A 72089-nucleotide genomic window follows, 5' to 3' on the forward strand; every position below is an offset into this window, starting at 1 on the left:
ATGCGGCGAAATGCGGCCGAGTTCACGTTCACAAAAATTAGGCGGGCAAAGAAACGTCTCCAACTCCCGATGACATGATGCCGACCGTTTTAACGCTACAGGACGCTCAGTTTGTGCCGTATTTGTCTCACGCGAACTTTGTAATATGTAGTCGCAATGTTTATTATAGAACAACAAGCTTGGCGTGGCTTCAGTTGACTTCGGGGCAGGCTTGCTAAAAAAAATGTTGCAGTACGTTCAAAATCGGCATCAAAAATATGTGTTACTAGGTTCATAGCCTAGGTTTTTTGTAAACCAGATCACAAACCTGTGGACAAACCACGCAGAAAACGCGAAGTTAAGTTGGCCGCACAACCGCGCGCTGAAGAAGCAAGGTTCTCACACGCGAAAAGAAGAAACTTGCAGAGCAGACACGCATGCACTACACACCGCAACTTAGAGCTCAGCGGACCGGCGCACACCGTCAACGCTGCCGCCGACACCGCGCAACACGCGACTGGAGCGCCCGCCCTAAAAGGCGCAGTTACGAGACTGAAATAAGTATCTAAAAAAAAAAAATGTTGCACGACACGACCGCGCCGAACAGTACCGCCAAGCGCCGCCTCAAATGGTCCACAGGATAAAGCTGAACATTATTCTGTGGTCTGGTCCACAGAATAAAGCTGAACACTATCCTGTGGACTGGTCCACAGAATAAAGCTGAACACTATCCTGTGGACTGGTCCACAGAATAGGCACTGCGTTGCGAATACCCACAAAAGCATCATCCCCATCATCATTATCGTCGCCGTCGTCGTCGATTACCTGCGTGTGTGTACGCGTAAGTGAGGAAAACGCGTGAGTTTTCGTGCTGGAAGCGCGTTTTTCTCACGAAAAGAGCTCGGGACTTGCGCCCGAGTGTGGAACACGCCCCGAATGCGTCCAAGCCGCATTTCTTTCATTGATGCTACTTAACCTGCAGGAAGGCGTGGCCAGAGGTCAGCACAGTCATAGGCTAGGCTTCCGCGCATATTTGTTCTGCATGCATAAACACCCTTTGCCGCAAGACCAACTTTATCGCGAATGCTCAGCACAAAACAGCAGTAACTGGGCGTGTCTTGCGCACCCTCCTCGTAAAGTCTGCACCACCTTTATAGAGACCGGGCAGTTCGACGGGTGGCGCCACCACTCGGCGCTCCCCTACAATGACATCAGCGCTTTTTGCAGTGACCTTCGCTTGGCTCTGCCCAATCTGTGCTCGAATAAAACTACTATTACTAATATTCATTTTTTTCTTAAATGCAATAACCGCTACGTAAACTTCTTGGGCGGTTGTAAGTTTGGGAATAGGTTACAGTGACATGAGCCCTTTTTGCAGCACTCTAGACGCGCCGGGCTGCCCGCGATTAAAGCCGGAATAAAACTATTAATATTAGTATTCATTTCTACCACACTAATTTATCCTCACTGGTTACAATGACTGCGGTTTACACACACCTCGGTACGTGTGCTTTGAAGAGAAAGACACGTACGGGATCGCTTACCGTGTGGCCGTGCAACCGTCGCGGCAGTTTAAACTTTCTTTCTGTAGACGTAAACTTTGTGTCTTCGGTTTTGGGGAGCGACACTGTGACAATATGGGCTCCTGAGAGCCGAAGCAGAACCCCCACGTTTGTAGTGGTGATTTTATCAAGAGCCAAAGTTATTCACCAACCCAACAGCCCAAGCTTCTAGCCATCCCACCTCCAATTCCTATTTTACCACCTGCGAGGAATAATGGCTGGCACCGATAGTTTGAAAATGTGGCAGTGTTAATGTCAGCTTGTGTTTTTAATGCTTAAGTATTCTTTTCCGAGTACCTAAAAAAATCGTGCAATATTCCTTGTGAAGAAACCAAAAACACGCGAATAGTTGCCTAAAATAGGGGTGCATTAGCCCGAATCCTTCCGCAGAGACGCATTTCCGACGCGCTGGAAGCAGTTAGGATTTGAAGAGCGGTGCATGGACGTGCAAAATTAAACAAAAAAATCCCCCATCCCTCCGTCTAACGGTGACGACGATTGAACGTGAAGCTTTCTTCGTGCGAAATAGACCCTATGCAAAATGTGCCCCGCCATCTCACGTCGACTCCGGTAACTAGGTCCGCCATTTTGGTACGGTCGTTTGAAACCGAAACCAATTAGCAAAACATACAAGGCGGGCATTGACCGCTCTTGGTGATGGACTACAATGCCGGAGCATTGCTTCGTTCCGCAGTGCACGCAATGCGGAAATACCGGTCCAAATGGAGAAAAGGTACGTGAAGTTCCACGCTTTTGAACGAACTTTCTGACGCGAACTATGCCGGCGCGAGCAACCTTTGTGACACGCTGGGCGCGGTGCGCTGGGAGCGAATATTTGCCGTTGGTTCGCTAAGCGCGGGATTCCGTAGTCGCTGTCCGGATGAAAAAATACAGCTGCGTTGGAGTTCTGTACGTGGTCCAGCCTTTGTATTCTAAATGAAGCCTGAGCGTGCGCCACCTATTCATGCTACTGACAGCGGCGCTCGACCGGGAAAACAGTACCACACGTTGCCAAAATTAGGCTGTTTCTTTACTCGTCCCTGTGGCTCTGCGCCCGCTTAATTTCATTGTTAAATGGTACCGCTTAGCCCCTACACGAGCCTTTTCTTACCTAGGGCTGGAAACAAACTTTTCTTGCCGCACTACGCCGTCACTGCGCGGTTGAAAATTTCCCCTGTGGCGGGCGCGCACGGTATGGGAGTGTGTTGTTGGTTTCTTTTACGTTGCATTTAGCCGCGTGTCGTTGCAGAAGTGGCGTACACTGTTTTATGATGATGTAAGCGTGGAAAATTCGAGCTTTTGCACTTAGTTCTGGATTTGCCGGGCTGAAAGGTTTGTTGTTACGTCAAGTTAACTTGGTGTCCATTGTCATTTCAGCCACGATGTATTTACTGTCGAATATTTTGCGACTAAAATACACACTCGCTCCTCTAGTTTGTTACATGCTGCATGCATGCCTCCGACGTAATGATAGTGGCTATTGATGTAGGTAGCTGAGACAATTTTCAAGTTTTATTCAAAAAAAAAAAAAAGAAAACGGCCAGAGTTGCATCAGGCCGCCGCGCATCAGCTTGAGTGCTTTTGCATTTTTTGTATCCACAATGAAAATCCCAGTAAATTAAACTACTTCGCTGATTTATTGCGCGCACAGTATAGCAAACTGCGGATATAAATGGAACAAAGGGAAGCATTCGCGCACCCCTGCATGCCACGGTCTAGTAAACACGACGTTGCCCAGCCTCTGCGTGCTCGCGAGATGACCACGGTGAAATGTGGCATGAATGCTTGCTGGTAGCTCATAGGTGACCCTTCAGGTGCCATGCCAGTCCTTGTTTCTGTCACTGGGGGGGGGGGGGGGGTGACGCCACCAGCACAACTGGGGCAAAAAACCCATTCCCAAGGCTACCAAGTTTTCTCCCGGCACTTTGTTGCTGCTCGCATTGCTCCTGTACTCGACGTGCATCCAACAGACGCATTGGCAAGGGAAGGTAGGGGCCATTTTTTCGCGGGCTTCTCCAGTCAATGTCTTGGACACTCGCTGGCTTGATGCCCTGCTGTCTCGGACGTCCCCACTGTTGTGGCAGCTCAGTGCACGCAAGCTCCGGTGGCACCTCTTAAAACCTTCGGATTGCAAGAGGGCGAGTAGGTGCACAGCAGCCAGGATGTGACTCCATGCTCCACTGCAACCCGTCGGGCACTCGCACGCTGCCTCCACAATCGCCCCACTGTCCGTCTCAAAGGTGAGGCACACAACATAGGGCCGGCCACTTTTATTCTGGGAGCGAACGCAGCTGCTGAGCACATGGATGAGGCCCAACCTGCAAGAACAGAGAGAGTAACAGTAAATAGCACTCAGGGAAGAACAGGACTAGTCCACTACAGTTTATGGTAAAGGGACAGAGCAGAAAGAAGTGGCCGCAAGGAACAGACTCAAAATGACAAGATTTTGCGTCTTGCTTAACACTGTTGCAAGGGCAATAATCTACACCTCAAACAGCAATGATGTCAAAATTGTTTGTCAAGTTAGAGCGTGCAAGTATCTCTGCATGCTTTGTCAAGGCATTTTCAAGAGAAGGAAGTTTAACACTTAAAAACCTCACCGTGGGTATGACACCAGTACCCGCATAATCGTGTTCGTCATGACTTAAGCAAGCAATAATATGATTATCTGGAACTCACTTCCAGAACCTTTCGAGATAAACAGGTAAACATTCGGGCTATACCGATGACCCATCGAATTAAAAAAAATCTAGTTCAGTGAGTTCGAGTTATCTATTCGTGCACACCAAAAACATGCGCTTTAGAAACAAACACAACCACCCCATCACCAAAAAAGGAGAAGAAAGGCACACAAACAGATTTTTGCGGCAGAACATGCGCAATAAATAATGAAAACACACAAAAAAAGAAAATTAAAGGCGTATGTGTGCTTTTGTAGTTGACTTCGCCGCAAAGCGCGATTGCTTTGCGGCAAACGCGCGTGCGGACGACCGTCACGGAAAACGGTCGCAACCTTTCCGTAAACACCTTTGCCAAAAATCATCCCGTAAATTCGATGTACAGCATTTGAAAATACCTAATCCACCCACTAGCGGTACGGTTTGGCGATTGTCGCTTTCCTCTTTCAGGATTACTGCAACAGGGTCGCCGCTACTCATTTGCATGGTAAACAACGGTGAACAAAGTGCTATACAAATGCTCATATCGGTTAACTCGCGTCAAGTAAAAACCAAAGAAGGATTTACTTACTGCGAGTCGCACGTGCCTGTCCGCACCGATGAAGGCGAGCAATGCGCCTCGGTGGCTAGGCGGCATGCCCTGCTCCGCTGCCGCTCGGATGGGTCTTTGGCGCCGCACCCCGAGTGGTGTGAGTCTTCAGACACAGTCGGCAGCGCAGACAAGTCCTTCGTCCACAATCTGCGGTCGGGAGCCGGAAAATGCCGTCCAGTTTGCGCCGTACCGCGTTACCGTCACCTACTCTTCCACCGTAAACAATACGAGACTTCCCGATCGGCGCCCGTACCAATATGGCCGACGGTCTCGTTTACATCAGTGTTGCTAGATCACCAAGCAATTTCGCATAGGGTCTATAGAATGGCGAAATGTCAAGGTCAAAGGCGCTGCGATCAAAAGACCAAACTGCGTGCTGGTCAAATTCAAAGCTCAACTACCCAAAGTTTAATTCCAGAAGGCAACCAATTGGAAACCCACAGAAGAAAGTTTTGCGACAAACCATCATCGTCGTTAGACGGAGGAGTGCATGCTTTTTCAAGCGTAGGTGGCAGCTTGGAAAGCTCGACCGCAGCATTCAGTTGTGAAACTGAGGGCAGGTTTTTGGCACCGTTCTGTCTCTCGTCCTTCACCCACGTAGGAATTGTTTTTTGGAAAACCATTTACCAACTAGCCAGCAACCATTGCAAGTCTTGAAAAGATATTCTTTCAAACGACAACCAATAACGCTCTACTATCATGCGGTATTTATTCTGTAAACGGTTCCAGGTGACTGTACTAAGTGTATTTTTGTGAAATTGCTTTTCTACCGAAGTTAATGAAGTTACGGGGCGTCGTCCATCAAAATTTCTGTTTTTGGTGTATCTCTTAGACGGCACCTTCCCCCCCCCCTCCTCATTGTCTTTCGCTTGTACCCGGCAATGTTTCGTCATCAACTGCCAAAGGCCAGCGCCGCAACAGTCCTGGGTCGGATGCACACACTGGCTTTGCAGGAGCATTTCTCTACAATATATTCCTCGATAAGACAAACAGCATGGAGCCATGAAAAATTTGCACGAAGGAATAGACGTGCAATTCCAGCATGACTTCCAGTTTGTTGCATTGAGCGTCGTCTGGTATATGTAATTATGAGTATGCCCGTAAATCACACACACGGCATGCCTCGCACAAGACGCCTCTACTTTCAAGATTTACTTATCTGAAAAAAGTCCTTGTGGTTATCCACACTTTGCCAGCTGCACCGTAGCACAACGACAGAAAGCCATGCACAACTACGCTGCGTTAACCGCCACCGGCATTCCACTGACGAGTGGTTCGACACGGGCGACGCTATTCGCTGAAGCGACGGTTCTGCCATACAAGGGCCGCCCGGTCCCTATATCTTGTGCGAAAAAACTTCGCTCATCATCAACACTCACCGAATGGGCCGACTCATGACTTTTAACTTTTTTTTCGGACGTTTTTCTTGCCTGTGGACTACGCGGTAAGTAACTGAAACAGAAAAGGTTCCTCCGCAACTTTCCAGTACATTTCTCTCCCTGGCGTTTCCTGGCTTTGTTATCTGTTCTTTGAAAAGCAAATAATGCCATCGTCAACGTCATTAACACAAGCGTAATATCTCGTGACCAACCGCTGTCCCCTTCAAAAGACGCAGAGGAAGAAAAGGAACCTGCACGCACGTTGCGTTGTTAGGATTCGCCTTGGAATTCGATGACTCCCCTCCGGAGATGATTCTCATGATATTTTCATATCTACCTAAGAAGATCGTTGAAGAAATCATCCGGGTTTCCCAGCGATGGATGCAGCTGGCTTTGGACCCGTCCTTGTTCACCGTGCTTTGCGTCGACCCATGGCTTCCTGCCCACCCGCAACGAGTGTGGAAAACCCCCGACCGCGCCACCATGTTGCACAGCCTGCAAATCACCACGGAAGTCCTCGACTGGGACATCATAGCTTAGGCCTCAACTGGATTTCGGGTCTTGAAGTGCCTGGTGATACCCGGCAGTGGGCGTTCGCATCAAGCCATGCCGGCTATTCTTGAATGCTGCGACTCCCTCGTAACCATCGTGCTCTGGGGCCGGTACAGGCTGGCCGCGAACGACGTCCGAAGGCTGGAAATGCTTCGTCATCTCACGAGGCTTGTGAGCTCGGATCACCTGCAGATTCATGACTATATTTCGCCCTAAAAACAAACCGGTTCCCTCTCATTCTGCCATTAAACTAAATTCGCGAAATTTAGTTTGTGGATAGCTTCAAATGCCTAGGTGTCGTGTTTTCCGCAAACATGTCGTGGGATAAACATGTTGATCATGTTATAAATAAGTTGGCTCGAATCACTGGTGTTATTGGTCGTTTAAGGTACATTCTCCCCAAATCTGTGAAATTGCTTCTGTACAATTCTCTTTTTTATTCTAATTTAAACTATTGTCAACTTGTTTGGGGTACCGCAAAGTATTCCTCTTTACATAAAGTTTATTTACTACAAAGAAATTTCTTCGTCACGTTTATAACAAAGGTTATAGGGAGCCAAGCAGAGACCTCTTCCTTAAAAGTGGTGTTGTAAAAATCTTCAACTTGTACAATTATCGTTTGAGCAACCGATTCAAAATAGAAACCAAGAGAAACATAAACTACATGCGTAATTTGGCCCGGTTGCAACTGAAAGAAATTAGTTATCCTTTCAGGAATAAGGAACATTAGGCGGTCCCTACAGCCCGTTTAAACACTGGGAAAGAGCGCATACAGTATACCCTGCCTTCTCTTTTAAATGTATTTGAGGTATTTGAGGGCGCCGATTTTGATATGTATAAATGTTCTGAACGTCAATTACGTGTCATGTGTACTAAAATGTGTTAACCTTTGTCTCTCATTTGCTTTCTTGTTTCACTGTTCTTTTTATACCTGTTAAAAATAAAGGGTATTACGTGCAAAAAAAAGTCTTATTGTTAGCTTTTATTGTTACTTTTTTTCGGTTGCCTTTATAACTGTGTGTTTTCTTTTGTCGCGATGCTGCTGTCTGAGCAAAAAGGGGGCTGCGGCCTCGTCAAGCTGTCAATGACAGCTTTTTTCCGCGGTTCCTTTTTCTGTATCTGTGTTTAGGTATCTGTATCTGTGTTTATGGAACAGAAATAAAGTTTCATTATTATTACTATTATTCTGCGCCAAATATGTTGCAGCTGCCCTCGACTTAAACGTATCTAGTTTAACTCGAAGTAGATTTCTCGCAGCAAAAGCTGGACTTGTATCAAGGGGCTGGACCACGTTCGTCATTTCTCGGCGAGTGTGAACTCGACCGTCGGATTAATTCAAGTGTCAGAGTTTCCCGAGCCTCGAATCGCTAAAAATCAGCTCGGTGTGGAACGAAAGCGACGTCAGCATGGCCAAGGCTCTTCAGGGGTTCCTGCGACTAAGGTCGCTGCGCGTGATCCAGGATTGTGGGGAATGGTTGCGAAACCGGATATTCCGCACGCATATTCCGCACGCCACCGTTACTCGAACTTTCGAAGTTCCCGGTCTGGTCATGGGCATGCAGCTATTCACGCAGCTGATGATGACATTCAGGAAGACACTGCGGCACGTCCACGTCGACATAAGCAAGCTTCTCGACAATTCGCTTGGCGTACTGCGAGCCTGCAAGAAGCTCGAATTCTTGCGTGTGCGGGGCCTGCGAGGCAACACCGTTGTTTTCTCAATCCTAGGTCACCTCCCGGAACTACTTCGTGCTTCTCTCTACATCGTGACCGACCCCGCCGAAGCTGTCTGCAAGTTGAGGTCAATTGCGGAAGCTCAGGACAGATCCCCGCGAGGCAAGACGCGGCTGCGGTTGAACATACTCAGGGCATCTCACGCGTACATGTCATGCTAAGGCGCGCGGCGAATGCATTAGTCTGCTGCCTAACTCTGAACACATTCATTACCACGCGGCACATCTTCGAGTTTGAAGGAGACTTCTCGATTGGCGGCGATCTCTCATATCTGCCCTGGAAGCTGGACACCTCATTTCCGGGTGTGATCTCAACTCTGAAGTACTTCACCGTTGGGCGCCGTGTGATCACCATACCCTACCGCGCACTCCGTCTGCTAGCGAAAAAATGATGTGGACAACATTCTGTGTAGAAGGGCGTTTGTTTACTTCATCGCCCTTTGTGCAGATCCGTGCATTTATCTTGTCGTGTCTCACCCCTGCCGTTCTTTCGGGAAGGTACAGACAAACGACGGCAGATAGGGGCCCAACACACGCACTCTGCAATCAGGGCTATTAGTAGTAATTGTAAAATAAAATTTCACCATCTTCCCGTATACTAGGGGAACCCTGAGTAGTATGCGAAGCAGCCATGGGGTCGATTCAAGCTCCCACTAGTTCAGCTGCGCGAGCCCTCGTTGCATCAGTAGCAGCTTCTTGGCGGCGATGACGTTTCCTTTCGGCTTCGCGAGCCCGAAGTTCGGGATCGGCCTGTCGCCGCTGCCGTTTCGTGGCAGCGGCTCGAGCCCTCTTCTCCGCGGCGCTGTCCGCGGCGCTGACGCTGGCGTTGACGCTGACTCATCGCGGCGTTGCGGGAGGAGAATGAGAATGAGGGGAGCGGAATGAGTAATTCATTCCGCGGAGTTACAGTGGCGGCCCCCCCCCCCCCCCGGAGTATGCAGCGGCTACTGCATGTGTTGACATTCGTTGCGTAATTTCGGAGAGGAGAGGAGGAATGCCTCGCATACTACTCAGCGTTCCCCTACGGAAAGATGACGACGGTGGTTGAACGCGAAGCTATGTCGTGATGGATTCTTTGGTTGGCCAATCCCTAGGGGCATCCTGCCACAATCATCATCAGCGGTGCCTGGCCAGGCATGTGCAGTGAGGGTGTGGACGCCGGACGGCTGAGGGAGGGACATAGCACCAACCATAAGATGCTCCGCATCTAAGACTGTGGTTGATTTTTCTGTCTTAGGAATCGGTAAAACACGAAAGTGAAATGTGCAGCAAAGTCTGCCGCTGAGCATGATTTTCGGGTCGGTGGCTGTCTCGTGGGTGTGTTTGGCGAGCGACGTCCTGCTAGCGGGTCGCTTCGGCAAAGGTGTACTTAGAGCCAGTGGCTCTAGTGTGAGCCATGGGGCAAGATTTTTACACCCTTTTCGGCCAAAAAGGGTGTAAAAAAGTTTAGTGTAATATGGGGAAAGACAGACACCACACGGCGCTCTCTTTGTTGTCGTTCGTCTAGCCGTAGTTCTGCATCTAGCATCGTGCCGCCTCTTCGTCTCTGTGTTGCGAGTGCTTTGAACACCAAGATGAACAGCTACCAATGTTACTACAATAAGCTTCTACCAACACGCCCGATTGTCCGTTCTAACGCCTGTAGTGACTGCATGCGCTGCAGTGGAGCTTAAAGGGACCCTGCAACACTCTTAAGCAGTGCAAGCAAACCTGCGCGACGTTTAGATTACACTGCCAGGAATACCTGAGCCAAATATTACACGTCCACGTGAAGCGGTGAGCGCGCAAAAAATGTGAAAGACGCGGAAAAACCAACCGCTCTCTCTTCAGTTGTCCTCATTATGCAACCCCTGGCATGGCCTAAGGGACGTCACATAGGCCATGGCTGCCCGATCGGCTGTCACTGGTCAACTTCGCGGCTAGATTCTCCCATTTCCGTCGTCGTCATCGCTGTGTACGAACCTCTTCTATGCCTGAACCTGTAGGCACAGTTTTGCCGTTTCTTTTGTGTTTTGAGTGCACGCGGAGTTTGAGTGATGAGCTCAATACTTCCCTTTCAACGGGACCACTCGACTACAAACGTTTATTGCTTAAAAAACGCTCTACATGCCCGAGCACGCACTTGCGAGCAGGCACCCATGCCTGCTTTTTTGAGGCACCAGACCGGAAATAGGCCCCTCCGCGTTGCGGAGAAAAGGAGAAAACTACCCGGCATGTGCTATATCGAAGGCCGCCGAAAAGAACGCCGCGAGCCGCCCCCCTCTCCAGGAGAGAGTGCGCAGCTTTCGTCGCATTGTCCGCGGTCGAGTTGAGAGGGGCCGATTATGCGCGATTTCTCATCGCGCGTAGTTTCGTTAATTGTGAACGGATTTTCATAATTCTTGCGGGAGGAGATTTCTGGAACAATAGACTTTATCCCAAAATACATTACTAGTAGTCGATGGCAAGTGTTGCAGGGTCCCTTTAACAGCCAACAGAACAGAAAAAAGTGCAATCGAAGACCACAGCAATGTCCCAGAAAACAAAGCCTGTTTAAACTAGACAGCACCATGTTTACATGAGTGTGCAAGATTGCTTCACATGTTTTAAGCTATGGTCCATTGTGTGCCCTGTGCAAGTGTTCAGCGGACTACATGGGTTGTACCTCGTCTAAATAGCAATTATCACATACTGTCAAGCGGCCTGCCGAGCATACCGTGCAGGTAGAATATCAAAGGCAACGGTGTAGGTCCTGGCCCAATGAACCCTGCAAAAGCACGTCAAAACCATGTTTGCAGCCCACTATGGACTTTGCGGCAACCAGATTACACGAGTCCTGGCCGGACAAATACCCTCTGCTGACCGGTGAGGCCACAAAAGGAGTTTTCCCGAGACGACTGCTAACGAACACTTACCCGCAGCAACAGGCTTACACAACATTCATTCCACTCTCTACGACTCCTTGTGCGTCCTTTGCCAGCCCCAGCCACGCTCCACCGCACTGGGGATGTCAGAGACCCAGACACTCACCCCATCCCCCACACGAACAGTGGGAGAGAGTAATAACCGTCACACAGCAATTTTAATGTAATTATGACATCAGCTATAAATGACACTCAGTTTGGCTATGCGGGTCAACACGGCAAAATGGAACGTCTTTTGAAAATAATAACGGGAAACTCAAATATGCCCACAATGATTTTAAGCTTCTTCCTTCTTAAAAGCATCAAAACAAACTTACTTTTGAAATAAAAAGGTGTAGCACTTTTTTAGGTGACATGCCCACACAAGCCGATACAAGTACTTAAAAATTTGTATCTGGGTGGCAGCAGCATGGTGGAGATTTGCGAAAGTGTTGCTCGCTTTTTAATAAAACAACGTGCATGGAAGAATATTGATTTACTGATACCTTTTGGACAGCGTGTTCTCCAGTTTATTACTTATCTTCCTCGTTTAGAGACGAGACCCTGCTGTCGAGCCTACTCATTGTTAGAAAGGTAACGCGAGTGTGTTCCCCAAACTCCTACGGAATTGCCGTAAACGTCATTTAGTATTCTTGTGTAGCGCCAAACTAGAGACATTCACAGCTAATGCAACTCGCTCCGTCATTAGACTTGCCGTGTGTAAGGGAAGCTGATCAGCCCCTGCCCCAAAACGCACCTACAATATATTAGCAAAAAGGGCGAGGACTGCCAACCACAACAGTAGAGTTTTGTTGAGCCTGCTTGGCCACTAATGATTTGGAAACTTGGGCTGGCCACTAACTCCCGTTTAGGCATCTCAGGCGAGACCGTGCTGTACGGACGTGGTTATATCGACAGCAATGAGAATGCGCTGGGGCTGCTTGAGCCCATGCCCTGAGAGAATCTTCTCACGTGACCAGCGGGCCATCACGAGTACCTTTGTGCGGCCACAAACTAGCGTATTTACTCTATTCTAAGCACCCCTTTTTATCCACGAACACGATGACCAAAGTGAGGGGAGAGTGCTTACATTTGAAAAACATTAACATCCCCCCCCCCCACCCACACACACACTTTTTTGCAGCGGTATCTCGACGAGATGGGCGCAAGGAATGTTTCATTTGGCGAGCACTCAATAGAAAAATTTGCACAGACAGTGAACCCACTGCTTTGGTCTGATACCCTCACTGCCACTCGAGTCCGTTGCACTTTTTGAGCCACCGCCTTCTGTATCCCACTCCAGGTCTTCTGTTCCGTCAAAGTGGTTTGTAATTGAACATTTCATAAATGACCTGGCCAGAACATCTTGGACCTGCTAACACGTGTCCCAAATCCCCCTTGCAATGGTTGCTTAGAAAAGGGGGTCCCAAGATTCACATGGAAACTTTTTTAGGTACGCAGTACCTTAGGACCTCACAATGTCCGTCCGCGTCCGTGCACATAGCATTTACAATCGCAAAAAATCGAACAGGCACCGGCAGGATTCAAGCCTGTGTCTGGTAGACGACCAGACAGGGTTAGTGTCAGTCGTCTTACCCATTGGGCCACAACCGTTAGTCGAGCAGCTTACTCCCTCGCCTGTAACGGTGTGGAGTACCTTACACATGAGCGGAGAGGGACGCGTATCCGCACGCATACTGGTTCGCACGGAAACTGGTTCGGCGGCGGCCAGGAGGAGCACGCATGAAGGCTACAGGACTGGTTTGGGAGAGGGGAAAAATGCGCGTGGGAACACGTCGCTCGCTGGACATGTGCTTGGCCCTAAGGGTCCGTCCGCGTTCATCCGTGTGCACACCACCAAGCGAAAATCAAGCAAAATTCGATTTGCGCCACGAGTTGCAGTTTCATTTAGGGAATAATCAAGGTGCAACTCACGGCTTAAATCGAATGACAGTCTGGGCGCAACTTAGATGTCACTTCGAGTCCGCACTCTTGCCATCATCCACGGAGGCTGCAATTTTTTCCAAGTTTTTTTACTGAAAGTAGGGGAGTGTGCTTAGTAGGCAGTTTTAGAATAGGGGAAGCTGGCGTTGGGGCCCCCAAGAAGTCAGGGGAACCCAAACGCAAGGCACTCGCACGTGGCGAGTTTTAGAAGAGGGGCATCCCGAACAGCCCGCAACTGGCTTGCGTTGCTCGGGAGATGGGAACTTTAGGCTTAGCATCCTGGCGGATATTTGATCACCACTATCTGTGCAACTGCGAATGACAATCCGTAATACAACTTTTCACCACACTATCATCCCCTTTCTCGCATATGCAACTTTCTAAAAACACAAGGCACTCAAGTACAGCACAAGGTACTCCTTAAAGGCGCTACTACCTGCTGCCTCCGCATTATGGCTTTTTAGCGTTGACTCTACCAATAAATTGACCGATTGTGAAACGTTTTTCCGTACGGTTTGCATTCCACGCTGTTTGCGCTCTTACAGTCTGGGAGAACCCTGCCTTTGCACAGGCACGACCACTGAAAGGTACACTCCCAGGTTTGACAACTTCAGCGATGTCCACATCCCATTTGCTGCGTAAAGTCAAACACAAAAGCAGCATCTGAGACGTAGCAAACAAGCAGTCCACAGGCTATTACGGAAGAAAGATGCTAGATACCAGAACCCGGATTCCAATGGCATTGTATCCCGACATGGATTGGATCGTGAAGTTCCTGCTACCAATGCCGCCACATGCTTAAAGAGAATCCACTGAATGTGTTGCAAATTTGCATACTACACTGAAACTTGACTGGTACATGTTTTTGCATTAGTTAGAACTTAAAATCAATGACTAACACTTTAAATTCTTGTGAAAAGACAGCCACCGATTATTACCATAACAAAAGTCGGGGGGGGGGGGGGGGGTTTTAAAGGACCACTAGAAATTCCAGGAGGGTTTTCAAGGACCTGTGCGATCCAAGCATCAAATACACAATGGTCCAAACAGCATGACCTATAAGTCCACCTTTGAGCACAATAGAGCAATCTTCTCTCTTAGAATTAGCGCCTGCTGAAAAGCTCAGGGAGCGGACGGCCCAAGGGACACCGCACGATCCCCAGCCACAAAACTCAAGAGGCAGCTTTCGACATTCATACTTTTTATTGGCGCCAAAAATGTTTTTCAGGTCTAAATTTAGAGTTCACATAGATCATAAGGAACACACACGAGTGACCTATATTCAAACTTTACACAAGGAAAAAAAATACTCGAGAAAGAAGAGGCAAGAAAGACCAGGCGTGCAAATTTCTAACCGCAGCTCCCAAGGAAGAAATACTTTGCACCGGTTCTTTGGGCCACTTTCTTTTTTCAGTCATCTCCAGGCGCAAAAAAACTTAAAACGATGACGGCGCATCCGACCCGTCTGCTCGCGAAAGCCGGTGCCAAGGCGTGCGGACACATCCACGATTCTCTTCTCACTCCCTCCCCCGTAAACCAGTCCAAGAAGGAATGTTTTTTTATCTTTTTAAAGCCTGCTCAGAGTTTGCTTCATCGCTGCCTGCTCCAAGAACTTGCTCCACAGGACGTCCATGCCCAAACCATTCAACATAGGAACTACAATCACAGGACACAAATGAGGTATAAAAAAAAGTCAAGGCTGGAATACACTTAAAAAAAAAAGCGGAGTTACTTTAAATTACGGCACACAAAATATAAGCATGCATGCCAGAACGGGGAAGTAGTGTACAAGGCCATGCCTTGAATGAGCAAAAAGGGACAAAAAAAAAGAATACAGAAGTCCACCTGGCATGGCTCTAGAAACCACCAACCAACACCAGTCGATCTTTTCCGGCTTGACCAAGACAGCCAAAAAACAATGCAGAAAGAGCAGAAGAAACCACACCAGTGAGCATGGCTTCTTTTCACATGGTCCTTGACAACCCAGCATTAGAAAAAAAGGGTGGCACGTAAACCAGGCTGGAAAAACGACATGCACGCAGAACTTGTGCGAAAACAGGCCACGAGGAGGAGCATGCACACACAACAAATCAGGCACAGAGAAAAAAGTAAGAGCTCATCGCTTGCCCCGACTGGTCCGAAGCTTTCTGCACATCCAGCACTCGCAAGCAACCAAATTCATCACCGAGTTCACCTGGCAGCCAGCACTGGCCCCGAAAAGACACTGCCTGTGGAACTAGATGCACGCAGTGCTGGCTAAAAATCTCGCAATCGTGCCGAAAACAAATTCCTAGGGGGGCCGGCAAGAAGAGTCTGTTCCAGTTCGAAGTTTGCAATGGAAAAAAAAAAGGGGGGGTGAGGGGGCCGTGTTGTCCCGGTGGTCGTCCTCGTTGCAGCCAGGGAGGGAGGGGGGAAAACAAGAGTCCAAGCTGCTGCGGCTGCGGTGGTGGCGGCAGTAGTAGCGCAACGGTGGCGGGGGAGGCTCTCTCCTCGGGGGTGGCCGGGCGCCCGGCCCCCTCCTACTCCTGCTCATCGCCCAGGTCGTGCTTGACCTTGGAGAAGTCAAAGTCCTCGCCTGTGCCGCGGCGGAAGATGTCCAGCACGTCCAGGCAGGTCGTCTCAAAGTGGGTCGTGGCGTCGTACGACTGCGAGATGAAGATCTGCAACGGCAGGGGGGGAGGGAGCGACACACATCGTTGAATGCCCTCTCGCACACAAAACTGAAATTACAGCGGAGACTGTTTGTAATGGAACTGGTTGCAGTGTGGTACACCAGATGTAATGCCGGGTCTTGTGACCACTCACGACACATTCCGCCAGTACGCCTAACCTGGACACCTGGGCATGCGTGTCTCCCTGGCAATGAACGCATGCACGTGATAGCCCGAGGCCTCACCCTCCAGGCGCTAGCAGAAGACCAACCGAAATCAGACAAGACACAAAGCATCCCACTCACACACATTTTCTACAATGCAACCACCACACGCGCAACTCAGCCGTGAGGAAGCCGCAGCATGGCGCCAGCTACAGACTAACCCGTTTCCTAGCCTCTCGCTCCGGCACACAAACCCTACCATGTGCACAGACAGATGCCCATCCTGCGGAGGACAACATGGGAATGCCCCAAACCCCCGACCCAATCGCCTACACCCAGCCCCTCCACCTCCGGATGGGAAGCCGCTCTTTCCAGCTCAGCCTTGGAAGACCAGCGCGGACTGATCGACCGGGCAACACTGATCGCAGCAGCAAATGGGGACCTGAACTAAGGTCACCACCCTCTGAGAGCTAAATAATCTGACTTTATAATAAACTTTTCTACTACTACTACCATTACTCACCTTAGAGAACTCAGTACCATGGAACCCCAATTAAGTAGAATCTTGATAAATGGAAATCGCTTAAACGCAATTGCCAGTGAAACGGAACAGTAGAAAGTAAGTTGGTTCATTTTGCGATGAGATAACGTAAAAAAAACTCTTGGTAATCGGAGCGAAAATTTTCACGTCACCGTGTAAACGGAACCAGAAATATACCTTCTTGTGAAACTCATTGCCATGAGAATCAGCTTTTTACGGTTCCAGCTGTTCTGTTTTTGTTTATTTTTTTCTCCACGTTTTCTTTTTGCTCCGTTAGTGGTCAGCCGTGTCAGCACAAATGCAACATCGCAGTTCTTGTTCCAGTCATTTGGTCTTGATTCAAGACACCGAGGTTACAGGGCTCAGCTCCTGTCGCCTCATTCATGCCATCGTGGTGCTATTCACGCTTCATTACCGCGTTGCCGTCTTCTAAATTCGGTGACTGGCACACACTCGCAAAGTTGAGGCCTCTAGCCTCCGTGAAAATGCAGCTGCAAGGACTCAAACAACAATTATTGATGCATTTTGTAGTGCACAGAAACTCATTGTTGTCAAATTAACTTTGTTAATGCTGTGCCTGAATATCTTGTAGTTTTCCTGCCTGCTCAAAAACTATCAGCTAAATTCACCTTCTAGTGCTTCGAGTTCTATGAAATGGTATCAAGAGTGTGCACACACATAAATTTGCACTTTTACACATCTCTACCTCAGTAAACAGAACTGCTTATCAAGAGTCTACTGTATACCTCATCCGGTTTAAGATCCGGTTTTACGACGACCCGTCTGTTGCGACAGATCACCGTGGTCCTGGCAAACTCCCCGTAGAAACGATACATTAAAAGCCACGATCCTACAACACTCCGGAGCACACGGTTAGCTTCATACGATAGGCGAGGGCGGGGATAAGCCGGTGTTTTTCCCACCTTTTACGCTGCTTTGTGCCAACCTTCACCTCTGCAATCAAATGGACGTTAAGTAAACCAACTGTGAAACAGACTCAGACAACCAGGAGGGTACCGTATTTACACGATTGTAAGTCTACTAGATTGTAGGCCGACCCAAAAAAATTGCATCTCTCTCTCTCTCTCTCAAAAAAAAAAAAAAAGGCGAGCGCCGCCTAGAAATTTTATCACGAGAAGCACTTCCATCAACCCGCACGGCGGCTCTACCATCAATGATCGATGCTCCCACAAGAGCCATGCGCTCGCGGTATGCACAGTAGATGTTAAAAAAAGAGAAAAGCTTTTTTATAACCATGCGCCACGGGTTGCTGCGGGAAGAACACATTCGCTGCGAAATGACAACCATCGAAGCAACCGGCAGCAACACGGTGGATGACGGAAGCGGCCTCGCGCGATTTACTTTTGAGCGACTGCGTTCGCAAGTGTACAGAACAATGTGATATGATTTTGGCTTCGTTAGCGCCGCGCATTGAATCAAGGGATTCGCTAACACTCATTTTTTTTTATTACAAACAAATAAAACGCTTCTTGATGCGTTTTTGCATGCAATTCGTGCGCGTCGGCGTTGCGTGGGCGAGTTTTGCTTCTACTGCTTTTAAGTTTTACCTCGGTATGACGCGTGACGAGCGTGGCAATGGGAAGAGCCTGACGACATGCCCCAATGGGGAGGCGCGCTCTTCATGGCGGCAGTTTGAAAGCGCTCGGAACAGAGATGTTCAGGCTTACCACGGTGGCGGGTATTTGGTGCTTTCCCTAGCGGCACAGATGATGCTTTATAGTGTCGTTTTCGACCACATTATCAGCTCCTTTCCTGCACAAATGTCTTCGTTTCTGCCTTGAGTGATATCTTAAAGAGCGGTTAGAAGCAGGTGCTGGAGCTACGCGCACCTCTTTGCGGCTGGTGATGCCACCATGTTGCCGCCGCCGATCGCGTAGCGCGCAGCATGCAGCGTCAGCGTGGGGCATTTTCGCGAGCAGAAAATGCCCCATGTGGTTCACACTTTAGACCATGGAAATGAAACGAGGGTGCAAAGCTGTCACCACCTCGTAGCACCCCCGATTTCTCGTTTCTGCAGCCGTTACTAGTGGTAGACGGTTCAGGTTCGATTTCGATTCTAAGTCGACCCCCCAACCTTGGACTGTCAAATTTGAAATAAAGGGTCGACCTACAATCGTGTAAATACGGTACTACAAGGTGGAAGCTTAACCTCTGGCGGCCCCACGCAGCGGCAGAGCACCAACCGTGAGAAGTCAAAGGTGGTTGTGCCAATTTGTACCTCCCAGTGAGCCGATGAACACACTTTCGCTTTCCTCGGCCGCTCAATCCAAGTGCCATTGTTTCAACCTCTGCATCGCCCCACCATCATTTCCTTCCGGCCTTTACTGCTCTTGCCACCTGACCTCTGCTTATCAGAGTCTTTGAAAGCAGTGTTGCTGCTTTGTTCCTTTCGTTCTCGCCCTCCCACTGCTACTAGGTTGCGGCCGTGGCAGTTTCACCTTTTCCCCTCGCAATTTGCTCGGCCTTCCCATCTGGAGACAACACAGAACTGTGCCGAATGGCATCATTCCTCCATAGCACGGGTTCGCAACCTGTGGTCCGTGGGGCAGTATTATATGGCCCCCGGAACGACGTCAGAATCACCCTTGTCACTCCCTATCTGAAGGCAGACATGGCCGTTTTGACCTCAAATGGGGTGGCACAGGAATAAAGACAGCTTTAAATCAACAGTTCAGCACATTACTGTTGATATGCCCAATTTTTTCTCTCTGCCTGCAAAGCCCTCCCCCTCACAATTTGCTGTCTAGCGCTTACGCAACTTGGCCCGCCACCTCAAATGGTCACCAATCCCTGCTCTATTGGCGGTGAGTGCGACCACGGGCAGCACTGCGAAGCGTGCCTCCGTGACGTCGGCTCAGGGATTCTCGCATTTGTCGTCTGCTTCACTCGGGCTTGCTCTCCCTGCTGTTTCTTTGCGATCGGTACACGTCCAATGCTTATCCACACCAGATCTTGCGTGTGCGTAATTTTTGTCATAATAATAGACTTATAATCGCATATGCTAGCTAAAGGCGCGAGTTAAAGTATAGTTTTGGATATCGCCACAAAAGAAACATGGCCGGCATCGCCCCATACCTTGCGAAGAAAGTCCTGTGCGGAGCGCGAGGAGTCTGAGCTAGGCATCAGCTTCTGTATTTAGCAATCTTTGGAAAAAAGGAAACAGCCAGCTGCTAAAAACCGACAAGAGCTAAAATGCAAGACCAAAACAAATTCCAGGCCTTCAGGGTTCTCGGCTTTGGCAAAAAGAATTTAATCGCATGTAAAGTAAAACAGTTTTCGCAACCTAGCCGAAAGCTCGAAAGTATTGTATTACATCAATTTATGTTGTCACTCAAACTATGCCGACATGCACTATGGGCCGCAAAAACGGTAGGTTGAGTTCCAAGTAACCTACTGTGTGTATAGGCGCATGCTGGCTTTATACCAGACTTCTAATGAGTATGAAGGCTTATTGAGCAAAACTACTCACGTCTACAGTAAAAATACAGTAACACTGTTTGTTCAGACCTGGAGGTACATTTCGGTACATTTCCCACAGCCATATCTTCCCAATATTCAGATATACGTATAGTAAAACTGCGCTCACTCAAGAGGAGGAGGATGAGGAGGAGAAAGCTTTTTAGCAGTAAAATTGAGCTGGCTAGTGGGCGGGGTCCTCAGTCCAAAACAAGAGTAAGAGTAATTTTGTTCGATTCATAGCACGCCATCAAGAGTAGGCCAGGATTTGTTCTTTATGCCTGAATGAGTTGGAAAACAAAGAGCTGCTTGGACATATTCATCGGTTTCGATTCTTGTTATACTGGAAACTGGCACGTATATTATTTATTGCGTTTGTGAGTGGGTATATGAAGCCTTCAACACCGTAATCATGTTATGACTGTTCTGGTTGAGAGTCAGGTCGTTATAACGATGGTTAGGATGGAAATTCGGGGCACAAAAGCCGCCTTCGAGTACTCTGCACAATGTTGTCGGCACCGTTTCGCGGTGGCGTAGCACAAACTTCCTCATTGTATTTGCATGCGAATAAACAATGCACGCTGAGGATATGCACCCTCTTGCTCGCAGCCATAACGAAAGCCAATTTGTGAAGAATGGTATGCATGCGCACAGCCTGAAGAAAATATTCACGCAAACTTTGTGAGCCTCCAAAACCTTCCCAAATCTCCTAATAAGGCATTTGTGGTGGCGCAGAAAAATTGGAAGTGTTGGGCACACAGGGGGGGGGGGAGAAGAACCAATTTGATACAAGCCAACACCAATGAAAGAAATAGAGCACAGCCGCGCATCGTTTCCCGCCGTGCGATTCGCGTGTAGGGGCCCGCTGCCTGGTGTGTAGCATTAGACTGTTGGGTCTCCATAAGAGCATCTAAAAAATACTTTACGGAAGCCTACGCATTTGGTATGCTTAATTAGGAGCTCCGAGCACTGAATCTCGCAAATAAGCTACAAAGGACGATTTACTGACGCTCGTCTGACCGATGCTCTGAAGAAAGTTGTTCTCTCTCTCTCCTCGTGTGTCGCCAGCTTGAAATAATTCAGAGTTGCCAGAAGCTGGCAAAAATAAGTGAATTACTGGAAATATGCTTTTTAATGCACTCAAACATCAAGGCAGGCACAGGCGCTGCTGCTTCTCACAAGCGGAGTGTAGCAGATGACAGCGGCGAGAGTCCCTAAGCTGACGTTAGAGCCAGAGGGCGCCACTCAAGCATCTCACCGCCAATAGTGCAGTGGAAGGTGTTGCACAACCACAAGCAGCAGAAAAGCAGCAAGCAGAGCATTGCAAAAAAAAAAAAAAAAAGGGCAAAGGTAATCCAAACTATGGGGCAAAGCGAGAGAAAAAGAAACAAGACCAGAAGAGAGTGAGAACAATTTGAAGCAACAACCAGCTATTGCGCATTGGTGGCCGTTTTCTGCTAAAAGCCCCTCCGTAATGCTCTCGTGTCCGCAACGCAAAATGTGGGCATGACAATGCAAGCAATGCAGGGGCTCAGTGGTGCCACTGATGAACGGTGATTTGGAGCAATTTTTGTATCAGTATATTATTAATTTTGGAGCAATTTGGAGCACCTAAATGCCAGTTTTGGAGCACCTTGGAGCAACTAAACATCAACTGCTAGATGTGTCCAAAGCATCTCTCACCACTAAAAATTGACCAGTATCGTCCAGTAATTGATGTGGAGGTCGCCATTGAATGGGCTTCAAGGTGATTTTCACACATGCGATCACAAATGGACGACACAGCTGAAGAATAATGGTCTCCTTGTCCCTACCAGGGGAAGACTTGTTCAAGAAGTCACTGAAAACGCTTCATAGTTGGCAGTCTCGAACATGCATTAAAAATAGCTTTCACAGTCAGCTCTCCCAATAGCCCAAGAATAGCCAAATAGCCAATAAAGAAAATTTCTACAACCACAAGAAAAAGTAGCCAAATTAGGCTCTTTATAGCCCAACCTGGCATTCCTGGGGCAATGGGATTTTTTTTCCACTTATTCCGAAACAGTCGCTAGAAGTCGCCAGAAGTTTGATGCAATTAGATCCCCTAATTAAGTATCCACGCAATAGCAAAAATGCAACAAAACATAATTTGCAAGGTATTTAGTTCCTTTCTGGTGTGGATAAAAGACAACCTGCAACACGATAATGAATTTTGAAAGGCTTCGACAAACCTGCCAGCAAAATAACAACGCCCCTCTCGCGCCTCTTTTCTAGTTTATTAATTGTTGAGGCAAGCCCTCGTATTTTACTTTTTCATTTTATTAGATGCAGGCGCTTGCTATCAGTCCTCGTGCGCATTTCCACACTAGCTGGAAATGTGCACAAGAAATGCGCATGGAGCTTTTGCATGCAATTCGTGCGCGTCGGCGTTGCGCGTGCGATTTTTTCACGCCTGCGTCCACGATTCCACGCACGCGGCAGTTTCTGCCACGCTCAGAAAATGAGGCGCGTCGCGCGCGGCAGTGGGAGGAGCCTGGCGACTTGCCCCAATGGGGAGGCGCGTGCCTCATGGCGGCGGTTTTGAAGCGCTCGAGACAGCCCGGTCACGGCCGGCTGGCTCCGTCGGCGGTTTTTAGGCTTACCACCCCGGCAGGTATTGCGTGGACGCTTTCACTAGCGATGCGGATGATGTTTTATAGTACCGATTTCGGCCACATTATAAGCTCCTTTACCACACAAGCAACTTCGTGCGTGCCTTGAGCGATGTTTTAGAGAGCGCTTAAAAGTGGTCGCTCGAGCTCCCCACACCACTTCGCGGCCGAAGCCACCGCCATGTTGCCGCGCCGCGCGCAGCGTATGGGTGCTTACGCGGCGCGTTTTCGCGAGCAGAAAACGCTCCATGAGGTTCATGCTTTAGAGAGACTGGCTGTTTTTCACAGCCCGCTTCACTTGCGGCGGTCCCCTCCGCGAGCCCAACAAGCGAAGCGAGAGCTTGCAGCCGAGCGCGTCACGCTTGCCGCGAAACGGCGCTCCCACTGGCTCCCGGAGCGGAGAGGGCCGGCAAAAAACGCCACCTAAAACTACCTATTGTTTATAGCAGGAATTATTGGAAACTACAGCAAGAAGGAAAGTTTTTAACCGCGGTACGCCAGCGCTGCAATGACTTGCTAGACGAAAACACTGTATCGGCGGTACAGTGACGGCGCCAACCAAACTCACTGCGGCAAACACGATGATGGGTGCTAGGGAGTTCAAGTTATCAACCCGAATTAGTTATACATGTCTAGAGACCCCTGTGAAGTAGTGCTTGTAACAGACTGCACGCGATTTGCGCAACACAAATTTTGGCGCACTTTTGGCGCACTTGCTTGCAAAATCGTGGTTTTTTTATCAGGATGGCGCAGGATACCTCATTTGGCGCAAATTGGCGCAGGAGTGGCAGCACTGGGGGCTTAATTTCTGCCTTGGGTAGAACACGCGTGCTCGTGACACAGGTTTCGAGGCGTTTGGAGCAGCTGGCTGGGCTAGCTCGAGATGTGCAAGCTTACCGCCACGCCGAACACGCGACTGCCGCTTCCATGAACAGTGCGAATGTCGATTTACAGTGAAATTTCCCCACTTCAATAGCTTCTTGCTCGCATGTGCAACTCTGTTGAGCATCATGCTCCACTCCCCTTGGCTGTTTGCTGGGGCTGCCTGCACCACTTCACGGCCACAGTCAATGTTACGACGTTGGTGTGCCGGCCGTGTGTGAGCACTCCAATGGTGCTGACAGAAAATGCTCCACGCGGTTCACGCAATAATGTGGTCAAGGGGGATGCGAGTGATCAATACTACCAGCTTAATCTTTCGGCCCTGGTGGTGTCAATTGACGCCATCACATAAAAGTTCCTCTAGCACATACAGACTGAAACCAAAACTGCTAGTTTTGGGGGGAATCGTCCTTCAATGATGCCTATTGCAATAGATATTGTTGTTTTTTTCTTTTTATTAGAGCTAGTCGCTAAAAAAAACAAAAAAAAAACCACCACTGTAGTCGAAATACGACACTGAGGCTGAAAAAAATGGCGGTCTCAGTTTTATTCCCAAGCTTGTAAATCTATAAATACATGCACTAAGAAGTTGATTTGTTTGTATGTTCATGTAGTCACAGCATTTAGGAAAATGTGGAAAAGTGATGTTATTGCTCTAAACAAAATTCTTAATTGCCAGATGTATAATTACCTCATTAATAAATCTGTTATTCCGTTTAGTCAAAGCTCCATTTTTCAGTTGTGGCCTTATGAGACCCTAAAATTTGGGAAAACAAAGAGAAAACAGTTTTCCCTGAAATAAAAAAAAACAGTGCTGAAAGAGTTAAGCAATACGTTTTCGCACATTCCACATGTTTTTCTGCAGTATGCAGCAAGCAGCCACCAACCAGAAGGCAACTGCTTGACCCACCCACACAATACTGAGCCGAGTGTTGCGACTCCTGGGATACAGCATTCCCAAAGATGCCACCTTTGAGCCAAATTGCACTCGTCTGTCATGTTAGCTGGCTCTCCTTACGATACTTTCGGGAGCAGAAACATAATAAATACGTAGAATATAAATGGCATGTGCAATCCGAAACAGTGACTTCTTTCAGCCCCCCCCCCCCCCCCCCCCCCCCCTTCCCCGTCAGCCAATCCCGACGTCCTCCATTCGTGCCACATTTACTTGTTGACATGAGCGACGAAACAGGACACCTGAAACTGGGTCTTGAAGATTAAAATTGGGCAGACACGCATGCGCAGCAAGAGTGGCAGCGACACAGAGGAAACGACTGAAGCTGAAATTGCGCCACGAGGCGTGCCAGGCTGTAGGAGCTCCAAACAGTGCGAGCCACGAGGCCTCCAACAAGACATCCGGGATCGAGACGGTGTGACTGCTCAGAAGGAGCATGCATCGGCCAACCGAAGTCCCCATGCATGGGGCAGTCTAAGAGTCGGGCCGACACTCACCTGGCTGTCAGCCCCCAGGTCCACAGGCCTGTACACATCGCTCACACTGCAGAACCTGCACGGGGGAGAGAGAAATAATTAGCGCTGGCTTGGCTCGGCTATGCCAGGATATACGTAGCTCAGGTTCAGCCGGTTATTCTTAGCTTTCCTAGTTGCCTAGGATTAGCGCCACTCAGCCTCCTGGCGACACCACTTTGGTAGACGTTCCTCCCTTTGCTCCGGTGTCTCCACAGCACGTTTAAGCCTTTCTTCTGTTCGTTCTTCGCTCAACCTACGCTTCGTCCTACGCTCAACCGCTAATTGCCAAGCAACTACTTCGGGATCCAACAAGTTAAGCTTCTCTGCTCTTCTGCACCGCTGAGCAGCAATTTCGCTCTCCTCCTCCCCGGCTATACCACACTGGCAAACGCCCCACTATACAGTCAAACCCGGCTATAACGAACCCGGATAGAGCGAATTATGCTATATATCGAACAAAAATAATTCAGTTACGGAAATACATGCGAAACATATCTCTTATAACGAAGTTCACATCCGATATATCGAACTCTGTGCGCCTAGAATGGCCGCCGAAATGCATGATCTCGAGCGGCGATCGAGATGTGGATTGGCCGCGACCACGGAGCAAGAGCCGCGACTGAGACATTGCACCTCGCACGGAGCGACGTGACGCCCAATACTTTGCGCAACTGTTTCTGATGCGCGGGACTCGCGACGGAACCCGCCCAGTCAGCGAGTCCGGACCAAGACAGCAGCATCGGTGAACCTCGCCAACGTTCCCGATTACATCGCGAGTGAAATGCGTCCGACGCTTATAATAAAGCGCTTTCGGCAGTCGATGTGATTCGCCAATGCTTCTTAGATTTTTGAGGACGCGGACTCGAACTGGTGCAAACGATGTTTGTAGAGAATGCTATGCTAGTTGAAGCCGCCAAAACGAAAGTGAAAACAAAAATCAGTTTTTTTTTTTTTTCCTACGTTGGCAGTTAAGGTGGAAATTAGCTTTATTACTTGCAATAAATGGATTATTTTGGTATGGTAATGGCTACTGTACTGTGTTCGTTTCTGCATACGCGTATGAAGGAGTTGGGGAGGGGGCGGGAGGCTCCCGGGGATTTCGAATTCGTAACAACAAGCTCGTTATAGGCGGGTTCGGATATATCGAACTATTGGATATATCGAACTAATCGCTGGGCATATTGCAGTTCGCTATAAACGGGTTTGACTGTATGTACACCCCCCACTGATACCTCTGCACATGTGCACAAAATGAGAGGCGCTACCAAGCGGCGCAACGTCAGACTTAGCTACTTCGCAACAGAGGCGCACACAGCTGCGTCTGCCACGGCTATGACGTCACGCGGCGGCAGTGACGGCAGCTTTGGTGCGGCAGCTAAGCACTTCGTGCATGCGCAGCACAGCTCTCCAGGAGCAACGTGGAACTTCTCAACCTCGGCCAGTGTAGTTCATGCTACAGAAGGGAGGCGGTTCAGTCCTGGTGCCCCCGGCACTACTCACTTCTGGGTGATGGGTCCGAGCAGGTCGAGTCCCGGCTTGATCTCGGCCTCGGGGTTCTCCGTCTCCACCGTGGTGCTCACCATGGCGATGAACCAGCCCTTGGCCGCCACCTGGTGCGTGTGCGACACCAGCGACACGTAGATGTCTGCGGCAGGGGGCAGGGAGGGGGACAGGGTCTCTTTACTTGCAGACTCGAGAGTAAGAGAGCCGGTGCTGCTGCTTGGCACCTCCTCACTGCCCTGCTGCCAAATTTAGTCATCTAATACAGCGCACTCACCAAGCTGCCTGCAAATGTCGCTCGCCTGCGAATTGTGATAGACTCCAAACAAAATTCAAGGGAAACACGGGGGGCAAACCTGCTTCGCACACCACACTTCGACAAAAACACCCCACAGCACAAAGGGCATTACGCAATTTGATTTACAACTTGGAACAGGTGTCAGTGGCACGCACCACAACGAAAGCACATTCTCCCTCGAGTTTTAGAAACATGTAGAACGTGTAGTATTTTGCAACAGCACTGGGCCAGGGAAATAAAAATGGCAGCGTCCCATCGGGAAGATTGGAGCACGACCAGTGAACCACATCCTGCATTTGAAGCGACGCAATGCCAGGGGGACTAACGTTGAATGGGTGATGGTGACAATGGCCGAGCTCACAACCCTGCGGCAAGCTAGCACTGATGATTTCAACGCAGTTGAACGAACCTGGACAACCGCAAGTCAGTGGCCCGCTGTCACTCAATGGTGAGCCACAAATGGCTCCGCAAGTGGACACTCCACTGCTCACCGATCAGTCACTGATTAGTGAACGAAAAGAATGATGGTGCAGCAGGTTTGCACAAGCATCATCATCCCCAAAAAGCTGCTGCTAATGTCAGTGCAAAAGCACCTATAGATTGAGGAAGCAAATTATTAATTTTGGAGCAATTTGGAGCCCCTAAATGCCAGTTTTGGGGCACCTTGGAGCAACTAAACATGTGTCCAAAGCATCCCCCCCCCCCATTAAAAATTGACCAGTATTGTCCAGTAATCGACGTAGAGGTCACCTAACAGTGTCAGATCGGATGGAAGGCGCTTCAAGGTGCTTTTCACACGTGATCACAAATGAATAATAATGGTCTTCTTGTCCTTGATACAGGAAAACTTTTCCAAGGAGTCACACAAAATGCTTCCCAGTTGGCAGGCTCAAACATGCATTAAAAATAGCTTTCCTAATCTGTTCTCCCAATAGCCCAACCCACCAACCACAAGTAGCCCAATTTGGCTATCCAACCTGGCATTCCTGGAATTAATGGAATCAAACAATCGGATTTTTTTTTTCATATTTCAAAACAGACGTTAGATGTCACCACAAATTTGATACAATTAAATCCCCTGGGTACACTCCACCCAATAACAAAAATTCAGCAGAAGATAATTCTCGAGGTATGTAGTTCCTTTCTGGTAGGGATAAAAGGCAACATGCAACAGGACAGTTATTGAAAGGCTTCGACAAACCTGCGTAGCGGAAAAACAACGCGTCTCTCGCGCCTCTTTTCTAGTTTATTAATTGTTCAGGCAAGCCGTCGTGTTTTATTTTCATTTTCATCTACAAACTCGACTAAGCTGTTGTTGTCGCCCACAACACTGATTGGGAAAAGGAGCGGCAGCCTTGACTTCCGCAGAAAGTAGAGTCGGTACAGGGAGAAAATAAAGGACAGGGAGAGCTGCATGCGGTGTCACCCTCCTGTGTTCGTGGCTGAAGCAAGAAAAAATAAAAATTAATCTCCCGCTTTTAGCAAAGGAAAGCCTCGCATGCCCCAAGAGGCCCGCCCGCATGGGTCACCCATGCACTCACAACCACAATGCTTTTCTTTTCAAGCATCCCTGTCGCGGATAAATTGCCCTTCCAAGTCAATCTTCTGGAATTTCAGATGAGATACTTCACCGTATTGAAGTTACAGCAAGAGTCACTTTGTTATATCTGCTTCTAAACAGATATCGAAATTCCGAGTGCTACATTTTGACCAGCAGCTGGAGCTGCTATCACAGAAATCAAAGTGTGAATGTGAGACAATCAGGAGCAGTGGTTTGTGTTCCTTTTTCCACGGTTTCGAAATGGTAAAAACGGTTTTTAGGACTACAACAGTACCTTGAACCCACGCAACAGCAATAGGGGCATTTGTTTTCACCTGAACTGGTGCAGATTAGTGCAATGTTGTACAGACTAGTGCGGAGCACTACTGGGGATATCATTAGTAAAACGAAAAAAAGATGACCACATATGCTGCACTGCTTGCACCAGTGCAGCCAGTCCAGGTTAAAAAATGCCATAAAAAATCTGGAATCAAAATTGAACCTTACCAAAGACACGCTGATTTTTTTTCGGTGGATTTAATAGATCGTAACTGTCGAAGCACAAATGCGATAATTGGAAACCACCTTCTGTTTAAACACTGGTTGCACCGATAACAAAAACCAAACTCCGTCGCACTGTCATTAATGCATTTGGAGATGTTCGTCACCAAGTATGTTTGCTCTTTCCCTCACTACGACAGCCCACCGCACCCCATAAAACACGAGCACTGGAATCAGCGAACTGCAGGGGCCCTTTTCATCACCCGCACTAGACGGGCAGCTTACTCCATAAGAAGTTCTCTTTGTGAACTTCAGGCGCATCACGCGTGAGGCAGGCGTGGGCTCGTTTCGTAGCTGCTTCCAGCTCAAAGCAGCTCAAGGAGAAGAACCACCCGAGCGTTTTCCCAAGAAACGTGTACGAGGCAATGGTTGCGCAGCGTGCACGTGGTTGCCAGCAGCACATTGTCGCCTCCGTGGGACCCACTACACGCCACAGCTGCCCGACATGCACCACGAGTGCGGTTCACAGCAGACGCCGTGCTTCAAGGGGACAGGGTGCGTGGGGCAAGTACCTGAGTTCCGGTTGACCTGCTTCTGGGGGATGATGATCTGGCAGGAGAGCGAGTCCTTGGTGTTGGGGATGGCGTGGTTCAGCAGGCAGATGCACCGAACCACCTGGCCCACCTGGCATGGGGGGAGGGGGGGAAGGATCGAGCTGGGACACTCCACAAACCAAGCCGGCAAGCAAAGGGAAGGGCCCTTCCACACTGTAGCCAGGCTGTTCTCAGCGTCAACACACAATGCAACCACACTGAACAAGTTGGGGGGAGTAGTAAAAACAGAAGCCGTTCTACACCAGTGGCCCTCCTCATCTGCAGCGAAAACCTCAAAACTCAAGCACACCTAGTTTTGACAGTTTCCAATTTGAAAAATCAAAAGCACAAAGAGAACAAAATCAATATATCGAAATTCTAACCAGTCGGTAATTACACTCCTTGTGAAGGTTATAGGCCTCTGTGCAATTTAAACATAATACAGTATCACAAAAAAAAAAAAAAAAAAATTGTAAGGCTCAGTAGAAATATACTCCATTCCTGGGCGATGCTTTGATGTTGAAGACTGGCTTTGTCAAGAACATCACAATGACACAACAGAACAAACTTTGTGCCAGAGATATATGCCCCAAATGGATGCACTAGCAACCATTTCCAATCGAAGTAATCTACGATGGTTAGGATCACTTGGCACAGAATTCACAGACATAAACAAGCCACCAACACTCCCAGTTTCATAAACCAAATTGCTCTTTTTTTCTGTTTTGCCAACAGCACTCTCCTGGTGAAGGCATGTTCCTACAAAACTGCGCCATTCGAACACGCAGATTATAATTTCGAGGGGTTCTAGTGCTAGGAATAATTTAGTGTGCCTTGTGATCTTCCACCGAAACCTTGTTTTTCACCTTCATTAGATCTAGAACAGCAACAGCAGTCAGGACCGAACCTGTGTCCTTGCGCTCAGCAGCCTAATGCCGCATCCCTTGATCCCCCGTTGCGGATCAGATCGTGGGCCGAACTGCCGTAGCACCTTGCGGTGCTCCACTTGTTTGTTTGTTTGTTTCAGACACTCTTGCCATGTTCAGGAAGGCAGCTGATGAGACATGCTTTGGTGTATAGCAGCACTGCTTCGGTGCACAACACTGCAAGGACAGTTCCCCCAGAATGTGCACTCTCAGAGCGTTCTTTGCCCAGGTGGGAGTTAAAACATTCGTCAAACCAACTAGCCTGCTGTGCTCTACTTCCGATGAGGCAAGAATAGCAGAAAGAGCTCGAAAAGCCAGCCTCAAAGAGTGTATTCTCTGCAGCCTCACTCACAAGTGCTGCACGTCGATCAGCGACGACAATCGGACTATCCCAGGCTTCCAGCTGCTGCCACTACAAGCAAGACTTGCCCCGTTGCACAAGGAGCCCCACCACAGCTCGCCACCCACTTTTCCCTGCAGGCACGAGAGAGAGAGAGAAGACGGAGGAAAAACGCTCACCTTCTCGACGCGGTCGGGCACGTAGGAGGGGTCGCAGTAGACCTGCTTGCAGCGCGCCGTCTCGGAGCCCGACCGCACGCCCACCACCCGGCCGTTCTCCAGCACGATCTCGTCAATGGGCTTGTCCAGCATGTACGTGCCCCCGTAGATGGCGCTCAGCCTGCGTGGGGGGGGGGAAGGACCACTCTCTCTCTCCCCACCCAGAAAAGGCCGCTGTGCGCTCTGCTAAAGCATGACTGTGTTGTACAGCAGCACCTCTACGACACCACCACAGCTGGTACAAATCGAGTTCATGAAACCATTCAGCGGTCGCCATGAATTGGCAGTGGCATTTTATTCAACAAATACTGTCTCGCAAAAATTTGAAACTGCCATTCATATAATGCCCACACCCCAACACAAATCACGCCCCATCTGGCCACCCAGAGAACAGCAATTACACCTCGTCTCATCGGATTCACTACCTAATGGGCTATCGCCGATTGCCTTGACAACTGCTACGGAGATGCAGTCATTGCTGCTGCCCCACAGGGCCAAAGAGAAACTACTGTAAAGCGAGTAAGCTATTTCGGGACTCACATCAAAGGAACAATCCGGACGTGTGAGCTGCATGCCGCTAACACAGTCAAAAGCACACTAGAGGTCGACGCTGGCCCAGTTGGTACACACACTGCTTGAAAAACAGCGTGCAAAACTGGGACGAAGGAGTAGGACCACCACAAGTGCTGCCCGCTTGGGGTGCCAAAGTGTGCCGCTTTTCAAGCAGTAAAAAACAAGTTCAGGCTGCCATACCTGCAAATGCAGACCCCTGGACACAGCGCGCCACCAAATATTACAAACGGCCTAAAGGGCCAAAGGACGGCAGACATTTCAGAAGCGCCCAAGTTGTAGCGTACCGAGGATGACTTGCGAGAACCGCCTGCCTCAGCATGCAGCGACGGTATTAACCACAAAAACAGGCTTCCGAAAAAGTGGTGAACATGAGACACCAAGCATGCCGCCCCATAACTGGCGTGGCCTGAGGCAACCAGTCGATGCAACCAGTCGATGCAAGTGCCACTGGCGTCCAATAACAGCCCTTCCAGGCAGCACCCACCGAATGCAATGGGACCAGATCCAAACTTGAAATGCCAGCAGTGTGTTTCAGCATTAACTTTGCATTGCGTCACTTGCACCACTGCGCGATGCAGTCGGGAACCTTTTATGCTGTATTGAGGTGGTCGCTCTAAAACTCCAACTCTGAGTACGCCGATGCGTCGCTTGCCCCAATCAGAGCAAGAGTCACCACTCCCCAACCGAACGCATACGTGATATTCGAGCAGCACGCGACCGTGGCGCCGCGGCACGGCCAACACGGCAACTGCAAACAGCCAGGCCAGCCTAGGCGGCCTAGGTGTTTCAACAAATTGCGGCCTCCAGATCGGACACGTTAGCTCCAAGCCAAAGTTGCGAATGTATTCCTGCACTTTGAACCCAGGAAGCAGTGTGGCACACAGTTTGGTGTGAACTTTGTCGCGTAAACGTGCGAGTCATCGTCGCCTGAGCTGCTGCCCCCCTCAGATTTGAGTTCAAGCTGCAGAAGCAGCGGAGACTGTTCCCCTACACTCAATGGGCGTCTCCGTTTCGACATGATGCGGAGATGCCTTCAGTAATAGCACAGGAAGAAAGAACGTCGAAATATTCCCAGAACAAACTGCTGGCTAGGCCTCGGCGAACGCTGACTAGGCAGGCGAGCCATGACGGCTGGGGTCACGTTACAAGATCGCCTCCAGATTTTGGCAGCGCTCCCACCCTCCCACTTCGGAGTCGGAGCAGTCGGAGGCGCTCGGAGTGGAGGACGACGCTCTGAGACGACCAACCGAATATACGTCCAGCGCTCAATTTCAACCACCCGAATACAGCATTAGTTTACAACAGCACTCGTGTTGTTTGTTTCTTCTCCCCGTCCCCGTTATCAGCACTGTTTTTTCGTGACTACCGTATTTACAAGATTGTAAGTCGACTCGAATGTACGTCGACCCCCAAAAGTTGCATCTCTCTCTCAAAAAAAAAAAAAAAGAAACGCGAGCGCCGCCTAGAAAATTGTATCACAAAGAGAAGCTTTTCCGTCAAACCCACACGGCGGCTCTACCACCAATGATCGATGCTCCCACAAGAGCCGTGCGCTTGCGGTATGCGCGGTAGATGTTAAAAAAGAAAAGCTTTTGTATAAAAGAAAAAAAAAAGCTTCCGGGTGCTTACCCGGAATAACCATGCGCCTTGGGTTGAGCAGGAAGAACACATTGGCTGCGAGATGACAACCATCGAAGCAAGCGGCGCTGCCCGCCAGCGGCCACTGCCGCGCGATACCAAAACAAACAACATGGCGGCTGACAAAAGCAGCTGTGCGATTTACTTTTGAGCGACCGCGTTCGGAAGTGTACAGAACAATGTGATATGATTTTGGCTACGTTAGCGCCGCGCAATGAATCAAGGGATCCGCTAACACTCATTTTGTTTATTACAAACAAATAAAACGCTTCTTGACGCGTTTTTGCATGCGATTCGTGCGCGTCGGCGTTGCGCGGGCGACTTTTGCTTCTACTCCTTTTAAGTTCTACCTCGGTATGACGCGTGACAAGCGCGGCAGTGGGAAGAGCCTGACGACTTGCCCAATAGGGAGGCGCGCTCTTCATGGCGGCAGTTTGAAAGCGCTCGGGACTGCCGGCTGGCGCCGCCGGTGATGTTTAGGCTTCCCACGGTGGATTTGATTGGCGCTTTCCGTAGCGGCACGGATGATGCTTTATAGTGTCGTTTTCAACCAGATTATAAGCTCCTTTCTTGCACGAACGCCTTCATTTGTGCCTTCAGTGCTATCTTAAAAAGTGGTTAGAAGCGGCCGCTGGAGCTACGCGCACCTCTTCACCGCTGGTGACGCCGCCATGTTGCTGCCGCCGATCGCGCAGCGCACAGCTTGCGGGTGGTATTCGCGGCAGCGTCAGCGTGCCGCATTTTCGCGAGCAGAAAGCGCCCCATGCGGTTCACACTTTAGACCATAACCATGGGAACGAGGGTGCAAAGCTGTCCCCACCTCGTAGCACCCCCGATTTCTCGTTTCTCCTGACGTTACTAGCGGTAGACAGTTCGACTTCGATTCTAAGTCGACCCCCCAACATAGGATTGGCAAATCGAAAAAAAAAAAACAATCGTGTAAATATGGTAGCCATGAACCAACTAGCCCAAAATTGTATCTTGCTGTAGTGACAATCCTTAGCCTGCCTTTTTTTTTCATTATTTTACTTTATGTTGCCACATTAGCATATTTTGAAAGGTCATTAATGACAAATGGCACCACACGTTCCTTCGGCTTATACAGAGTTACTGCAATGCAGTGATTAAAACGTGTTTTTTAAAGCTTCTTGCTGCAGATAAATACATGGGCACCCAACTGTTTTCCTGGGTCATTCGTAAATGACACCCTCGACATCAGTGCATTCAGATACATCCACCGGTGATGCCGTGTACAGCCCGCTAGAACTCATGTAATAAGAATGCAGGCAACACGGGTCCCTCAACACTTTGTGGTCTGTGCGTGGCAACACGGCTGTAGCGGTCCATTGTCGGCGTGCGGCAAATTTGGGTGTTCAAGGCTAAACTGCCTGGCTTTTCTCATATTTTTTTTCACACAAGCGGGAAAAGTGTCCAGTCCAAAAAAAGTTAATGCTAAGCGTTATAAAAAAAATTTGGCCCCAGTAGCTCAAGCACCATCACGTCTGGCAACACACGTCACCTCAACATGAGGAAGCCACTCGAAAGCCCCCAAAGCTCCTCCGTCACGACCAGGTTACAGGCCTGGAGCTGACGAGCCAACCTCACACAGACCTCAAAAAACTGAAGGGGCAATAGGGCCCGTGGCGGAGTGATGGGACTACTAGTGGGCACGTGCGCGACTAATTGCCGCCACTTGTCACAATTAGAGTCTCCACAATCACAATTTCAAGCGCAAAAGCGAGGCAGCTCGCTATTATGAGTGATCTCTTCTTCAATCACTCCAGATCCCTGTAAGCTCACCTGGCGAAGCCCTGGGGCAGCTCGCCGAGGCCGTAGAGCGGGTAGAGGTAGGGCGACTTGCCGTACCGCGCCAGGGAGTCGCTGTACAGCTTCACCCTCCGGATCAGCTCCCCACACGGCCGCTGCAGGTAGCTGCAAAAGGGCAAAGGCACCCGCTCACCACCACTGCAGCACTCCCTCGAGGCGCCGAATGGGGCACTTTGATTCAAGGCCAGTGTGGAATGAAGCGGAACCGCACTTTTATTTGAGAGATACCGCCTAGTCGCTGCCAACATATTGCCGCAAACCATGCACCGGATTAGTTTTTTAATGTTTTTGCTTCTTCTGGGCTGTGTTATGTGTGTGCCAAGTGAACCACGTGTTCATTATTTTGTATGCCGCACTTGTTAACTTTTTTGATAGGGAAAGTGTTCTGAAGTACGGTCACCAGCCCAGAATAATCTTGGTTTGATCTGCAATGTTCTCGATGTAATTCGGTGGTTCGAGAAACACCCACACCAAAAGATAAGTACCTGCAGAGCACATGCGCGGCATTCGATTCGCCGACACTTGCCTGCGCACGTCCCTTTGATGACTGCTGCTTCACCGCCTCTGTGGAGTTTACTCCAATAAACTTGTTTTTCCTTCAACACAACTGCGTCATCTTTGGCTTCAAGACAATATGTTGACAGAAGAGTTGTCGTACTCGAGGCATCACCACCAGCCTATTTGTGTCCACCACAGCTATTCCCATCTGATGCCGCCCAAGTCCATTAGTAGCCGGCGAATTTTCATATTCTGTCCTTTCACCGAGTTAACGGCTTGGCATAGCCACTCTGTGACCCTGACAGTCTGTCACTTGTCATTTTTCCGAGTTACATGCCCAGCCCATGCCCACTTCGTCTTAACCCGAGTCAAGATGTTTACCCTTTCAAGTTTGTTCTCTGACATGCAACATAGTCACTGCCAACGTGTTACAATCAAACTGCTCACAAGCAGGCACCCAACCTTCACCTTTCCACTCATTTCATGTTGCCAGTCAATGCTGAACAAGTCCACTTGAAGAAGTTACCTGACGAATTTGAGAAATATCTGAAGAAATCTACACATGCGCACGTTTGCACCCTTTCTTTTTGTGGCACTTATCTTCCAGCTGCCATTAAGAATTTCAGGCAATTCCAAAAAAGGCCCACAAGAGACCCCAACCCAAAACATCCTATCCTAAACAGAGTGTTTGCTCTGCAAACCTTCAGTAAGAGCAGATTAACAATTTTAGAACGGTCCTTTAACGAAAGAAAACAGGCGAGACCCACAAGAGGTGTCCCGCTACTGCCGCTGCCGCCAGCACTCACTCGTCGTCCCGGTACAGGGCCAGGGCGTGTCCCGTGAAGTCGGCCGTGTCCTTGTCGAGGCCAAACTTTTCGTAGAGCTGCGAGGCCGTGGTGGCCTGGTGGTCGACGTCCTTCCACGTCTTGGGGTCATCGAAGGCGTAGTCCTGGACGGCCACGAGGAAGTTGCGGAAGCGGCGCTTCTCGAACATGCCCATCAGGCTCGAGGCCAGCGCCTCCTTCTCGTCGGCGGGCACCTTGTGGATCTTGCCCGCCTTGTACACGTAGCTGCCCTCGACCGACTTGAACTCGAGGTAGCGCGTCACGCCCGTGTGGATGAGCAGCTTGACCAGCTGGCCGTTGGCCATGAGGAACTTGGGCACCAGGTCCACGTTCCAGTCGCGCGACCGGCCGTACTCGTCCAGCTGGCTCGCCGGCAGCCCAAACTTGGTGAACAGCTCCTCCAGCGGCGTGATGGACGCCGACTCCCCGCCGTAGTACTTGTTCCGGTCCATGTGCAGCACCTTCTTGCCACTCACCGACAGCATGCCGCTCAGGATGCACTCCTGCGACATATCCAGTACGGCCCGCGTCACTTCACAGCGTGCAACTACCCTGTAGGTCGATCGTCAGCTGGCGCTGCTGACGAGTCTTTGTACACACACCTTTGAGACACACTGCAAGGGGTTTCAACTGCTTGTTTTTAATCACACCAAACGAGTTTCACTATGTCAATAGGTGTGCCACTTCACTGACAAAATAAGGACCGTTCGGCAGGAGCAGCACTTGTCGTGTTACGATACTCAGGCCCTCCAGAATGATTTTTGGTTCCTCATTTGTTAATACAGAATTTGGCAAGATATATGAATAACGGTTATTCAACAAATCCAGCAGCAATCGCTGAATTGTTGCTTGTTGACAAATACGCCCAGCTGATAGGTGTGCGGACAACCGTGGGTCATCCAGTTCACCCACAGAGCCGCAGAGATCAATAAACACGTACAGTGCGTGTTGCAGCGCACCATCGGCTGTAACAGCAGACCATTACATCTCGGACGACCAGGTCCTGGTTTGCTCTGACCTGACAACCAACGATATTGCGGAGGCCATCATGGAGAAAAGGGGCGACACATCAGCCAAGCAGGGATGAAGAGCTTGCACAGGAGGAGCCAAGCGGTATGACTGCCCACGACGTGATAGCGGCAGTTGACGTGCTGCAGGTATATATGTCGTCACCCCTTCACCTCGCGCCACAGCCCGCCTTGAACCTCGGCAGCGTCAGGTTGGTGGCAATTGTGCATTTAATTCGTCATACTACTGTGCAGGAGATTACTGACTTTTTTCACCTATTGCAGTTTAAATCAGATGATTGTTTCTCTCAGTACGTTAACGTGCTAAATAGGGAATCAGCAAAGTGTGCGACGCATACAACGAAGTGACGTGGATAACAAACAATTATCGTGGCTCCACACGCTTTGTTATACAGGCGTTGGACTGTATTATGTAAAACAGATAAATCAGTGGCAACTCTCCAGCCATTATTACAGCTATTTCTGCACAGGGTCGTCTTTATGCGCTTGGCAGTCACCCACCTAAGCCACCTCCAAGAGCACACGACTGGGCGATTGCTCGATTGCATCACTCGAGGGGATAAGTGTGATAAGCAAGTTTTTTCGTGTTGGCCCATACTACGTTCCTCGTGCCCTGTAGTGCAAAGTTTCAAAGTTGGTCAATATTCCTAGTGCTTTTTTCAGTTCATGGCAGAAATGGAGCTGAGTGATTTACCAAAAGCTAGTTCTTTCCAAACTGAACAAAGCTAAGCTGTGGTTATAAGTCTTGCTCAGGCATCTCACACCCACAGCCATTGCCCACTGCTGCTTACCACTCAGCTATTGCCCACATCATAATGCATGTACCGCTGCTGCTGCTATAGTAGCGTGCAGTCTGTGCAGCCCTCCTGTGTGTGGAGGCTACGACACGCTGATTGGGAAATAATCTCACAGGGCATTTTCATTTGCTTTCTTCTGACAGACGGTAGTTGCAAGGTCTTCCTCACCAACCTTAATGGTTTAAGCAAAAAGAGCCGAGTTCCAACTCTACCTCTTATGACTGTCAGCGCACTTGCGAGTGGCAGAGCCCCGTAACCGCACCTTCAACACTAAACTAGTTGGCACGCAAAATTATTTTTTTCCTTTCTGCAAGAATGAGTGCCTAAAAAGATATTCCACCCCAGCGACGGGTTGGAGAATGTCGTACAAATATCAAGAGCCGCTCTCATCACAGCTGGCCAACAGAGCAAATGTATGGAAAATACAAAAACATGCACTATCCAAGCAACATGCACTTAGGAGTTACGGTCATAGCAGCTGTTCATTTCATTTTTAACAACTTTGGCAGCACGTCACGATATAAGATCAGCTTGGGCTGAAGTATGGTGCAAGAATGCAGAAGAACCGCAATGTAGCACGCTAAAGCTGATTTCCCTTCGCAGAAATATTGCGCGGAAAAGATGAATGTGTTAGCGTTCCCTCCTTGTCCCTCTCGCAGAAAGAGATTAATTATCTGTCCCTCAGTAGTACAGCAAGTGTTTGTGGCACATGGCATCGGTGAAGCGTGACGAGCGGTTTGGTATCTCCCGCTATCGTGAAATTTTCTGCTTTTCTTGTGTTTTTTGACTATTGGCTTATATATATGAAAAGCCGAGGAATAAAAGTCAGTTGTAAGTCAGCGCTCGTGTTTGTCACCTTCTTCTTCTTGTTTTGTCTGCGTTTGCGCTGTTCCCCTTTTGTAATCATGCACGAACTCGCCCAACCCTTGCATGATTTCCCTTTTTCCCTTTTTCACTCCAGAACAGCTGTAGATCAAGACAGGTACATGTCAAATGCCACGCTAAGCTTCCACAATGAAGAACAGTTTGCTCAAGGCACAAGAAATTGTAAACTAGAGCCATATTTTTTCCCACCAATGAAGTTGCTCAATCCCCAAGCCCTTTCCCTCAACACTCCAGCAATGCTCCCCCAATGCACAAACCCGCGATCATCCCTCCTTCCCTCTACTGGTCGGCCCACAATAAAAACCCTCTGAGAGTGAGGCCAATGAGCGGGAAGTAGCGAAAATGCGTGGTCGCTCCCCCGGCAACAGCATGTCGCCTGCTCCCCAGGTGACCAGGAGGCAAGCACCTTCACACAAGGTCACCAACGGAATGGTAGAAGGTGTGGCTGGAAAGAGAAGGGTTGCGGGTTGGCTCGCCAGTGGATTGACCGCCTTTGTGCGGTTTGGGCAGGCGAGTGCTGTAGGGTGTGCCGCGAGCACGCCCCTGGCATTGTAAACTGGAAGAGGCGGGAAACCCTAAATTTGAACTTTCACTGGGCTCACGTGTGTGGCAGTTGTGGGGTCCCACCAAGGGTGCATGGATATGCTGCGTAATGACACTGGAGACTTCGACAAAGTAAATGCTTTTTTTTTTTTTTACCTGCATAGAAGGAACGAAAAGTTCCTTTGCAAGAACGGCTGCTCTTCTTTAATTAGTGCAAAGCGTGCAATAATCATGCTTTTCCCCCTCTGACCTGTGCAAAAATACATGTACCAAAATTTGATTGCCTCAGTTCATCGCTCAGTGAACATGACAGTTACAGGAAGCAAGGACCTGAAAGCTATGTGGCCTGTTGTGAACAGTGTAGTACACCACTGCTTGACCAGTGCAATCTTTTGGGGGGAACCTCATACCCCAGTGCACGGCATTATCGAAATCGGGGACATTATGAGATCAACACAAGCATCAGAGTGGCATCCATATCTCACCCCTTGATAAGCACCCGTTTTTCCTAAACAAAGCACTGTTACACAACGCAGTAGGCATAAATTTTCTGCACCTTTTCTGCTTCTCCACCCCTTGATAAGCACCCGTTTTTCCTAAACAAAGCACTGTTAGATGGCATGAACTTTCTGCAGCTTTTTTGCTTCTCATTTGCAACAACATTACACAGGTCCAGACAAAATACAAAGCGTGTCTTTGTTCTTTCTGCCGTGGTTTTTAGTGCTCTTTTTCTTGAAGCAATATGCACCAACCAGCCCAACAGCTTATTTTACAAAATACAAGTTTGACCCATTAAGAAGACTGCCTCGAATGGCACCAATTTTGCCGCAAACAAGCAATTGAGATATTGAATAAAACAGGTGAAGCAGTGCCGATCCCTGGCCACTTCACAACGATTTTCCACGGCAAAACAGAATCGGTGTTTGTGCGATTGGAGGCCACCAAACTGAGCCACTCATAAACAGGACTGGGTGACTGTAGTGGTGTTTTTAGCTTGGACTGATTGTATCACTTGAATGCTAATGTGCAGTTGATGCACTGATAACTGTTTCCAGTGCTACCCCATATTATGTCACTCCTGCCCATAATACATCACTGCAACGCAAAATCTGAATATTGTCCAATATTTCCGGTGGTTAGAAAAAGGTCTTTCGTGGCTAAAGTGGGGCAGAGCGAGTTCCAAAGGCCACTTCTTTCGAAATGCCATGGCCCCTTTAAGCAATAACCATTCGCTGGGAAGTCAGCACTACATTTTTTTGTCCAGCACAACCCAATGCAGCTTAACACCAAGTTTAGTTGATGAAAGGTCAACGAAAGGGAAAAAAAATGACACTCAGAGACCGGCCACAACGTTCCCAACTGTTTACCAAACAAGCTACCACTGAGGAAGCAGGATTACCCTCACCAACTGCAAGCAGTCGTCTGCAATGCATGCACCTGTTGCCTCTGTTACAAAAATGGTAACAGCTTACGGTAACTGATAGGCAAAGCTGGGTTTTTTTTGTTGTTGCTTTTTTTTTTCACTTTTCGCCACAACTCGTAAAACCCTCGAGAAAAACCTGCAACAGCTTTTGCTGCCGGCACACGCATTCGCATGATGTCATGTTTGGCATTTGAGTACAAGTAAATCTCAGCAAGGCCTCCAAATGTGCCAACCCCCACTAAACTCATTATTATGACCACTTAAATGAATTACTCATGGTTTCACCCCCGTTTCATGCTACTAAATGCATTTTCAAAGCCACTCATCTAAAACCTTTTTAATGCAAATGCCATTTCATTCAGGTGCCGTCACGTCATGCAGCTGGGATGTTCTTAAATCCCATTTGGTTTATAAATTACTGGAGTTGCTAGCGGGCAGTGAAAGCCATTCTGCAATGCCTTTGCAGACTTCATTACAGCAATTACAAGCTCATGGCTTGGGGTAAACCACTGCCTGAAAAGAATGGGTCATTAACTATTACACTTTTTAAGTCCTGAATACTTTCATAAAGCTAAAGTTGCAGCTGTTTTTCCCCTTTTTTTAGGGGAGGGGGGGGGGGGGGGTAGCTTAGCAGTGAAGTTTCAGGGAGCACTGACACCACAGTTTGATGTCTAGGCGAAAAGCAAAAATACCCGTGGGCTCGAGATTTCGGCGCACGTTAAAGATTGCCAGGTGGTTAGAATTAATCCGGAGCCCTTCACTACGGTGCGCCTATCGCCTGCATTGCGGCGGTGCGTTAAAGCCTACAATCAATCAATCAATCAATCAATTTCTAGAGTGATATCGTTCATTTCAAAGACATCAAGATGACTTCCTAAAATGACAGGCGTCAAACACAACTGAGAACCAATTTTAACAAGACTATTAAGCCACAGTTTTGTGAGGACAAGAAGCGGTGCGGTTGAGCCGCTCTCTGATGTCTAATTCACTCAGGGGAAGCCAGTAGCAAGCAACACACATATTAGTCAATAAAAACCAGCAAACACCAAGCACCACAAAAATACAACAAAAAATATTGGTGGAGGGCTTGTGGAACAGCTAGTCTCATTTCAACTGTAGGCCTTAACTCTTTTTAATGAGGCAGAACAAATTTTTTTGAGCTGGGGGGAAGCGGGGTCGCGAAGGGTTGCCTTGGATGCTTTCGAAGCCAATGACAAGGATGGCGGCTTGCTTGGACAAAAAAATGGCACGTCTAATACATGTGCCACACGTACACAAAAAATGACATTAAATGGTTAAGGCCTTAAGTTTTAATGTCATTAATTCACAGCTACACGCAAAAATCTAATGCCATTCGCTCTAATGTCATTTTAGGTTTAGGTTTAGGTTAAAGGGACACTGAAGTAAATTTTTCAAGCTCCCGGTTTTGCTTGCAATGCGTAGACTGGCTCAAATTACTGCACTTTTCCTTGTTTATCCAGTCTATTATTTTATAAAGTGGGAAAGAAGAAAAACTACCATGCGCGGTCTGTGGCGGCCGCACCAACTAAAGGCCGTGATGTCGGGAGGAGGTGGCACCGTGATTGGACGATGTCCAAGGTTAGCATTCAAACAAGTTTCGGTTTTGGTTCTGTAAAACAACATGCTTGACATCCGGCGGCATCGTTGGATGGGCATTCTCGATATCTCAGTGTCACGAAATTCATGTCCCTCCTTGCCGGGTTTTCTTGCCGCTTGCCATTTTTGGGCGGAGAGGAGTCGTACCGCGTAGTGAAAGAATGTTTTCGCCGCCATTGTCGCACCCGGGTCGGCTGGCCATGTGTTACGGGGCGAGGGGTGGGCGAGAGTGCCGCGGCCTACGGAAGGCTGCGCCCCACGAATTCTTGGAAGACGCACGGCCCGATGGACTGTGTGCGTGGTGCAGCGCGGGGTTTGTGGGCAGAATGGGCTGAGAACTGGCGGTAGCCGGACAGACGGCCGGGACGCGGCGTCGGCCTTGAGGGCTGCTGTGCTGGGGAGGCCGAGCGACGACGGCGGTGAACTCCGCCTCCTTCAGTGCACCACGCTGTATGTGTTCTTCGCGGGCCTTTGTTAGCAGTTGGGGGAAGCCTCCAACCCCGCCTATTGTACACTCTACTATCCCCTTCATGTACTGTCGCCTCTTTCTTGGGCTCGTAACGGCGAGCACCGTTTCATTCATTCTATCAATGTGCTCAACGTCGGTCTTTTGGCAGCTCTGACCCCGAGGGGGTGTCAACTGCAGTGTGTTACTAAGTTGTCAAACCTTCTGTCTGTCTATTCTGGAATTCCTGTGTATGTGGATAAAATAAATCTGCCTTGTTTTGAGACTGTTTTCCCGTGCCCCGTCTCGTGCCTAATGCCAGCGGCCAATCAGGCGTGGACATATCGCCAGTTAGCCGGTCCGAACCACATCCTCTATTCGTATCCAGGGGGGAGTTGTTGTCGCTCCTCCCGTCCGAGACATCGGCCACAAAATTACTTCTCAATTCTGTGACACTCAGTAATCGTCGTACCATGCTTTTGCCATATTGTCGGCTGTAAAATGCCTAAGATAAGCCTCCCAGGACAGCTTGGACAATGAAACCAGGACAATGAAACCAATGAAACTCTCAGCACCTGAGTGTTGACACAGAAATGTAGTTGAACTTCAAAATAAGACTATTTTCTGCGCCCTCATAGTGGCAGAGTCCTGAAAAGGACAAAGTTCACTAAAACAGTGGCAAAAGGCAGAACGTCAAATATTTCAGATTTGGCTAACTGCTGCTGAAGCCATTTTTTAAAAACTGCTCACACCATTTTTCAGAAAACACTACTTCTCATAACGTTTTCTTTCACAAAAAACATTTTTAACCTTCAAAACATTTTTCTTTACAATAAAAACTTCTAAAATATGAGTGCATCTTTATTTTCTGTAATTATCGCCATCATGCTTAACACGTTTAATGCCTTTGCGTTTTGGCGTATAGAAAGGCCAACCCAAATAATGTCATTTAGTTTCTTAGGGCACAGGGTAAGGCAAAATTTAAAAAAAAAATGATGTTTTTTCTTCGCGATTATGGAAGTACAGTTCCTTGTGCACATTTTCCATATTCACACTCTTAGAAAGCTGTATTTCTTGCTCAAAAACAGTTTTTCCATAAGCGAGTAGTAAGTGACCACATCCTCTTAGGAATGTTCTAAGTGTTACTTGTCATTTTTTTTTTTCATCAAGAAACTTTCAGTTCCAGATGAAAACGCTTTCCTGGAACCAGCTGTATTAAGAAAGTGCTTAGCAACCATTTCATAGCTCATTTTTCAGCAAGGGCAATCCAAAGACGCTGCTGCACATTTTTTCCACATTTGTCCTTCGGAGCCACGCACGAAAAAACAGCTTTTTTTGGGCTTCACACTCGAGATTGCAACACTGGATGCTATTCTTTCATTCAATGATGATAGCAATGCACGAGCCAGCATTTTGAAATCATTCGGATCAAAACCTGGGCCAAACACCACCATCAAGTGGCTGAAAGAGGTTGATGGCAAGCGAAAATACTTAGCGAACAAAGCTGCACGATGGTGTACAAAATAGGCAAGGCAGGACAGACGACAGGCTGGCAAGCAAAAAAAAGTGGCTTCGACAGTGATTGCAAAGCTGGTGCTTTTTAAATAAATGGCTCCAGTGGTGTTTTCGGCAAAAAAGTAATGCTTTTTATTACATAGGTGCCATTATTTCCTATATCTTCCAGGACGAGCTGAATTTTTTCCCATCTACACAACTTGCCACACCCACTGTACTAGAATTGAAAATATGCATGCAACCGTTTTTTTTTTGTTACACAACTTTTAATACTAAAATAATGCCAAAATTTATATACTAACGGACAAAAATATTGCCGCGAACCATGCACTGGGTTTGTTTATTTGTGTTTTGCTTTTGCTGCCCGGCTGCGCCGGCCTGAGTTATCGCAGTTGTCTCTGTGCCAAGGGAGGCGCGTGTTCCGTTCTTTCTTTCTGTGCCCCGTGTGTTATCTCTTCTGACAGGGACAGCGTTCCGAACTAACGTGAAGAGCCTAGAATAATCTACGTTGATCTACAGTGTTCTGGATACAATTCGACTATTCGAGAAACCCTCGCGCCAAGTGATACATTCTCACTGAGCAGATGCCGCGGCATTCGAAGCGCCGACACCAGTCTACGCACATCACTTTGTTGACAGCTGTTTCGCCGCCTGTGTATTCTTTGAGTTGTTAGGGGAGCACAAGTTCGCTCCAATAAACGTTTTTTTCTTCAAGACAGCTGCGTCGTCTTTGGCTACGTGACAATTTCATAAAAGATTGAGTTTTTCATGGATGTTCCTAATTCTACTACAATTAAAACAGCACAAAATTTAACTAATACACATACTGTTGCTAGTAAAATATTAATAGAAAACCTTAATGTCACTCGTGACATTAGCTTGTTGGGACAAGTACGAATCGTGCATCTGTTCAACTCTTGGTATTAAAAGCTTTTTTTTTATTTGCACATATATTGCTGTCCCCTGGTGAGGGGCACGAATTTTACTGGGAAAAATTGTGTTCCGAAAAGTTCTTTAATCTACTCTTCCAGTACCTGCCACACAAGACGCACATCCCCAAAAGCGAATACTGATAGCATTGTTCACCCCAGCGCAAGCTATTTGGGTTTCAAACTGACTAATCCCGGTCAAAGCACAAGAACAAAACAAGGGCTGAGCTACACGATCACTTTCCACTGCTTTTAGACAAAGCAAAATATTAGTACAAATACAATGTCCGCATTCGCTACACTGTTTTCCCCCCAGACGCTGCTCCCTTATATCTAAGGTTTTGTTTGGATGCACACGTTCCTATCCCCCACTACTGCTCTTGTAGCCCATATATAGTGCAGGCTTGCACAGCTAATGTGAAGCGCGACTGCTTCCGTGTTATAAAAACTTCTATACTGCCCTTCCTTATGGTGTGTGCTGTAGCTGGTTGCACGTGATAGTGGGCTTTGGGGAAGCTGACACACTCAACAGCATCCAGCCCCCTGCATTGTGTCGACACTAACCACACACATTGCACGCATACACTCGTGGTAGTCAAAATACAAACACACAAGTGCCACAAAAGCCCCTGCGATTACATCCATGTGATACTCCTCGTGAACTTGGCATTCACACATTTTAGGCTGCGTCTCATCTCCCGGCAGCCGTGAGAATTATCACCGAGAAATTCTCGCAGCAGTTTCCAATAGTTGGCTGGCCTAAAATTCGCCGAATAATATTACCTCCCAACGCAGCCTGACACAACCGAAAGTAGCATAACCCAGCCTAACGTATCACAACCTACCCAAACCCAGCCCAGCTGCAACAATCTTAACCTAACAGAGCCTAACAACACAATACAATCTATATTTAACCTAATCCAGCCTATTCTAGATGCCCTGTGCATCGATCTTCCGATGTATTAATAACCAGGATAAAAAAGCATTATTAAGGTCACCATGAGCAGAACTTAAAATTTCGAAAGCTAAAAACAAAAGAAACTTCAGCCATGCGGGACTCGAACCTGATCCTTCTCGTTTTTTTAAAAGCAAGTGCTATAACACGCTGCCACAGCAGCATCTGTAGTAACGAGTTTTTAGGAAATAATTGTCCCGTAAAATCTCCCAAGGGCAACAGCCGCGAGAAATTTTTGACGGTAATTCTCACGGCTGCCGGGATAATAGACACTGCCTTCATGTTAAATGCCCAATTCTTTGTGATGTTATGGTAAAGTTTCGCCACATGTGATGCCAGTAATGATTTCCGAGCCTCCTCACAAGTTGTGCTCTTTCTACCGCCTACTGGGGCAGAAAAAGCTGGACTGGGTGTTTTCCAGGTATTTAAAAAAGAAACACTCTGCTATTGTGTTACAAACCAGGCGTCTGCTACTCGATACCAGTACAGCTGGAGTTCCCACCAGGAAAACAAAAAAAAAAACAGCTGTTTGCACACAAGGCACGGCCGGAGGCAGCTAGATTTTGCAGCTCCTGGACTTTTTGTTTGATGCTTCAAACAAATCAACTTGCAGCTGCCTTGTTTATAATACTAATATCCACTTAACTGTTCAAAGCACGGCACAAGTCTCCGGTACAATGCCACCAGACATTGTCATTAGGCAATCACTTAGAAACAGGGCCCACCAGAAGACAACGAACACTGCCCCCTGGCGTTATGAACTTAAATGAAGACTGCCTCAAAACCTCACGGTGGCCCCTAAGAATTTGTCTGGAAAGTATTACAGAAAGAGTTCAGCTCTGCAGAATTTTAAAAGGAAAAGCATGGGATAACAAAGGATAAAGATTAGAGCCTGTTGTTACCCCGGCAGGTCCGTCCTTTACCATTTATACAAAATGCACCAGCAAAGTAGCCAAAGACAGCACCGTCCTGATGAGCGGTACTTGGCACCTTGCCGACAATCAACAATGTGTACGCTGACAACGCATCCAATCTTATTACAACTTTTAGAAGCTCGCCCCTTAGCCTGTATAAATGCATTGCAAAAAAAAAAAAAAAAAAAAACTCCCCTGAAAATGCACTTTTACTGCAATGTAGAACATCACAAAAACTTGATACTTGATGCAAAGAAAGAACAAGTCATAATGCGCACTGTCAAGTTCTTTCTTGTTGCACCATCAAATTTTCTTAGAATGCGCATACACCACATGGCCCCCATTATTTCCTCCACCACGACTGGGAAGTTGGTAAGTGAAAACCGCTTTCAAGACTGGTGCCAGCAAAATTTCATGCTCTGTGCGCATTACACGGTGCCTCTTTACAGACGCTGACCTCGAAGAAAACCCCTCGGAGAGCCACCTAGGAAAAATGATGTGCAGAGGCTAACAACTTTTCCTAAGCGGCCTACTCCTTCGCAGTTTTCGATTCCCACTCATCCAGTGTACAGATGCAGCTAGCTTCATTTATCAATTGTCTTTTGTGTGCTGCAAATGACGTCGAAAGACAATCTTCTGCCGGCCTTGCCATGCAACGCAACCTCCTCTCTTCCCTCCCATCACGAATGCGAAGTAGGTGTGCTCAATTCAATTTTCCCGCACTCGCGCCGCTCATAAGCCATCAATTTCTGCTGTTCTTGGAGCAGCTCACACTCTTGTTTCAGTGCGTGCACCTCTAACTTCACTTTGAAGCTGTCTTTTCTATTGTACAATGAATCCAACATGTATTCTTGCAGCTGGTGCTTTCAGTTATGTGCTTATATTTCGCCTCTATTATGCTCGATGTCTCCTCTGTGCTGAATAATGTCAACATGAGTAGGCCATGACAGACAACCACATGAAGTGATTTTGACGAGCTCAATGGCTACAGTTGCTTGTGACAGTGACGAAACACACTGACGGCCATGTATTCATAGTTTTGCTTATTGCTGTGGCCTGCACTACCCGCTTACTGTACCAATTCAGTTGCGCTTCTTGTGTTACTCATCAAAATCACTTGATCAAAATCACTTGTGGGGTTAAACACGCCGACGCAACACAGGCTATGAGGCGTGCCGTAGTGGAGGGCTCCGGATTAATTTTGACCACCTGGGGATCTTTAACGTGCGCCGAAATCTTGTACACACGGGCGTTTTTGCTTTTCGCCTCCTACAGAAAAGTGGCCGCCGCGGCAGGGAATTGAACCCGCGACCTCGTGCTCAGCAGCATAACGCCTTAGCTACACGTCAAAAATCATTTCACGTGGTTACCCCTTCACTGCCTTTTCCTACAGATGCTTCAGGTTAAAGCATTCTTTGACCTGCTTTCTTCCCGTGTGGTTGGTACGAGTGACAGGCCAACAGACCACAATTTTCGGGGTTAGGAAGCTGAAAAAAAGACTACCACGCTAAAACCACAGGCTGTTTCAAAAGCACGCCTCTACAAACCCCGCACGTCACGCGAGTGTACACTCTCCCGCTACCGTGCTCGTAACGAAATCGGGCCGGCTGTAGCGGCTGCACGGACGGCGAGTGGCACCACAAGGCGGGCGTCGTAGCAATGCTCGAGTGAGCTAATGGCAGCGCCGGATAGATTACCCCGCATTGTTCGTCGAATCGTCAGGCGGCCGCCGCCGCAGCGGCAAGAAAAACAAACCCCTCCGCTGGTCGCGAGACCCGGCGACGACACGTTTCGAAAGCCACCTGGCCAGATCCGACGACGGCGGTCGAGTCGCCGCTCCAACAACGCTCACCTGTACGGCGTTTTTTTTTACACCAGCCAAGTCTCGTTTCTTTCTCATTGGCGAGCCACCCCCCCCCCCCCCTTTTTTTTTCGTTTCTTTTCGCGATCGCGCCCCAGTGGCGACGACTCAAGGCGGAAACCGTACGGAATTCTCACGGGTGCGTGGTTACTACGCTAACCTCGCCGGCTCACAAGCATCAAGCCTTCCCAGCGAAACCTCTACAACACGCCCGTTCAAGTTCCGCCGCGCTCGAGGGTTACGAGCTTCGGAGCTCGCATAGGAGGAGACGGTTACGCCAACAAAGGCACCACCGCTGCCTCGCTGGGGGGAAAAAAATACGCCAGTATGCAGGTCGATCGCGTGCCGACGACGGCTCGCGCCGAGAGCGATGTGGCCCCATTTCGTCGGCTGCCGTGGCGAAGCAGCCGGCGTGAAAAACACCTCGCGAGGCGCCGCAAAGCTGCCGATCGCTCCAGAAGCAGCCGGGGGTGCATTCGAGTATTGTCGTCGTCACGAGTCCAATGAACGTACTGAACGATAGCGGAGCAAGGCACAGCCCGTGCGACGGTGGCCGCACCAGGCGAGGCTGGTTGCCGTGCCAGTACCAGCCGACTACTACTGTCGTTAGCCGAAGGTTAGGCCTACAATTATCCAGCCGTGCAAGCATTGGGACGGCGGCGAGCGGTCTCGCAACTTGGGAACTGCACAGAGCCCGTCACAGAGCGGCTGTGCCCTGCACAAACGCGCTCGGCGCATGCAGCTTGGCGCGAAAGCACCGCCAAATGTCGGTCAGGCTACGTGGAGCGCCCCGGTCGAGAGCGCAGCTTTTTCGAGGAGACTCTTGGCAGGATCGTGCTTGTCAAACGTGCACGCACACTGTGCTCGAAGCGCAGCACGTGAACCGAGCGAACGGCTCGCCGTGGACGTCACGTGCTTGGCAAGCTGCTTTCTGCCGGCTTCGCGCGGTCGGGAGGCGGCCGCCCGAGAAATCTGACAAACAGGCTGCTGCGAGCCGCCTAAGCCTAACCAGCCGAGCCGGCGACTCGGGAGACACCAAAACACCCCACCCACCGACGCGACTCGGGAGCGGCGCTTACCTTGAGTCCGGTGCCTAGCACGATGGCGTCGTACTCTTCATCCATGGCTATCACAGGGACCGGCGGCGGGCGCTCGACGATGGGTTAAATAACGTAATTTTTTCACTAATCGGACCGACCTGCAGCAGTCCCTCAGAGCCGATGAGGGAGGTGAAGGAGGCGGGTGCCCGAGCAGCGGCTGCTCTGTGTCGCTCCTCCGCCGCACGGAAGAAAAATAGTGCGTACTTTCTGCGTTTCCGCGGGCTCTTTTCAATTGCTACGTACAAAAAACGCGTAAATAACGTAAATAAAATTAACGCTCATAACAACAGTAGCACACTAAAGAACTAATTACTATTCGTAATTGTTGAAGAATCACGCCTCACGGCAGACCAGCTGTGCTTATTGTAGCATTGCGCTAGAGCAGGAGCCGTGCGTTGCGTCATTTGTTTTTGTACGTTTTGTGGCGAAAAATTGTGGTAGAAAGAAAAGGGACACGAGAAATATATCGCAAATGGCGAAATATTTTCAATTCTTGTTAAAACAAGCTTCCTATAAACGTCACCACGTTGGATAGAGCTTCCAGAGCTGCCGGGAACTGCTGTATGTCGTACGATGTGTTCTATTGTTTTCGCGGTAGACAGCAAAAAAACACAAAAGTAGAAATTTGTTTAATTAGCTTGACTGCCTTGACACTAGTTAGAGTTGTCGTGAAGGGCTGACGAAAACAAACATAGCATATCGCGACGGACTGACCAGCAACACGAGCAAGTCGCCGAAACCGAAACTGCTACGATATTTGAGCGCGCTATTCAAAAAGCAAAATAGAACCAAGCCAGGAATTGAAATTTAGCGCCATCAAGCTGTCAATGTGGTTTCCTGCAATTATGGGCGTGAAACGTCGCTTGAAACCAATTCTCAATAGCTGTTATTGCCGCACTTTGGAGAGACCGGGATACGGCAGCTCATCCGTTTTGTGATGTCAAACTAGTCCCCAGAAGTGTGTGACATCTCAAAGTGGTCTCTCTCGTCTCTCTCAGGCATCGAGGAAATGCTCTCAGGCGTCAGTCGACAACAAAACCGGCAAGCCCTCGCACGCAGCGTATTTTGTCCCCCTTCACCCCGGGCAGGTGCAAACCTGCTGAATTCGGCGGGAGTAATTCTTAATTGAGCAAGGCTGAAAGTGGCGTACATGTGGCCATAAAGGGGCTTGTGTTCTCTTCAATTTTGAAACAAATAACAATTGGCTGGCTCCTTGCTTGGACAAAAAAAAAAGCTACGCAGTCTGGACCCTGAAACCCCCGAACTTGCTCTCGGGCTCCCAGCGGCCGAAACCGAAATTGATGAATGGCACATTGACTCATTCATGGCAACATGTTGTGCAGCCTTATTTCGTGCGTTAGTTTATTGGCTACCAGGTGCTCGCAACGGCAAAAGTCGTCAAAGCGTACACGAAAACAGCAAACCAGGGCACGGCTGGCAAAGATGGTAGTTGTGCCGGAAAAAATTGCCCATACCCACTCAAGGGGATTGGCCACGAAATGGTCGCTCACTGAGAGAAACTACATCGATACCGTGGGTAACGGCGGAATAAAAATATCTGGGCATGCGGTTAAACGAAGGTCAGGCGTATCTAAAAACTCGCGAGGAGCACTTACGGATAAAAGGCAAAAGAAACGCCTCTATCCTAAGCATAGAGTACTGTGGGGATATAACAGATATGAAGTAGTGAGAGGAATCTGGAAGGGAGTAATGGTACCAGCACTCACCTTTTCATACGCGGTAGTGTGTGTCAAATCAGAGATTCAATCAGGGCTAGAAGTAAATCAGCAGGCGGTAGGTCGATTGGCATTAGGAGCACACAGTAAAAAAACAAATGAGGCAGTGCAGGGTCACATGGGATGGGCCTCCTTTGAAGTGAGAGCAGTACAGAGCAAAATATGTTCTGAAGAACGACTTAGACATATTGATGACCAGAGATGGGCGGCCAAAGTGTTTCGGTATCTCTACATTAAAAGCGTGGACACACAATGGAGGAAAAGAACCAGAAGGCTCAGGACAAAGTATATGAAACCTGGAAGTGCAGGGGAAACGACCAAGGCAATAAAAAAATGAAGTGAAAGAATCAGAGACAACGACCTGGAAAAAGAGAATGGATGCGAAGAAGTCACTAGATATATACAGGATCGGTAAGCAGGAGATCACAAGGGAATAATTCTTCTATGATACGAAAGGGAGTGCATTGCTTTTTTGAAGCCCGCGGATAAGCGTTTTTGCCTGCGGAAAAAAACGCCTATCCGCGAGCCGGATAAAGGTTGCTGCTTTACGGCCAAACTGGTTCGGAATGAGTAAATCACAGACAGGTAACATGTTTGACAGCGCCGGTTCCCCGCCGGTCGAGTGGTCAAGAGCGTGATATAAGTGCCCACACTACTGCAGCGATGTGGGTTGGAATCTTTTCTGTACTCGTCGACGTACACTTCGTTCCATATCCAACACATGCAAGCAAAGAAGAAGACGGGAATTATCAAAATAGAACCTCCTGCCGTGGGCACAGTGCCAGTTTGCAGCGTCTACAGTTCGTGCCGAGAACGAATTTACACGGGTCAAGTCTTTTAACACATGTAATTAATAGGTCTGGGCGTCGGTTAAATATTTTAACCCGATTAATCAGCTGGCTTTATGCCCCCAGACCTATTATTTACATTTGTTAAAAGATCTTGACCCATGTAAATTCGTTCTCGGCACAAACTGCAGACGCTACAAACTGGCACTGAGCCCACGGCAGGAGGTTCTATTTTGATAGTTCCCGTCTTCTCTTTTGCTTGCATGTGTTGGATATGGAACGAAGTGTACGTCGACCAGTACAGAAAAATCTTAAATCCTTTATTTAAAAAAAACTCCATCAATCCAGGTGAGATTCGAACCCACATCGCAGCAGTAGTGTGGGCACTTATATCACGCTCCTGACCACTCGACCGACGAGGAACCGGCGCTGTCGAAAACGTTACTTGCCTGTGATTTACTCATTCCGAACCAGTTTGGCCGTAAAACAGCAACCTTTGTGTTTTCGAATTTGACCGTTGACGTCATGCACCGTACAAGCGACCATTTCAATAATGTTGCTAGAGCATCACGGTATTTGGTGCCGTTTGCTGTAAAATGTTTTCTGTGCTTAACGTTACGCCGGACGTAACTCAAAACATTGGCCTAAAGTTCCCTCGGACGTAAATTCAGTTTTCAATTCTGGGTTACGTCGGACGTAGCTATAGAAACTGACCTAAAGTTCCGTCGGACGTAACTCTAGTTTTCAATTCTGGATTCCGTCGGGCGTAGCTCTAGAAACTGGCTTAAAGTTCCCTCGGACGTAACCGTAGTTATAAATTCTGGGTTCCGTCGGGAGTAACTGTAGTTTTCAATTTTGGGTTCCGTCAGACGTAACTCTAGTTTTCAATTTTGGGTTCCATCGGACGTAACTCTAGACACTGCGAAAAAAAAATTGCCAATTACGGCTGGTTTTAAGTATGGACCGGCAACCGGCCTGCTGTTTAAAGGGACACTGAGGTGAATTTGTCAAGCTCCCGGTTTTGCTTGCACTGCGTAGACTGGCTCAGTTTTTCCACACTTTTCATCGTTTATCCGGTTGATAAGTCAGTAAATATTTTATAAAGCGGGAAAGAAGAAAAACTACCATGCGCGGTCTGTGGCGGCCGCACCAACTAAAGGCTGTGACGACGGGAGGAGGTGGCACCGTGATTGGACGATGTCCAAGGTTAGCATTCAAACAAGTTTCGGTTTCGGTTCTGTAAAACAACATGCTTAACATCCGGCGGCATCGTTGGATGGGCATTCTCGATATCTCAGTAATCGTCGTACCGCGCTTCTGCCATGTTGTCGGCTGTAAAATGTCTAGGATAAGCCTCCAGCAGCTTGGAATCGTAGCAATCTCTAGCCGAGGCCTACGCAGTGGATGAACGCCCTCCCTGTCACCGCAGACGCTCCAATGCCATGCTCTTTTGCCGCATGTTCGGAGCTTGCCTCACTCATGCCTGTATCGTAAAAAGCGTGTTCGCAAAACGCCAAGGGTCTACTGATTCTGGCCTGTGCCCACTGCCCGCAAGTAGTCGGTACTTGTGGCAATAGCACGCCAACGAGAACTCGCTAGCGCGTCAGTGTCAGTCTGCGGGCGTTCTGCGAACTTGCTCGTGGAGCAGTGAACGTTACGGCCCAAAAATGGTGAACTCAGTTTAGAAAACATTGGCCGCCCGCGAAAAACTCAACTTACAAAAAAAAAGCACGTACCCTAGGGGATTCGAACTTGCGACCTACAAACCAACAACCCTAACTCTTTAGACCACTCGGCCACGAGCCTTTTTTTTTTTCTTCACTGCACGGAAAACTGCCCTTAATACAGCCTACAAAAGTTATGAGTCATCCAAAAAGATGCACATCACTGCAGCTAAAATAAGCCGTCCGTTAAAACTCTGGCAAGCAGACGTACGCGTCCAACAGATGCAGCCATTCTGGTGGGTCACTTTGCGCCGCATAAATGCTCCGCACCAACGCAGTTTGCTCCCGAAAAATGGACTTCGTTGGGCGAGGGGGTTCCGCGTGCCTGTCCGTCATGCGGCACTTCCACAAGCTATACAATCCGATCCCAACAAATATATCATAGGGCACTCCAGTAACATCTCTAAAAGGCAAGAACCGAATTACTCGGCCACGAGCCTTTTTTTTCTTTATTACATGAGAGAATACGTTCAGACGTTGCAGTACGAGGAATACAAGCAAACAAAGGAATACACTGTAGTTATGAGAAGCACATATACATCAAAATTCAGGCAAACACACACAAGCGTTCAAAAGAGGGAACCAGTCAGGTGGTTGGTCAAGCGAACTATACACACTATGTACAAATGCCACATTTTCTCGGAAATATGACTTAGTTGATTTTGGTGGTTCAGCATGCCTGTCACATAAGCGGCATCGCCACAGACTGTACAAACCAATCAACACAAAAATGTCATAGTCGAATGGCAAAAATCGGATAGAGAAAGGCAGCGCGGCCGAGGCTGGATATACAACCAGTACAACCAGTTTACACTTTTATTTAGTTTTAGCATTTCAAGTACCTTAGGTGACTTTTGTTGTATAGCGCTCGTGCAGTAAGCGTCCCCAAACTTCCACAACTCGTGTCTTGCAAATCACTTGCAATAACCGTGGCCTCCGCGATCGGCTACCGCCGGCGCGCCGTTGATGGCGCGCCGCCGCCGGCAGCAGATCGCGGAGGCCAGGCAAAACATACCTAGCGCTCGCGACCACTCGGCCACGGGCGAGCGCTGGCGATGACGGAAATATAAGGTAAATAATGTATAACCAGTTTACACTTTTGTTTGGTTTAGCGTTTTAAGCAGCTTAGGTGACTATTTGTTGTATTGCGCTCGTGCAGTAAGCGTCCCCCAAATTTCCACCATGTCTCACGTCTAGCAATTTCATTTCTTAGACGGAAAAGCGTTCGCAGATGTGTGGTCGGGCTGCTGACCGCTGTGCTTGTTCACCAAGCGCAAAAAAGTGCTACCTGCTCCCTAGTTTTGCGCTGTACGGTAAAAGTTTCAGTTGATTTTATTTCCTTAGTACCTATATTGACTTCGCTGACTCTTCTCCCGCTTTCAAGTGGCCTTAGATTTTCCTACTAGCGTAAAGTCAGCGAAGCGTCGCATGTGCACTTGTGCAGGCTTGTGTGGAGCGACCCTGACTCGGAGTTTGATACAGTGTCACACTGAAACTAACAAAGTAAAGAAGGGCACGTTCTTCCATTCACAAACGGGTTGTGGCTTAATTTCAACTGAGCGAGAGAATTGCGACGACCTGTCGGCGGCCGGCGGACTAAACGCGGGCGACCGACTCGTTCGGAAGGTCGGCGAGCCGTGCAGTAGCGCAGCCAACTGCCAAGTCACCCTCTCCTGACGTCACACGAAAACGCTACAGAAAATGGGCGAGGGTGCAGAGAGGAGGACAGCTTTTTCGAATTGATTTTTCCACTAAATAAATTCGCGTAAACGCGCTCAGAGTGGTCGAAACATGGCCTATGGACTCCGGTAGTAGTAATTTGCGTTAGTAATCCCGCAATGTTTACAAATCGCTCCAGTGCCCCTTTAAAAAACCGGTTGGGCCAGTCCAAAACCGGGCAAGCGGCAACCCTAGGCGGCTGCCATGAAAACGTCTGGAATCTCCTAAACACTGCCTGAACACGAAATTCGTCATGATGATGATGATTATGATGATGATGATGATGAACGGAGGGCCAAACATCATCCCGTGGCTAACGTAGCAGTCACTTCTGGTTTTGCATGTGTAGTGTCACACCACACCAGCCAGCAAGAGTAACTACCCTTCACGTATTTTTTTTTTCTTTTTTTCGCCCGCACCGCTGACTACCGTGCGTTCCCACGTCTGAGTGCAGTTTCGGTTCCAGAGAAGTTTTGAGGTGCCGGACTGTTCTGTCGGCGTGTAGCCGCACGCCTCCTATCTGTGGTATCGGTTCGTCGGTGATGATGTGCTGCTGCTAGAAAACGTAAAATTGTGCCTTTTCGAGAAAAGTGCACAATTTTAAAGTCCGTGTCCGCTGGCGAGAAAGAAAAATGTTGCCGCCTGCCATACAGAGTATCCCAGCTAGCACTCCCTCAACAACCTTGAGTGCGGAAAAGAGCATCACGTTCGCAAAAAGGCACCCTTTCAGCATAAGTTTGGTTCTCGCAACGCATTAAGGCGCCGAAAAGTGTCAAAAAATTACTCCCACCTCCCCTCGCGGGAACCCCTGCGTAGATGCGACGCATAGGGGGTTCCGTTGTTGTTTCCGTTAGGTTGATTCTCCCATCGCGTGAAACGTGCCGTGAAACCCCTGCCGCGGCTATGCATGACGCAACGTGGTGCGGCTATGACGCAACACAATCCAACACAATCCACTTTAAGCCAATCCAATCCAACACAATCCTCTTTAATCCAATCCAACCCAAGCCAAGCCAATCCAATCGAATCCAATCCAATGAACCTCGTGAGAGAGTGTTCGCTATCGGAGAGGAGAGGGGGTGAGCGGCGGAGAGCGCAGCTCACGCGGCGAGGAGAATGGGGGAGGGATATGGACGGACAACAACAACGCCGTATGGAGGGACAAGGCGAGTGAATGAGATGCATTTCATCTAAAAGCAAAAGTGATACTCACTAATTAAGTTACGTTTGCTCATACGGGGGTGAGTGACCTTTGGAGCGCCGTGTAGTGCCTAAGGTCGTGCGAAATCAGGAGGCGCCACTCGCGCAGTTTTTCGCGCTGTGCAATTAATCCGTGAAGGGCGAGTTCACCTTCATTGATGTCTAGCATTTTGGCTTCGTTTCTGATTCATTCCCGCGAGCCTTAACTGGAAACCTGCATGTAACGAAAACCTGGATATAACGTAAAATTGCGAACTTTTGTCAACTTTGTTACATCCAGGTTTAACTGTAGTGCGAAAATATAAAAGTAGCAAAAGAATCGAGAGGACTGTGTGACAAGTGTGTGGCGCCCCCCATCCCTGATATTCGTTGGCCGCTAAGTTCAGTGGCCCCACCAGGCTCGGTGGGCAACCTTGTGTGTGGCCGGGCAATAAACACCTCCTAGCACGGCTGCTCGGGAGTCAGTCACCGTCACCACCAGCACGCTGCATGTCGTCTCTCGGCTGGAGGGTACCCCTACCCTCCCAGGTTCACGAACGCGGGACTAAATCGTGACACTGGCGACGAGGATGGGATTCGAACCCACGCTCGGGGCTTAAATAGGGGCTCGGGGTCGGGGCCCCCCATAGTCGGGGCCTCTGATTTCGACGTTATCCGTCCGTTTTCACCATAGTCGAAAATGCATAGTCAGTAGGCCTTCGTATGAAGCTGTTGCCATGAATTGCTTTGCCAAGCTTCGTATCCCGCTCGTACTACCATGATACCAGCCAACTCAAGTGGACAGTATTACCGATATCTCTTTACTGTGACCTGCTCAGATTTCTTAGGAAACCATGCTTCCCTAGGCGGCTGGCACCAACTGCATAATTGCTCTAACAAGTTGCCACCAGAGATACCAGCAGTGACGCTGATATTACGAACTACGAATGCATCCTTACCATACCACTGTAATCTGCCTAATATTATAATGGCACACCAGACAATCAGATATATTCGGAACAAATTTACAACAAATGATCCTTGGTTTCAATTTATTGTACATGCACCTAATCTTATATATTGTCACGAATAAAGGTAGAAAAACAGTATTTACTCGACTTAAAAGGCCTACAGACGGCACCGAAGCTGACGCACAAGCAGAGCTTCCGTGGTAGCACCCAAGCCTCTTCTTCTTCTCAGACCCAATGTTCCGAAAGGCACATACCCAAACAGGGAGATTGTCCCAGGCATGCGGCATTACCCCCTCCCCTGAGAAAGCATCGTCCCGATGCAACGTCCCGATTTATGGTCCTAAAAGTCGTACGGCAAACACAGCAGTTCAAGATTCAGTCGAGCGGGTGTAGTACGGCTTCATTCGTGCTACGTGGACGACATCCGACGGTGACGTGGTGCGACGAGAACGTACCGTGCCCTCAGGAAGAACTTCGTAGTTCACGTCGCTTGTCTGGCGCAGAACCTTGTAGGGTCCAAAGTAGCGACGCATCAATTTTTCGGAATAACCCTTCCGGCGAACAGGGCTCCACACCCAGACGAGGTCTCCTGGTCGATATGTAACCTCCCTGTGACGCGCATTATACCTCCGGGCATCGTTTACTTGCTGGCATCGAATGCGCTGGCGAGCCAGCTGGCGTGTGGCCTCTGCACGCTGTGCGATTTCTTCGGCGTCTGCGGTGACGACAGAGCACTCGTCAGGTAAAAGCATGGAGTCCAACATTGTCAGGACGTCTCGACCATGCACTAAGCGAAACGGGGTAAACCGTGTTGTTTCCTGCGCCGCCGTATTGTAGGCGAAGGTCACGTATGGTAGTATGGCATCCCAATTCCGGTGGTCGACGTCAACGTACATAGAGAGCATATCGGCAATGGTCTTATTTAGCCTCTCCGTTAGTCCGTTCGCCTGCGGGTGGTAGGCGGTTGTCCTCCGGTGGCTTGTGCAGCTGAGATGTAACACTTCTTTAAGAAGTTGTGCTGTGAACGCAGCTCCCCTGTCCGTGATGACAACTGTCGGGGCACCATGACGAAGGACGATGTTCTCGATAAAGAACTTGGCAACTTCTGTGGCCGTGCTTCGGGTAAGGGCCTTTGTTTCACAGTAACGCGTTAAGTAGTCCGTAGCGACGACGATCCATCTGTTGCCGGAAGATGACAAAGGAAAAGGCCCCAGAAGATCCATACCGATCTGCTGAAACGGGAATTTCGGAGGGTCAACCGGTTGGAGTAGACCGGCGGGCTTTTCGGGCGGAGTTTTCCGCCTCTGACAGTCTCGGCAAGTTTGTACGTACTGCTTGACATCAACCGCAAGCTTCGGCCAGTAATACCGTAGACGTATGCGGGCTAAGGTACGGGCGAAGCCGAGATGCCCGGAAGACGGTTCATCGTGACAGGCCTGCAGAATTTCTGCACGTAGTTTTCTTGGTGGAACGAGCAAGTATGTTGTTTCCGTGGCATCGAAATTCTTTTTATACAGGATGTTGTTACGTAGACAAAATGACGTACGGCCGCGGGCGAAAGATCTGGGTAGCTGAGAGGTACATCCTTCGAGGTAATGGATGACTGGACGAAGTTCCGGGTCATTTCGTTGGTCTTGAGCAAGGTCAGAAGGAGTGACGGCTCCAAGAAAGCCGCCATCATCGTCTTCCTCGGTAGAGATTTTATCGATTGGAGCGCGGGAGAGGCAGTCTGCGTCGCTGTGTTTACGGCCGGACTTGTAGACGACACTGACATCGAACTCCTGTAGCCGGAGACTCCAACGAGCGAGACGTCCAGACGGGTCTTTCAGGTTGGCCAACCAGCACAGAGAGTGATGGTCAGTAGCCACCTTGAAATGTCGTCCATAGAGATATGGCCGAAATTTGGTGACGGCCCACACGACAGCCAAGCATTCCTTCTCAGTTGTAGAGTAGTTGGCTTCGGCGCGTGACAGAGTACGGCTCGCATAAGCGATAACCCGCTCTACACCATCTTGCCACTGTACAAGCACTGCACCTAACCCGATGTTGCTTGCGTCAGTATGCAGTTCAGTGTCAGCGTCCTCGTCAAAGTGGCCGAGCACAGGTGGAGTCTGCAACCGACTTTTCAGTTCGTCGAACGCTGCACACTCTTTTGGGCCCCAACTGAACTGCACATCATTCTTTGTCAGGCGAGTTAACGGCTCCGCTATATCGGAAAAGTTCTCCACAAAGCGACGATAGTACGCGCAGAGGCCGAGAAAACGGCGTACGGCGTTTTTGTCGCTTGGTGTTGGAAAAGCGGCGACAGCAGAAGTCTTGTCGGGGTCAGGGCGGACGCCTTGGAAGCTGACGAGGTGGCCCAAAAACTTCAGCTTTTCGTACCCAAAATGGCACTTCTCTGGTTTTAACGACAGTTGGGCGGATCGGATGGCCTCAAGAACTGCTCTCAGACGCACTAGGTGCTCTTCGAACGTTCGAGAAAACACTACCACGTCGTCCAAGTATACAAGGCACGTCTGCCACTTTAGTCCAGATAGAACAGTGTCCATCATCCGCTGGAAAGTGGCGGGGGCGGAGCACAAACCAAACGGCAGGACCTTAAATTCGTAGAGGCCGTCCGGAGTAACGAAAGCTGTTTTTTCGCGATCTCGTTCATCTACTTCAATTTGCCAATAACCACTGCGCAAATCAATCGAGGAGAAAAATCTAGCATGGCGCAACCGATCCAACGAGTCATCAATACGCGGCAAAGGATAGACGTCTTTCTTCGTAACTTTGTTGAGCTTCCGGTAGTCTACGCAAAAACGAAGAGTACCGTCTTTCTTCTCAACAAGGACGACCGGGGATGCCCAAGGACTTGTCGATGGCTGGATGACGTCGTCTTGGAGCATTTCTTTCACTTGGCGACGAATAGCCTCGCGTTCTTTCGTTGAAACTCGGTAAGGGTGTTGGCGAATGGGTCGCTCGTGTTCGTCGGTGATGATGCGATGCTTGGCGATGGTTGTTTGTCGAACTTTAGACGTTATAGCAAAGCAGTCGCCAAACGAGTTGAGAACATCGCGAAGCTGTTGCTGTTGGGACATCGGCAGGTCAGGGTTTATGTCAATTTTGGCGACCTTCTCCGATTCGTTCTGCGTGGACAAGACTCCTAGAACAAGATTCCTTTCTTCGTCGCTTACTGCGTCCAGGTATGCAACTGCTGTTCTGTGCGATAAATGCTGGTGTTCCGGACTGAAGTTCGTAAGCAGTATTTCTGTTCGTTGGTTGCTGATGTCGACGAGGCCACGGGCTGCGCAGACCTGTCGGTCGAGCAGCAGGGAAACGTTTTGTTCGGCGATACCGCAACTGACAGGTGATTGCTCGCACTCAACAGTAACAAACATACTGCTTCGGGGAGGTAAAGTAACAATCTCGTCGCAAATTCGGAGCGCAGGCCTGGAGAGCTCCCTCTCGTCGTCGACTGACAGAGGGTTCGAAAACGTAACCAAAAGATCCCGCAAGTCGATCACTGCCCCGTATTCGCGGAGAAAGTCCAAACCGAGTATAAGTTGTTTCGAGCACTCCCGCAGCACGGCAAAACAGCCGGGGAAAGTTGAATCTTGAATTTGAATTCGGGCGGTGCACACACCAGTCGGCACAACAAGGTGGCCGCCAGCTGTGCGGATTGGCGGTCCACACCATGGCGTCGTTACTTTACGCAGCTTGGACGCGAGTGACCAGCTAATAACAGAATAGTCAGCGCCGGTATCGACGAGAGCTGTTGCCGAGTGGTTGTCGACGAGGACCGGGATGTCGGCAGAAAGAAGTTCGTTCGCTTCAAAAGTTCGATTTCGGTGGTCGTCATGCGGATGTCGTTGCGTCGGTGGAGGTTCTTGAGCTTTATGCGCAGCGGCCTCACCCCCGGAGGTCGCTGGGTTTAGTTTCCCCGATGTGGGCTCGGAGACCGGTTCCCGCCAGATCGAGGAGAGCCGGGACGGATCGGTGATGAGTACCTGCGAGGGGTAGGCGTTCGGGACTGATGAGTAGCGGGCGAAGTTGACGTCAGCTCGTGGGCGGAAAGGTACTCCTCGATTTCTCGGGGTCGTTCCCCGTAGCGCGGTCGAGGTGCGTTCGGCGAGAACCCGCGAAGTCCCAGGCGGCGGTAAGGGCAGTGACGGAACACGTGGCCTTCTTCACCACAATGGTAGCACAGGGGCCGATTGTCTGATGTGCGCCACACGGTCGCTTTCCGTTCGAGACGTCTTGGTTCATACCGTGTGGCCGGGTTCAACGTGCGTCCGAACGGCTGTGTCACAGTTGGTAACACCTGGGGCGGTGCCGAGGTCGGCGTGCGTACCACGTCCGTGTAAGTGCGATGTTCCACTGTTGGAGCCAGCATAGGATACACATCCGTGTACGTTCGAACAGGGCTTGCAACATCGGCCGGTGCCGCGGGTCCCATTGCTCGCCGAACTTCGTCTCGGACGACGTCGGTAAAGGCAGCGAAAGTTGGTCGGCAGTCACCCTGTTGAAGAAGCCGCAGTTCCTCACGCACGACGCTCCTCACGAGCTCCCGGAGAGCGTGTTCATCGTTGACCGCTGAAGCGCAGGCGGCCACACTGGCTTGACGCCCGTACTGCATGTTGCGCTGCTGTAGGGCCCGCTCCATTGAGGTCGCTTCCCGAACGAAGTCAGCAACCGTTGTTGGCGGGCTGCGTACAAGGCCAGCGAATAGCTGTTCCTTCACACCCCGCATCAGGTGGCGAACCTTCTTTGCTTCGCTCATACCAGGGTCAGCTCGCCGAAACAAGCGCGTCATGTCCTCGACGAACATAGAGACGCTCTCGTTTGGTTTTTGCGCCCTGGACTGTAGAGCAATCTCGGCCTTTTCCTTCCGCTCACTATTTCTGAAGTCTTCGAGCAATTGCCGCCGAAACTCCAACCAGCTTGTAAATGTAGGCGCGTGGTTTTCGTACCACGTCTGTGCCGACTCCCTGAGGGAGCAGTAAACGCTTCTCAGCTTACGTGCGTCGTCCCACTCGTTGAACGCAGCGACCCGATCGAAATGATCGAGCCAGTCCTCGACGTCTTCGAAGATGTCGCCGTGGAACGGCCGCGGTGTGTGCGGCAAGTGCACCACCAGCGGCGAGAAGGCTCCGCTGCCCTCATTGGTTTGGCAAGCCGTAGTGGTTGTCATTACGCGTGGAGGCTTCACCAGCAGGCCAAATTCTGGTGGTAGACCTCGAATGCGGCGACTTGACTTGTGCACTGGTGTTGTCTCCAGATGACACTCGCGTGGGTCGGTAAACTCGCCTGGCTCGAAGTGCATGGGATTACCCCGCACCTCCACCACAAATGTCACGAATAAAGGTAGAAAAACAGTATTTACTCGACTTAAAAGGCCTACAGACGGCACCGAAGCTGACGCACAAGCAGAGCTTCCGTGGTAGCACCCAAGCCTCTTCTTCTTCTCAGACCCAATGTTCCGAAAGGCACATACCCAAACAGGGAGATTGTCCCAGGCATGCGGCAATATTATAACTAGAGAGCAGATTTTAGGCAAATGCCTATTTTTTTCCTTGCGTTCCTATCGCCCCATTTCAATATATGAGCACGAATCGGAGGTCAAGGATGGCTTTTATGGTGGTTTTATAGTGCCTATAAATGCCTATTTTGGGTGTTGGTGCCTAAACTCCGATAAATGCCTATAAATGCCTTTTTTCTCAAATTGGCGCCTAAATCAGCACTCTGTAGCGTCAAGTTTCTCTTTCGACTGCAATTTGATACCTTTATTCATTCTACCTGGAAATATTTACTGTTCTGAATTCTATGGGTTTGAACCTGGTCCTCTTTTTAACACTCCCCCCCCCCCCCCTCCCTTTGCGCCGGTGCAACCGGAGCGGCGGCTTCTGCATGCTTTACGGGTGGCTTTCCCGCAGGACTTGGCGGTGGACGCACAACTCTACTCCCCAGGGGAACTGTGATACCGTCAGGGCCAAAGAAAATGATGGGGAAAAACTCCCACCTCCCCTCGCGGGAACCCCTGTGTAGATGCGACGCATAGGCGGAGCGGCGAAGGGACTGCGTTTTATAGCGCGCATTACGTTGAGGGGACTGCGTAAGCCGGTCCCAGTCGATGACGACGTTGGCGTACTTGTAAAGCGGCGTGGACTCTAGGTGTTTGAGTCAAGCGTGGATGTTGCTTCGCCGGAGAACGGCACACCGGTGATATGCGCAGCGCGCCCGAAGGAGAGGAAACCGCGGAAGAGAGAGTACTGCCCATGCGCCGGCCCCAGCGCGTCTGCCGCGGCTATGACGCAATGTGCCGCGGCTATGACGCAACACAATCCAACACAATCCACTTTAATCCAATCCAAATCCAATCCAATCCAATCCAATGCGCCTCGCGAGAGAGTGTTCGCTATCGGAGAGGAGAAGGGGTGAGTGGCGGAGAGCGCAGCTGGCGCGGCGAGGAGAATGGGGGAGGGGTGGACAACGCCGACGACAACGACGACGACGCCGGAGGGACAAGGCGAGTGAATCAGATGCTCTGCATCTAAAAATTACGCCCACCTCCCCTCGCGGGAACCCTGGTGTGATGCAACGCATCTGGGTGTTTCCGTTGGGTTGATTCTCTAAAAGAACCGTCGCATCAAGCAATCGTCGAGTACTGCGAGGAAGTCAAACGGAGCACGGACGACCGTCAACTGACACCACGTTCGCTATCGGAGAGAGGAGAGGAGGAGAGTGGAGGAGAGACGCACCTGTGCCGACGCCGCCGCCGCCGCCGCCGCCGCCGCCGCCGCCGCTGTTAGGCGAGAGCGTTCGCTATCGGAGAGAGGAGAGGAGGAGAGTGGAGGAGAGACGGACGCCGCCGCCGGACACACGCAGGAGTGACATAGCCCCGAGCAAGAGATGCGTTGCATCCAAAAACACTGTGACGTACACGCCCTTATCTTGTTTGTAATTTACTAGTTGAAAGGTTCACCAGGGGAGAAATTGACTCTAGGCGATTGGACCCGACCAATAGGAGGCACCCTTCCCTTCTGGTCCGGTCTTTCAACGTGCGCGGTCTGGCTTTCGCCGCTGCCCTTTTCAGCCATGCCGAAACGGAAGACGCCCACAAGTGCGTTGACCCGAGAGTGGACACTTAACTCACCATGCTACAGAATAGACGGAGAGACCGTGTTCTGCCAACCGTGCGGAAAAAAAGGTGAGCCGACGAGTTTTTACGTGGCGTGAGTGTTTCATGTGTTATTCGAAACCACGGCCCCTCGATCAAGTGTGCTTGATCCAGGGGCCGTGGTCGAACTCGAAACTATGCAAAGTTGTCCATTGCGCCGCCTTGGTTGGCACCTGGGCGCCATGGCCGCGATTCGCTGTTATTGCTTTTTGTTTATACTGCCCCTTCTTCTGAAAAAAGAAAGGAGGCACCTGTGTATTTTGAATACGGCAGACAGCGTTCCTTTCGGTGCCTGCATTTTTTCAAACGTTGGTTATTTTGATTGCTAGCGTTGTTTATAAGTTCTAAACTTTCAATACCATTGAGATTATTGAAATGAAATATTTTAGATACCTTGAGAAGGAGATTCACATTTTTATGTAGCGTCCCTGTGTCCTGCGTTAAGTGAAAATCCAGAAATTTCTTAATGAAACGAGCAATTGATCGGTTGGTACTGAAGGATGATGTTTCAAAACTAGCGCTGATGAACGGAGCGTGTTTTTAAGGTATGCACTGGACATCCGTTAAATCGAAGTCCACCTCGTAGCTACTCGGTTAATTACATGCAGACGCTAGCTAGAATTACTGAAGTACGCTACGCTAAGTTAACACGCAATTGAATCTGGTATCTTACTCCCCCGCCGTGCCACCGTGAAATTTAGGGTATTGATGGCGCGCGCCGAGCCAGTTGAACAGAACGTCAATGGAATCTCACCTTCTTGTTTTTCAAGTACGTTTTGGTGGTATGACACGCGTAGCAGCGCGGCGCTCAAGTGCAGTTATACCATCAAATAGGACGCAGCAGGGGTGTTCGAGCGCTTCTCTGCGGACGTTAGAATGTTTATTGATGCTTATCGTATTTATTTGTCTTCTGTTAGCATGTCAAGACGCTTAGTATGCTAGCATGTTTATCTGCGCTATGATGTTGAATATACGCTTCGTATTTAAGAAACCCTAACGCATTTGCGCAGATTCCTTGCGAGAAGAAGTACCACCTGGCTCAGCATGAGAAGACGGCAGGTCACCTGGCAAACCTTAAGCGGGACAAGCCCTCAACATCCAAACACTCTTTTTTGACAACAGCCTTCAAGGACGACAGGACCAACGCTTTCAACGTTGATTTGTGCGAGGCCCTGGTGGCCGGAAACATCCCTTGGACCAAAATTGAAAATCCCGTGCTGAAACAATTTCTACAGAAATACTGCAATCACAACGTGCAGTCTGAGTCTACTTTGAGGAAGAACTACCTCCGGCCTTTGTATGAGCAGACATTAGCAAGCATCAGAGAAGCGCTTGGCGACTCCTGCATTTTCATTTCCGTAGACAAAACAACAGACGTCAAAGGGCGCTTTGTCGCTCACTTTTTTGCTGGGAAGCTTGCGGCGCACGAGAAGACAAGGGCTTTCCTCGTGTGTTCGAAACCTTTGGAGAGAACAAATGGGGAGTCTGTAGCATTCTTTGTAAACGAATCCCTAAAGGTTCTTTACCCTACAGGAGTCGAGGCCACCAAGTTTTTGTTGATCTACACAGACGGTGCAGCCTACATGCACAAGGCCGCTCATCTCCTGAAGGCCTTCTACCCGCAGATGCTCCATGTCACCTGCCTAGCGCATGCGCTTCATCGTGTTTGCGAGGAACTGAGGAAGCACTTCACTGACGTCAACGAGCTTATTGGTTCAGCCAAGGCCGTGTTCCTGAAGGCACCCTCTCGCGTGCGCGTCTTCAAGGAGATGCTGCCTGATGTGCCCCTTCCGCCAGAACCCGTCGTCACACGATGGGGAACGTGGCTAGAAGCTGTTGAGTACTACAACTGCTACTCTTCGGACATCAAGGCCGTGATCAACGGGCTTCCAATTGACGAGAGTGTTGCAGTCACAAAGGCTCAAGCTGTCCTCTCCGTGAATAGCCGTCCACGAGACCTCGCGTACCTTTGCGCCAACTTCACGTTCTTAGCGGATTCTATCAAAAAACTAGAAAGTGCGGGAGAAACTCTTGTTACGAACGTTGCGCTAATTCTCCACGCACAGGAAAGAATCGCCACCGTTCCCGAAGGACCCGTCGCCGAAAAGGCACGTGCGAAGCTGCAATCGGTCTTGGACAAAAACAAGGGGTTTTCTACCCTTGAAGAAGCTTCAGAAGCCCTTGCTGGTGAGCACTGTAGGATCCCACTGTCAATTAACCCATCGAATCTTCCCAAGTATAAGTACGTACCAATCACATCTGTCGACGTCGAGCGTTCGTTCTCCGCGTACAAACTCATTCTCAGCGACAAGAGGCACAACTTTGAACCCGGAAATCTGGAGATGCTGGTAGTTACCTATTGTTTCTAGGTTCCGCGTTCTGTCCAAACACAATTCTTAATATTTATATTTCGAATGAGCACATGTGTATTTGGCAGTGTTGAAAGGTCTTGCCTGTATAATTAAGGTACCTGTAGAAAATTGCTAAAGTTTGTACGTAAGTTCTCACGTAACAACATGTTCATTTCTTAACAAACCTTGTCTATCTTGCATTTATTATTTTCTTGTTTTATTGTAATTTAATTGCGTCAGGCAGACATAACTTTGCGCTTATATAAATCAGTATTACCATATTTCAAGTATTGTTTCTCCTGCCTGTTTCACAATATGCGACGCTTGAGTGACTTTCGCATCTGAACATGTATGTAAGCAATGCGCTTGTGAAATTAAGCCAATTTATCGCCATTAGCCCAGAGGTATTATGGGGCAATTCCACGTCTAAGGTCAATGTATAGGACTTCTCATGAGAGAAAAATAAAGAATTGAATTGAATTGAATTGAACTGTTACTGCCATTGTGGCCTCATAGCAATGATATTTTTGGATTTCCTGTCGTGCTTACAGTTCGCTCGCGTCTTTACTTGAAATTATTAGCATTTATCTAAAAATTTATTGCGCCTATTTTATTCTTTTTAGTGCCTAAAACATTGTTTTTGCCGCCTATTTTTGGCGCCTAAAACGTGCTTTTTCGTGCCTAAAAATCCGGCCCCTAATTATAACACACATGGTTCAATGTACATGTACAATTGAACGAATAGCATGTCTTCTTTTTTCAACTCAACTCGCTTGCTTTGTCAATACAGTTAAACCTGGAAATACAGTTAAACCTGGACAAAATCTCGCAATTTTTCGTTACATCCAGGTTCTCGTTATAAGCAGGCTTCGAGTTGAGGCTCGCGTGATTGAAGTAGAAATGAATCCAGAATGCTAGAAATCAGTGAAAGTGAACTCCCCCTTCAAGGACTTATTTCACAGTAGAAAACTACGGGATTTGCGCCTCCTCCTTCCGCACGAACTTAGGCGCTCCGAAGAGGCAAGGGCCCTTACCCCCGTATTCATAAGAGTGACTACATTATCACTTCTGCGTTTCGAAACTGTTCGGCTCCAAGCGCGTTCCAAGAAACAAACTTGTGCTGGAAAGGGCGCCTTTTCGCGAACCTGATGCTCACTTCCGCACTCGAAATTGTTGAGAAGGTGCTAGCTGGGATGCTGTGCCGGGCGGCGATATCGTTTACTTGCTTGGATTGAAAATAGAAAAAAAAAAGGTTTCGTTTTCTGGCAGCAGAACTCATCACAGACGAACCAACACCACAGACTGAAGTGGAGACGCGCGACTAGATGCTGACAGGCATGCCTAGCACCTGAGAGAGAGAGAGAGAGAGAGAGAGAGAGAGAGAGAGAGAGAGAGAGAGAGAGAGAGAGAGATAAACTTTATTTTGAGGAAGTGTCTCGATGAGATTCGAAGTCCCAATGGTGGTAACGGGCAGGTAACGGGCTGAAGGTCCGCTCCGCCCAGGACGTCTTCTGCTTGGCTTAGGTTGGCGGGTCCCGTGGTGGCCGTAGGCTGGCGCCTTCTGGCGACCTCTTCCGCCCTCTTGACCAGGCGGACCTGTAGGTCCTGGTCGGGGCTGCGAAGCGAGGCCTCCCTCCTCTCCTCACAAGGGATTTCGGGGAAAGGGTCCTGGGGGCACGCCCACATAATGTGGGCCAGGTTAGCATGGACGCCACAAAAGGGGCACGCCGAGGTTGGATAGAGGCTGGGGCGGACATGGGTCATGGTGGCCGGATTGGGAAAGACTCCCATCTGGAGTTGGCGCCAGACGTGGCTTTGCTCTATTGTCAGGAATTTGTCCGCCCGAGAAAAGATCCGGCGGGAGAGGAGGTAATAGGTGGTAATATCATGAAAACCGATCAGACGGTCCAGCGCGGACCCGAAAATTTGAGTCGAACCGACACCGCACTCCGACGTGGAACGCACGGTTGTTTGCTGTGCGGGCGAAAAAAATGTGAAGCGTGAAATGGTGGCACGCTGCACCAGCAGAACCTCAAGTGGGTTTGCTGGCCGCTCCGTTCGTCATCATCATCATGTCTAACTTTGTTTTCAGCGATTCTATGACGTTTTTGTAGAGGCGGCTCCTTAAAGCAGTGGTACATTCGGTAAGTTCGTGCATTTCGCCAGCCGATTTTTGTGTAAAAGTTCAGAAAACAATGAGTGATCAGCTTAACTAGTTCGTTACATCAAGGTTAATCGCCTCAACGCCTCCGTTACATAGAGGTGGCCAACACATGGGCGTCAATGGGGGTGAAAATGGGGTGGTTTATGTACAAGGGATACAAAGACGCCATTGTACGTGTTAGCGAATTTTGGTGTCTAGGGGAGAGGGATTAGGTAAATGGAGTTGGGGAGAAAGCACGATACATCCAACGGGACATCCAACTGGGTGCGGAATTAAAGGAAATGGTGAAGGCCAGAGTTCTCGACGAAGTTTCGTAGAGCGGCGAGGAGGCGCCATTCTTCGCTCTGATTGGAACGGCTTGGATAAAGCCAATCATTAAGGCTCGGTGGGATTTCCAATCCTACGGTTTTGAAGGCTTGTTGTCGACAGTCAGCGAAGCGAGGACAGCCCCACAGGATGTGTGCAATATCATTTATGGATGAGCACCGCGAACACTCGGGGTCATCTAGGCTGCCGTATCGGCGCGAAAGTGTGGGGTTCTTGCCGATCCAGTTCTAATCCTGTGAACGATCGTGTGCCATTTCCGGGGCCAATGCTGAGGTATGACTGGACGCTTCACTCCCAGGGCCGCTCGTAGTTGCAACTTCCTTTCCACCTTGCAGCGGGTGTAGGATTCCAGGGCTGGGCAGCATCGCGATACTAGGATATTGCGATAGTATCTTTTTGAGTATCTGTATTTCAGTATCGAAATACATTTAAAAAATGTATTTTTATCTCGGTAGTGAAATACTTTTACGGTGTATCGAATATATCGCGATACTCCGGCGCCGAAAAGTATCTCGTTACATTCATTTTCTTGTTTCATAAGAAGTCGGCTTTTTTTTTTAGGTTGGCGCCACACCGCCGGGCTTCCTTTTGTGGGCGGCAGTGTTAGCCTAGACATTCTGGACGCGGCGGCGATCAGGCAGCCGGGTAGATAATTTCCACCCTAAGGCACATGTGTTGGTTGTAGCTCTAACCAAATGGTCGACGCTCCCTTTATATTAAAAATTGGGTGGGCGTACTTACAAAGAGCTTCGTCGCCGCTCATTTTGGTGTCAGTGAGTGCGGCGTTTCGCGGGAATGGCGAAATGCGCTCTGTATTGGGGCTCATCGAATCGGCCAAAGTCTGCAGAGGTGGTGGCATCAGTTTTTGAAAGGCAGCTGTCAACACCATGCGTCACGCGTTGGAGCTCTCTCCACCATGCCCTGGATGTACTGCTCATCGATAAAGAGAAACTGAAGACACTCTCGGAAAAACGCGACCTCCCACTATTCAGAGACACAGAGACGAGAATCCTGGACGAGAATCGGGGTGTACTCTACCCGATTGCCGCAGGTGAAGTACTTTTGCTCGTATATTTCTAGGGACATTTGTTTCCGCTCACCAAGCGTAGGAAATAGCTTAAAAATTGACAAAATATTTTGTATTCTATATTTTGCAGCAATTGATGTATTGCAGAAAAGCCGCAGCGGATACTACGGAGAGCTTCTGCCAACCATCGTCACAGTAGAAAAAAAGCTGCTTGCGCAGAAAGGACAGGTACGACACGGATCAGTGATACTAGACAGCTGCCTCTCGGGCTTGCAGAAGCGGTTCTCTGGCCTCTTAAGGATGGAAAATGAAGACGCAATAATTGCATCGTTGCATACTTTAATAATTGCATACTTCAAAAAGAGGCAATAATTGCATACTTCAAAACGCGGTGGGCCCCAAACGAAGTTCCGAGACCTTCAGACTTCGAAAGCTTGCTCTTGCGAGCAGCAGAAGCTCATGGACCGGACCATAAGAACTCTTACGACGATACGTCATCAGCTGCGATGAACCACG

General features: G+C 49.2%; 1 protein-coding gene across 1 annotated transcript; it reads right to left on the bottom strand.

Moving 5' to 3' along the window:
* Window positions 1-14485: 14485 nt before the first annotated feature.
* Window positions 14486-50594, bottom strand: Gdi (GDP dissociation inhibitor). Its single transcript, XM_077688888.1, has 8 exons — window positions 50405-50594; window positions 36375-36916; window positions 35044-35175; window positions 30994-31153; window positions 29528-29639; window positions 26617-26761; window positions 25099-25153; window positions 14486-15961 (listed from the first exon to the last, which is right to left on the bottom strand). Exons 1-8 carry the CDS (start codon window positions 50447-50449, stop codon window positions 15821-15823), a joined length of 1332 nt encoding a protein of 443 aa, XP_077545014.1. The 5' UTR covers window positions 50450-50594; the 3' UTR covers window positions 14486-15820.
* Between the last annotated feature and the right edge of the window lie 21495 nt (window positions 50595-72089).

Source organism: Haemaphysalis longicornis, unplaced genomic scaffold, assembly GCF_048455015.1.
Source record: "Haemaphysalis longicornis isolate Haplotype H1 unplaced genomic scaffold, Haemaphysalis longicornis Haplotype H1 scaffold_10, whole genome shotgun sequence".
NCBI lineage: Eukaryota > Metazoa > Arthropoda > Arachnida > Ixodida > Ixodidae > Haemaphysalis > Haemaphysalis longicornis.

Bases quoted from the DNA above. Each gene is read 5' to 3' on its own strand.
- Gdi (XM_077688888.1), bottom strand. From the start codon at position 50,449: ATGGATGAAGAGTACGACGCCATCGTGCTAGGCACCGGACTCAAG. The intron at 35,176-36,374 runs GTGAGTGCTGGC...GCCCTTTTGCAG, and splicing joins GCCCTGTACCGGGACGACGA to CTACCTGCAGCGGCCGTGTG. The intron at 31,154-35,043 runs GTGAGCTTACAG...CCCCCCACGCAG, and splicing joins CTGCCCCAGGGCTTCGCCAG to GCTGAGCGCCATCTACGGGG.